Source organism: Helianthus annuus, chromosome 10 (assembly GCF_002127325.2).
Source record: "Helianthus annuus cultivar XRQ/B chromosome 10, HanXRQr2.0-SUNRISE, whole genome shotgun sequence".
Lineage (NCBI taxonomy): Eukaryota > Viridiplantae > Streptophyta > Magnoliopsida > Asterales > Asteraceae > Helianthus > Helianthus annuus.
In genome coordinates this window covers 86,458,153-86,530,241 of record NC_035442.2, presented here as the reverse complement: position 1 = coordinate 86,530,241, position 72,089 = coordinate 86,458,153, and the positions used below count along the sequence as shown (strand labels likewise).

Here is a 72,089-nt window from a genome sequence, read left to right as displayed (position 1 = left end):
ACGGTATAACAAGTCTAGTTAAAAATTCGATTATATATACTTGATCGCATTAAAAACCCATTCCCACAAAAGTGAGTTTTGAGCCTTTATTGAGCATACAAATATACATCTTTAGACTAAATGCTCATTTTTCGTTTCTTGTGTGAATAGCCGCTTGGTTCTTACAACTCTAGAACTTGCCACGACGATACATTCCCGGTCCTTACCAACTTAAACCCAAGTAAGTAAGTGATGGAGGCATTAGGACTAACCATATTTTTCTTTCTACACCATTATTTTTCATTTTTTTTTACCACCTACCCAAAATCCCCCTAGTTAGCCCCTTTGAGCCTAAACCTTTCATTTCATTACCCTAAAACCCTTTTTACCCACCAAAAACCCTTTTTTATTTTTCACCCTTTATTTTAGTAACAAGCTCGGTTTTTCGTAAGCTCGCTATTTTATGTGACCTATTAAAAAAAATATGATGAAGTCAAGAACAAACAAAAGCTATATAAAAGCTTGTTTGGAGAAATACTTCAAAATAAAGAGTCACTAAAAACAAGGTGTGTCACGAAAACCGACGCTTTTTACAATTTTCGCCCTTTTACTAACCACTAACCCAATCACCCACCTTTAACCCAAGCCTAACCCTTCACCCAAAAAGTCCTCTTGATATTTACAAAGGTAAAAAGTTAAAAAGGAGGAGGATTGATTGCTTGGCAAGCCTATGGAAGGCGTAAGTTCCATGCCGCTCTCGAGTGATTCACTAAAAAATTACACCTTCGGCCGAGTGTTGAGTGATCTCCCGTGAGGTATGTGAACTTGTATATAAATGGAATTTTAATAAGGCATGCTATGCCCGAATAAGTAATTTATCCTGCGAAACGTTCTAAATAATTCATAACGAATAGGATGGTAAATAAATAAAAATAAAACTTACAAAGATCTTGGATTCCCGACACTCTATGACAAGCCAAAAAACTTTCTCTTCTACCTATTCCATTTGGGAGTGTAAGCCACATTTAAAGAGTTTTGCTTGAGGACAAGCAAAAGTTCAAGTGTAGGGGTATTTGATGTGTGTAAAATGCAACATATAAATCACATCAATTAAGGCATAAAACTAACCCTTTTTAAGTACTAATGTTGGAAAAAGAGTGTTTTTGTCTTTCTTTTGTATTTTCAGGATGAAATGAGCTCAAATTCACAAAAGAAGCAAAAAGACAACTAATTCTAGCATAAATACAAGAAAAGGAATAAAAGTAGACTGCCCGGACCCTCAACGGCATCCTCCAAGGCAAAGAAGAGAAAGCAGAAGTCTGAACACGCCCCGTGCTCAGCCAGCACGGGGCCGTGCCCAAGAAGCAGCATAAAAGACAACCTTATAGAAGCTTCCATTGCCCACCACGGGGCCGTGTCCAGCGGGCATGGGGGCGTGGTGAAAGTACAGCAGGCGCATTAATTGTAATTGCGAATTACAATTAATGAGGAGAGAGAGTGTCAGACGGGCACGGGGGCGTGTCCAGCGGACACGGGGCCGTGCCCAGCCTTCTGTTCAGCCTATAAATAGGAGTGCTTGGTTTCATTCCATCTCATCCCTTGGCACACCACCTCTCTCACACTTCATCCACCACCCACCACCACCATAACACCATCATCCACCACCATCATCCATTGTCCATCGTAGAGTGTGTGAGTCGTCTCGGGATCCAAGATTGATCGTAAGAGTTCTTGACAATCAAGGCCATGTTTGCCTAAGTCTCTTACATCACTTGGTGAAGACAAGTGTTTAGTATAATACTTTTTATTTTTAATCTTTTGCACTTTTTATTTGGTTTTGTATTAATGACTTTAATAACTAGTTGCTTATGTTGAAGGTGACCTTTCCTTATCGTTTGTCCGTGGTGTCTTGGCATTATTTTACTGTCTATATAAAATAAAAGATTTTCACCATTCATATCTCCACGGTCTATATGGAGGTATGTTGGCTACCTGGTCGGGGGTTAAGGGAACGGTTTGGTAAGGGTCTTGCCCTTGTTCAGCGTTTAGAGGTCCTGCAAGGGACCTGGGTCAAATTTAGTAGGATCTCCTTCAATGCCCATAGGTATTGGATGGCGGGGATCCAAACTCTTTGACCCCCTCATAAGTTAACTACTATTAATACTATAACCCGGCTATTTAGGACTGTGTGACAACTCGTATTTTAAACCCGTTCTTGTAATAAATATGTGAGCATGTGAACTTGACTGATCGATTGAATGTTATGACATTACGATGTATAATTATGTAAACGTTACTAATTAAGTGATTACGTGAATGATATGTTTATGTGTTGGGTAAACGCATGGGTATGTACACAATCTAGCCCAATCGCACAATACACACTCACACAAGACCACACAAACTATTTGGGCCGCACATCATGTGCACGGATCAATGGCAGCCCAAGTAGTGGCCGGCCCATTGTTTTATACGTACAAACATACACACATGAGGGGATTTTCACCTCATTCGTTGCAACATACATTACACACACAAAACCCTAGTGCCTCCTTCCTCCTCTCTAACCCGACGGCGAACAACTCTTTGGATCGAAGATCTTGCTATTCAATTCGGCTCACCCTCTCTTTGTTTGATTTCAATCGGTTAGTGTATTACTTTTGGGTTTATGATTTCTGTTGTGCTATGCGTGTTACATGATGTCATTCGGTTAGAATTATATAATGAACAATAATGGTTGCATGATAATATGTTAGGAACCGGATTGAATGATGATAAATGTAATCGGCTTCATGTTTGTTATGAATCGGATTATTTAGGTAATGATGTCAGATTGTATGTTTGCTAATCGAATGATGTGTGTGTTCATATATGGATGATATGCTCAATTGATAAGTTAACGTGTATGCTAGTAATCGGACCGAATCATGCGGGTTGTTAAGATATTGGGATGTTGTTTATGTGTTGATTAGCTTAGGATTCATGGGGATTAGATGTTTAATTGCCTTGTTTGATCGAATATTGGTAACACAAGAAACTGTTAATTCGTATTGGAAATTTGGAAACTATTAACTAGCTTGTAATCGTGTACATGAAATCCGGAACTTAGTTACAATCGCACAAGCGGGAATATTGGGTCAGACGCACTGATTGGGCCGTACCAGCCCACATTGGTCGCACAACATGTCCTCGGTCGTACAAGGTTGGTCTGTTCGCACAAGTGAATCTGGGCCTACCTGTTGGGCCGGGCAGTCCAAAATGTCCAATCGCACAACTCAGTTGACTCGTACAAGATTCCCTATGTTGGGCCGGGTACATTGGGCTGAATATGTTATGGATTGTTATGTATATGGGTCGGGGTATTGGATCGCACAAGGATGTCTTTTGTTTTATTTAATTGGGCCGAGACATCTATGTTTGATTGTTATATGGTTGGGCCGTTAATGTTTGGGCATATACATTCACATCGCACAAGATGGTTGGGCTCGCACAAGCTCAATGGCCCAACCATCCGAAACGCACAAGCATGATTTCATTTCACTCTTGACTGTTTACGTGCTATACGATGTTGCCATGATCTATACGTGATAGTAACGTGTTAACTCATGTGATTCATACGTGCATTATCTTAGTCAAATCCTGACTTGCATGGTAACCCTGTTAGGACGTGGTTGACCACCCTTAGTTCAAGAGTCTTATATTGTGTATCTGCCGAGCAAACCAAGGTGAGTTCACACAGCCAAGGCATGGGATTCCCGGGTTGGGAATTGGGTTGGATATGATGAAATGGAATGATTACTCGTACTTACGCATATACCAGACTATAGACCATCGTCCTCAGGTTAGTCAGGACACGTTACGTAAAGCCTACGTAACCCAGTATTTGCCATTTGTCTCCCGGGTCGGGAGGACACGTTACGTAAAGCCTACGTAACCCAATACCATCCACTGGCTTCCGGGTCGGAAGGCCACGCTGCGTAAAGCCTGCGTAGCCCCCACGCGTACCATGTCCTCGGGGAAGGGCACGTCACGTAAAGCCTACGTGACCCTGTACGTTTTCCTGTTCTCGGTAAAGAAGAACACATGGTCGGAAATTAGTCTAGTAAGAACCATAATGAGAAGCCCGTTATAAAGGATGAACGTGAGGATTCCTCACCAATAGAACACACTTGCTTGGGAAGCCTTATTAGATGAACTGACGCATGATTATTACAAACTTATTTCCTGTGAACTCGCTCAACTAGTTTGTTGATTATTTGCTGCATGCCTTGCAGGGCCTTAGGTATACTTGGAGCTTGCACCAGAGGAGAGGCGGGTCGTTGTGGACAAGAACTCGTGAATGCTTATTAAACACTTTTACATTCACACATTGATACTTATGTTTTGGGTTTTACATTTAATGCTTCCGCTACTTAAACAGTGTTTGGCTTTGAACACCAATTATGTCTTTGATTATTATTAAATGCTATGTTTGATATGATTGGTGGCTTGATCCTGGTCATGTCATGCCTCCCAGCGGTGGTACTCCGCGAGTGGGATTTTGGGGGTGTGACAGATTGGTATCAGAGCCATTGGTTATAGAGAACTTGGTTTTAATATGGGAAAACATTTTTATTAAAACCGGACTATAACCAGTACAGTGCTCTCAACGATCCACAACGACGCTTCGCTCCACGTGCAAGACTCGACATCCTAGGTAATAAGGTTTATATTCATTACCTGTTTGCTAGAACTGCTTAGAACATTGCTCGCATTACGCTTAGATACACATGCCTTTGTTATATGAGAACGCTTATATGCCTACACTTTTCTGTCATCGCCCTACTCGCGAACCATTCTTACGTATGCTACTTGTTACTATGAAGATCATGTCTGGACGAATCAACATGACACAAGCCCAGCTAGAGGCTCTCGTTCAAGCTCAAGTTGCTGCGGCACTTGCAGCCGCACAAGCAGGAGGTATATCCTGTGGTTATAGCACACACTAGGATCTTTAGATCCTACACTCCTAAACTAGCCCTTGTAATTAAACCTTGTCCTATTCGTACACAATAGGTCAACCAACACAGCAACCAGTCTGCATTTTCAAGAATTTTATGGACTGTCGTCCAGGTACCTTCAGCGGCACGGAGGGAGCGGTTGGACTCCTCCATTGGTTCGTAAGGCTCGAAACTGACTTCGAGGTGCATGATTGCCCTGAGTCTCGTAGAGTAAAGTTTGCTTCTAGGACACTCGAAGGTGCTGCATTAACCTGGTGGGAAGCACAGGTTCAGATGTTAGGGCTGGCAGCTGCTAACGCCACTCCCTGGAACGAGTTTAAGGATTTAATTAAGGAAGAGTTTTGTAGTCGAGAAGACATCCACAAACTAGAGGAAGAGTTCCTCAACCTACAGATGGTGGGGTCTGAAATTGAAGTTTATACGAGGAGATCAAACGAGTTAGCCACATTTTGTCCTACCATGGTAGACTCTCCCACCAAGCGCATCGAACTGTATCTCAAAGGTCTAGTGCCCGAAATTCAGAGTCTTATGACCACAGCTAACCTTGGCACTATCCAGCAAGTCACTCGACTGGCTCATCGTCTCACAGACCAGGCTGTGGAACAGAACAAACTACCAAAACGTGCTGAGACTGATACTGCATGTGCTTCTAGAGATAACAAACGCAAGTGGGATGAAAACCAGAGCACGGGATGGATTTTGGATGACTACTATTGGCCCGGACAGCAGTTTACTAGTAATCATGGGCAGAGAAGATATCTAGGAATTCACCCATGGTGCAACCATTGTAACAGACACCACAGTGGACGGTGTCGCAAGGAACGATGTCAGAGATGTCTTAAGATTGGTCATGAAGCTAAGGATTGTCGAAACTCACGTCCTGTAGGCCAGGAACAACAGCCTCAAGCCCCACAGGCTCAGTGGCAGCAGCAAGGTTTCAGAGAATGTTTTCAGTATAGTACAAAGGATCACTATGAGAGACGTTATCCACAATTGAACTGGAACCAGAACCACGACCATGGAAGCAGGAACGGCAATGGGGCTAACAGCGGGAGGAACAATGGAAACAATGACGCCCACGACCGTGTGACTGGGATGGGTCAGGGTGATGCAAGGGACGATCTTAACGTAATAATGGGTAAGCTACTTCTTGTCGACTCTTATGTTACTATATTGTTTGATTCGGGTGTGAATACCAATTATATGTCCTTGAAGTTAGTCGAATGATAAATCATATACCAACTCCCTTGAACAACCAACGTGTCGTAGAATTAGTTAATGGTAAAAGTCTAGAAGCTATACTTAGTTCAGAGTTGTAATCTTATCCTCGCTGGTCAGACGTTCCCTACCGACCTCATTCCTATAGTTCTGGACAGCACCTATAGCTCACACACCGTATCGCTTAGCTTCAACTGAAATGGAAGAATTGTCAAAGCAACTACAAGAGCTCTTAGAAAAGGGCTTTATTCGTCCAAGCTCTTCGCCTTGGGGAACTCCAGTACTTTTTGTGAAGAAGAAAGACGGTACGTTCAGGATGTGCATCGACTACCGTGAACTCAACAAGGTGACGGTGAAGAACCGTTATCCTCTTCCGCGCATCGACGACTTATTCGACCAGTTGCAAGGGTCGTGCTACTATTCGAAGATAGACTTAAGGTCGGGGTACCATCAGTTGAGAGTCCGGGATGAGGACGTCTCCAAGACAGCTTTCAGAACTCGTTACGGTCACTACGAGTTTCTCGTCATGCCATTTGGGTTAACGAACGCGCCTGCTGTATTTATGGATCTTATGAACAGGGTATGCAAACCCTATCTTGACAAGTTCGTCATAGTATTCATCGACGACATTCTGATTTACTCCAAGAGTCAGGAGGAACACGAGCAACATCTTCGCCTGATATTGGAACTCCTTCGGAATGAACAGCTGTACGCCAAGCTTTCTAAATGCGACTTCTGGCTTCGTGAAGTCCACTTCTTAGGCCATGTGGTGAACAAGGATGGGATCCATGTCGATCCATCCAAGGGAGATTCGATCAGAAATTGGCCTGCACCGCGTACGCCGACAGAAATACGCCAATTCTTGGGTCTGGCAGGTTACTACAGACGGTTTATTAGAGACTTTTCGAAGATTGCTCAGCCGCTTACGCTACTGACACAGAAGGGTGTTACCTATTGCTGGGGAGAGCCCCAGGAGACTGCTTTTCAGCACCTAAAGGATAGACTTTGCAGCGCACCTATCCTCTCATTGCCAGAGGGCACAGAAGACTTCGTAGTATATTGTGATGCATCCATTCGGGGACAGGGATGTGTGTTAATGCAACGCGACAAGGTTATCGCTTACGCCTCTCGTCAACTCAAGGTTCACGAACGGAACTACACGACGCACGATTTAGAGCTGGGAGCTGTGGTTTTCGCGCTTAAGATATGGCGACACTACCTGTACGGTACCAGGTGCACGATTTACACCGATCACAGGAGTCTCGAGCATATTCTTAAGCAGAAGGATTTGAACATGCGTCAACGACGATGGGTCGAACTACTGAACGATTACGAATGCGCTATCAAGTACCATCCAGGCAGGGCCAATGTTGTGGCTGACGCCCTCAGTCGGAAAGACACCTTACCACGGCGCGTGCGAGCGCTACAGCTTACGATTCAGTCTAGCCTTCCCACACAGATACGAAGTGCTCAGGCAGAAGCTTTGAAGCCCGAAAACGTCAAGGCTGAAGCCTTACGCGGCTCACGACAGCAAATGGAACAGAAGGCAGACGGTGCCTACTATGTAACGGGGCGTATTTGGGTCCCACCTTATGGCGGTCTACGCGAACTTGTAATGGATGAAGCTCACAAGTCTCGCTACTCGGTACATCCAGGGTCGGATAAAATGTACCACGACATTAGCACTACTTATTGGTGGCCTAGTATGAAGGCCCACATCGCTACGTATGTTGGGAAATGTTTGACCTGTGCGAGAGTCAAGGTCGAATATCAGAAACCAGCTGGTCTACTTCAGCAGCCTAAGATACCACAATGGAAATGGGAAGAAATTTCCAACCTAGATCCCAGCGTGGGAATGATACCATATGGGTGATCGTGGATCAACTCACCAAGTCTGCACACTTCCTACCTATAAAGGAAACGGATAAGTTCTCCACTCTCGCAGACGTCTATCTTAAAGAAGTTGTTTCGAGGCACGGAGTGCCCACATCTATCATTTCGGATCGCGACGCACGATTCACGTCAGAACTTTGGCAAGCAATGCATAAATCTTTCGGCTCACGATTAGACATGAGCACAGCATATCACCCTCAGGCGGATGGGCAGTCTGAGCGAACGATCCAAACACTAGAAGACATGCTTCGAGCATGCGTCATCGATTTCGGCAACGGCTGGGAAAAGCACCTCCCTTTGGTGGAGTTTTCTTACAATAACAGTTATCACACCAGCATTCAAGCCGCTCCATTCGAGGCATTGTACGGGCGTAAATGCCGGTCACCTCTCTGTTGGGCAGAGGTGGGGGATAGTCAAATCACGGGTCCAGAGATCGTAGTGGACGCCACAGAAAAGATTACACAAATAAGACAACGCATGGCGGCAGCACGCGACCGTCAGAAAGCCTACGCGGACAAGCGTAGAAAGCCTTTGGAATTTGAGGTCGGGGACCGGGTTTTATTGAAAGTCTCACCCTGGAAGGGTGTGGTACGTTTTGGCAAACGGGGCAAACTAAATCCGCGTTACGTCGGACCATTCGAAATCATAGAAAAGATTGGCAAAGTAGCATACAAGTTGAAACTACCAGCTGAACTCGGGGCAGTTCACAATGTTTTTTTTCATGTATCGAACTTAAAGAAGTGCCTATCAGATGAAAACCTCATCATTCCTTTCAAAGAACTCACTATCGACGAGCGGTTGCAGTTCGTCGAGGAGCCAGTTGAAATCACGGACCGGGATGTGAAGGTCCTCAAAAACCAGAGAATCCCTCTTTTTCGAGTTCGTTTGAACTCCAAACGTGGCCCAGAGTACATCTGGGAACGCGAAGACAGGATGACAGAAAAGTACTCCCAGTTATTCGAAACCAATGCTACCACTACTGAGACTGAAGCTACTACTTCGGAATTTCGGGACGAAATTCCAGATCAACGGGGGGAGGATGTGACACCCCAGGAAAATCAGTGAACAATGCAGTTTACCTAGCTTCCCCAGTGAGTGCATACCAAATTTCGGGACGAAATTTCCAATTAGTTGGGGATAATGTGACAACTCGTATTTTAAACCCGTTCTTGTAATAAATATGTGAGCATGTGAACTTGACTGATCGATTGAATGTTATGACATTACGATGTATAATTATGTAAACGTTACTAATTAAGTGATTACGTGAATGATATGTTTATGTGTTGGGTAAACGCATGGGTATGTACACAATCTAGCCCAATCGCACAATACACACTCATACAAGACCACACAAACTATTTGGGCCGCACATCATGTGCACGGATCAATGGCAGCCCAAGTAGTGGCCGGCCCATTGTTTTATACGTACAAACATACACACATGAGGGGATTTTCACCTCATTCGTTGCAACATACATTACACACACAAAACCCTAGTGCCTCCTTCCTCCTCTCTAACCCGACGGCGAACAACTCTTTGGATCGAAGATCTTGCTATTCAATTCGGCTTACCCTCTCTTTGTTTGATTTCAATCGGTTAGTGTATTACTTTTGGGTTTATGATTTCTGTTGTGCTATGCGTGTTACATGATGTCATTCGGTTAGAATTATATAATGAACAATAATGGTTGCATGATAATATGTTAGGAACCGGATTGAATGATGATAAATGTAATCGGCTTCATGTTTGTTATGAATCGGATTATTTAGGTAATGATGTCAGATTGTATGTTTGCTAATCGAATGATGTGTGTGTTCATATATGGATGATATGCTCAATTGATAAGTTAACGTGTATGCTAGTAATCGGACCGAATCATGCGGGTTGTTAAGATATTGGGATGTTGTTTATGTGTTGATTAGCTTAGGATTCATGGGGATTAGATGTTTAATTGCCTTGTTTGATCGAATATTGGTAACACAAGAAACTGTTAATTCGTATTGGAAATTTGGAAACTATTAACTAGCTTGTAATCGTGTACATGAAATTCGGAACTTAGTTACAATCGCACAAGCGGGAATATTGGGTCAGACGCACTGATTGGGCCGTACCAGCCCACATTGGTCGCACAACATGTCCTCGGTCGTACAAGGTTGGTCTGGTCGCACAAGTGAATCTGGGCCTACCTGTTGGGCCGGGCAGTCCAAAATGTCCAATCGCACAACTCAGTTGACTCGTACAAGATTCCCTATGTTGGGCCGGGTACATTGGGCTGAATATGTTATGGATTGTTATGTATATGGGCCGGGGTATTGGATCGCACAAGGATGTCTTTTGTTTTATTTAATTGGGCCGAGACATCTATGTTTGATTGTTATATGGTTGGGCCGTTAATGTTTGGGCATATACATTCACATCGCACAAGATGGTTGGGCTCGCACAAGCTCAATGGCCCAACCATCCGAAACGCACAAGCATGATTTCATTTCACTCTTGACTGTTTACGTGCTATACGATGTTGCCATGATCTATACGTGATAGTAACGTGTTAACTCATGTGATTCATACGTGCATTATCTTAGTCAAATCCTGACTTGCATGGTAACCCTGTTAGGACATGGTTGACCACCCTTAGTTCAAGAGTCTTATATTGTGTATCTGCCGAGCAAACCAAGGTGAGTTCACACAGCCAAGGCATGGGATTCCCGGGTTGGGAATTGGGTTGGATATGATGAAATGGAATGATTACTCGTACTTACGCATATACCAGACTATAGACCATCGTCCTCAGGTTAGTCAGGACACGTTACGTAAAGCCTACGTAACCCAGTATTTGCCATTTGTCTCCCGGGTCGGGAGGACACGTTACGTAAAGCCTACGTAACCCAATACCATCCACTGGCTTCCGGGTCGGAAGGCCACGCTGCGTAAAGCCTGCGTAGCCCCCACGCGTACCATGTCCTCGGGGAAGGGCACGTCACGTAAAGCCTACGTGACCCTGTACGTTTTCCTGTTCTCGGTAAAGAAGAACACATGGTCGGAAATTAGTCTAGTAAGAACCATAATGAGAAGCCCGTTATAAAGGATGAACGTGAGGATTCCTCACCAATAGAACACACTTGCTTGGGAAGCCTTATTAGATGAACTGACGCATGATTATTACAAACTTATTTCCTGTGAACTCGCTCAACTAGTTTGTTGATTATTTGCTGCATGCCTTGCAGGGCCTTAGGTATACTTGGAGCTTGCACCAGAGGAGAGGCGGGTCGTTGTGGACAAGAACTCGTGAATGCTTATTAAACACTTTTACATTCACACATTGATACTTATGTTTTGGGTTTTACATTTAATGCTTCCGCTACTTAAACAGTGTTTGGCTTTGAACACCAATTATGACTTTGATTATTATTAAATGCTATGTTTGATATGATTGGTGGCTTGATCCTGGTCATGTCATGCCTCCCAGCGGTGGTACTCCGCGAGTGGGATTTTGGGGGTGTGACAGACTGTATCCCTGCTGACTCAGACTACTTAGCCGAGGGTAACGTCACCGCCGAAAGCGGGGCCTACCACAATTTGCATTAATAACTTAATTCATTATCTTTCAATAATCCGACCCTTTAGGATTATATCCTTGCTGACTCAAACTACTGGGTTGAGGGTAACGTCGCCTTCAAAAGAGGGGCCTACTACAATAACTAAGATAATCTCTTAAACAAGTGCAAAAGTGCGAAAATAATCAAAGGTTATACTAATACACGTGTCGGATCCAAGTGCTTCATCTTGTCTATCTGTTTTTATTTTATTTTTATTTTTCAGCATTTAGTTAGTTTTTATTTTCTTAGCTTAAAAAACATTTTTCTCACTTTTTGATTTGATTAGACGTTGAGGATAAACCGGTATTAAAAGCTCTTGTGTCCTTGGACGACCTCGGTATCTTACCACATACTACGTCCACGATGGGTGCACTTACCCATATGTGTGTTTAGTGTTAGTAAATATCGTGTTTTATAAATTTAAAACTTGGCTAAAAGTGTAAAAAAAAGGGCTTAAATATACATCAAAAAATATAACACACTTCACGCACATCAAGTTTTTGGCGCCGTTGCCGGGGACACAAGGATTTTAAGAAAGTTAGGAATCAACGGCCTAATCATATTTTTATTTTTCTTTTTAATTTTTAGGATTTTTCTTAGTTTTTCAGCTTCTGCAGGGCTCAGCACGGGTCGTGCCTCGTCGGACACGGGCCGTGCCCAGCATCGTTACTGGCAGTTTTTGTTTTCCAAGTTACAGAAGGCTGACCACGGGGCCGTGCCGGTGCAACACGGGGCCGTGTCCAACTTCCAGTAACTGGGATCTGGAAAACAATCACTGAAACTCCGACCACGGGCCGTGTTCGCTAAACACGGGGCCGTGGTGAACCTTCTGACCAACATTCTTTTCTGTTTTTATTGCAGGACTTGGAACCCGACAACAACCTCACGTAGTGTATGAGCTCCAGTTCCAATAAAGACATAAAAGAACCACTAGAAGAACCCGAACGCTTTCTCAGAAAAAGGTTAAAAGCCAAAAACCAAGAGACGGTTTCGGGTGACCCACCTCCAATGGCGGACCAACGTACCCTTATGGATTACCTACGACCCACCGTAGGTAATCTAGGCGCCGCTATCAATGCTCCGAATGTCGAAGCTAATAACTTCGAACTTCGGCCGCATTTGATACAAATGCTCCAAAACTCCGCAACCTTCCACGGGCTTGCGGACGAGGATCCCCATCTACATATAACTAATTTCTTGGAAATATGTGATACCTTTCGGATCAATGGAGCATCAAACGACGCCATCCGCCTCCGTATGTTTCCCTTCTCACTAAAAGACCGAGCGAAAGCTTGGCTCAACGCCCTCCCAGCTGGATCGGTAAACACCTGGGATGAAAGAGCCCAAAAATTTCTATATAAGTATTTCCCTCCCGCTAAAACTGCTAAGTTAATGACTGAAATTAATATATATTCACAAGAGGACGGGGAATCCTTATATGAAACTTGGGAAAGGTTCAAGGAGTTATTACGCAAGTGTCCCCATCACGGCCTCGCAATATGGAAACAAGTATCCACTTTCTATAATGGATTGTTGCCACACACTAGGCAGACACTTGATTCTAGCTCCGGGGGACTTTTAGGTAATCGACGCCCACACGAAATATATAATCAAATTGAGGAAATTGCTCAAACCAATTTTCAATGGCACACCCCCGGGGAAATAAGTCTATCGCCCCGGGCGCCCATAAGGTCGATGAAAGCACTTCTTTACAAGCCCAAATCGAGGCCCTTTCTTCAAAGATAAAAAAAATTGGAAATGACAAAAACAGTCTCGGTTATGGCTTGTGAAGGGTGTGGTGGGTCACATGAAAATTGGAGTTGCATGAAAGAAACAGACGATCAACAAGAAATGGTAAACTACATTGATAATAGACCTAGGCCGTCGGGTCCCCCAACGGGAACTTACAACCAAGGATGGCGAAACCACCCAAAACCTTGGTTGGAGGGAACCCGGCAATAGTAGTAACCAACAAACCCAACGAACAAACTTTCAGCAACCAAGAAATGAGTCACAAAATTTCACTCAACAACAAAGTGGACGAGAAAGGCTCGAAGATACTGTATCTCGCCTCGTCTCCGACACTGATAAGAAAAACTTGGAAAGATTTCTACAATTAGAATCAAATTTTAAAAATCAACAAGCTAGTATTCAAAACATAGAAAAACAATTAAATCAAATAGCTCAAAATTTTGCCGAGAGACCGCAAGGCGCATTACCTAGCAATACCGAAACGAACCCAAAAGCGCAAGTTCACCTCATCACACTACGGAACCGCACCGTAGGGCCTGCAGAAGTGCCACCACCAACGGAAGAAACAGTACCCACACCTCTGCAGGAAAAGAACTCCCCTCCGTCACCAGAGCCTATCAAGGCTCCTCGAGTTCCATACCCCGGTAGGTTAATTCGTCAAAAGACCAATGAGCAATTCGCAAAGTTCGAAAGTCTGTTAAAACAATTGCATGTCAATATTCCTTTTATCGAAGTCCTAACCCAAATGCCCAAGTACTCTAAATTCATGAGGGACTTCCTTACACATAAAAAGAAAATTGAAAGTTTGCAATTAGTCAATTTAGGCGAAGAATGCTCCGCCCTCGTACTCAATAAACTTCCCCAAAAGAAAATCGATCCCGGAAGCTTCACGATTCCCTGCTTAATAGGGGAATCACCCGTTCGTAATGCCTTAGCCGACCTTGGGGCTAGCATTAACCTCATGCCCTCATCAATGTTCAAAAGACTCGGTTTAGGAACCACGAGCCCTACAAAAATGAGCATACAACTCGCTGATCGATCCGTCAAATTCCCACAAGGTGTCATCGAGAATGTCTTGGTAAAGGTAAGCAGATTCGTTTATCCAGCTGACTTTGTCATACTCGAAATGGAGGAAGACACTGAGGTCCCCCTCATACTTGGGAGACCCTTCCTTGCCACCGCCCAAGCAGTAGTAGATATGAATGACGGGACACTCACCTTGAGGTATGGGGATGATGAAGTGAAGTTCGGAGTTGGGAAGAGAATAGAGGACGACGACCCGGTCAATTACATGAAGGTTATTGATTCGAGCTTGGATGCTGCTCTCCGACGGTGTAACATGGGACGCCAGGCATCCCACTCAGAAAACATATAACCTCGCATTGGGTCTAGCCAAGGACCCTTATAAACGTGGCGCACCACGGAGGCATTCCGCGGAACTATCCTTAGTTTAGTTTAATCTTTTAGTTTTAATTTGCAGAATAAAACACACTCATGGTGGTAATGGATGAAAAAGGGAACGAGAAAAATGGCCCCATGCACAAAGAACAGAGCAACCCGACACAAATCTCCATCACAGAAGGCTCAACACGGGTCGTGCCCAACCAACACGGCCCCGTGTAAGCCACCTGCAGAAAAACACCCAGTTCAGGTAACTAGACACGGGCCGTGTTCAGCGGACACGCCCCCGTGTCCAGGCTTCTGTCTTAGTTCTTTAATTTCTGTTACTGGCACCTGACCACGGGGCCGTGCCCGGTCACCACGGGGCCGTGTCCAGGATGCCAGTAACATAAATCTTTGCTTTTTAACCCACTTTTACACATTCTAATCAACCGAAAACCTTATTTTTGGGACACATTGAGGACAATATGTAATTTAAGTGTGGGGGGATGCTAAAACCTTGAATTTTGCAAATCCTAATTACAAGCCTTACACAAAACTCTATTGGAACCGCTAAACACCCCAAATTTTTTCAAAAACTTTTCATTTTTTTTACTTGTCTTGGTTTAATTTGGGAATAACAAGTTCTAAAAAGGTTATATTTTTACAAATTTACAACGGATAGCGTCGTGATAACAAAGAACCAACATAAGAAAATTACGAAACGGCATAACAAGTCTAGTTAAAAATTCGATTATATATACTTGATCGCATTAAAAACCCATTCCCACAAAAGTGAGTTTTGAGCCTTTATTGAGCATACAAATATACATCTTTAGACTAAATGCTCATTTTTCGTTTCTTGTGTAAATAGCCACTTGGTTCTTACAACTCTAGAACTTGCCACGACGATACATTTCCGGTCCTTACCAACTTAAACCCAAGTAAGTAAGTGATGGAGGCATTAGGACTAACCATATTTTTCTTTCTACACCATTATTTTTCATTTTTTTCACCACCTACCCAAAATCCCCCTAGTTAGCCCCTTTGAGCCTAAACCTTTCATTTCATTACCCTAAAACCCTTTTTACCCACCAAAATCCCTTTTTTTATTTTTCACCCTTTATTTTAGTAACAAGCTCGGTTTTTCGTAAGCTCGCTATTTTATGTGACCTATTAAAAAAAATATATGATGAAGTCAAGAACAAACAAAAGCTATATAAAAGCTTGTTTGGAGAAATACTTCAAAATAAAGAGTCACTAAAAACAAGGTGTGTCACGAAAACCGACGCTTTTTACAATTTTCGCCCTTTTACTAACCACTAACCCAACCACCCACCTTTAACCCAAGCCTAACCCTTCACCCAAAAAGTCCTCTTGATATTTACAAAGGTAAAAAGTTAAAAAGGAGGAGGATTGATTGCTTGGCAAGCCTATGGAAGGCGTAAGTTCCATGCCGCTCTCGAGTGATTCACTAAAAAATTACACCTTCGGCCGAGTGTTGAGTGATCTCCCGTGAGGTATGTGAACTTGTATATAAATGGAATTTTAATAAGGCATGCTATGCCCGAATAAGTAATTTATCCTGTGAAACGTTCTAAATAATTCATAACGAATAGGATGGTAAATAAATAAAAATAAAACTTACAAAGATCTTGGATTCCCGACACTCTATGACAAGCCAAAAAACTTTCTCTTCTACCTATTCCATTTGGGAGTGTAAGCCACATTTAAAGAGTTTTGCTTGAGGACAAGCAAAAGTTCAAGTGTAGGGGTATTTGATGTGTGTAAAATGCAACATATAAATCACATCAATTAAGGCATAAAACTAACCCTTTTTAAGTACTAATGTTGGAAAAAGAGTGTTTTTGTCTTTCTTTTGTATTTTCAGGATGAAATGAGCTCAAATTCACAAAAGAAGCAAAAAGACAACTAATTCTAGCATAAATACAAGAAAAGGAATAAAAGTAGACTGCCCGGACCCTCAACGGCATCCTCCAAGGCAAAGAAGAGAAAGCAGAAGTCTGAACACGCCCCGTGCTCAGCCAGCACGGGGCCGTGCCCAAGAAGCAGCATAAAAGACAACCTTATAGAAGCTTCCATTGCCCACCACGGGGCCGTGTCCAGCGGGCATGGGGGCGTGGTGAAAGTACAGCAGGCGCATTAATTGTAATTGCGAATTACAATTAATGAGGAGAGAGAGTGTCAGACGGGCACGGGGGCGTGTCCAGCGGACACGGGGCCGTGCCCAGCCTTCTGTTCAGCCTATAAATAGGAGTGCTTGGTTTCATTCCATCTCATCCCTTGGCACACCACCTCTCTCACACTTCATCCACCACCCACCACCACCATAACACCATCATCCACCACCATCATCCATTGTCCATCGTAGAGTGTGTGAGTCGTCTCGGGATCCAAGATTGATCGTAAGAGTTCTTGACAATCAAGGCCATGTTTGCCTAAGTCTCTTACATCACTTGGTGAAGACAAGTGTTTAGTATAATACTTTTTATTTTTAATCTTTTGCACTTTTTATTTGGTTTTGTATTAATGACTTTAATAACTAGTTGCTTATGTTGAAGGTGACCTTTCCTTATCGTTTGTCTGTGGTGTCTTGGCATTATTTTACTGTCTATATAAAATAAAAGATTTTCACCATTCATATCTCCACGGTCTATATGGAGGTATGTTGGCTACCTGGTCGGGGGTTAAGGGAACGGTTTGGTAAGGGTCTTGCCCTTGTTCAGCGTTTAGAGGTCCTGCAAGGGACCTGGGTCAAATTTAGTAGGATCTCCTTCAATGCCCATAGGTATTGGATGGCGGGGATCCAAACTCTTTGACCCCCTCATAAGTTAACAACTATTAATACTATAACCCGGCTATTTAGGACTGTATCCCTGCTGACTCAGACTACTTAGCCGAGGGTAACGTCACCGCCGAAAGCGGGGCCTACCACAATTTGCATTAATAACTTAATTCATTATCTTTCAATAATCCGACCCTTTAGGATTGTATCCTTGCTGACTCAAACTACTGGGTTGAGGGTAACGTCGCCTTCAAAAGAGGGGCCTACTACAATAACTAAGATAATCTCTTAAACAAGTGCAAAAGTGCGAAAATAATCAAAGGTTATACTAATACACGTGTCGGATCCAAGTGATTCATCTTGTCTATCTGTTTTTATTTTATTTTTATTTTTCAGCATTTAGTTAGTTTTTATTTTCTTAGCTTAAAAAACATTTTTCTCACTTTTTGATTTGATTAGACGTTGAGGATAAACCGGTATTAAAAGCTCTTGTGTCCTTGGACGACCTCGGTATCTTACCAACACTATACTACGTCCACAATGGGTGCACTTGCCCATATGTGTGTTTAGTGTTAGTAAATATCGTGTTTTATAAATTTAAAACTTGGCTAAAAGTGTAAAAAAAAAGGGCTTAAATATACATCAAAAAATATAACACACTTCACGCACATCATAGAGAAACCCATGTAGACATGTTAGAAATATAATGTCCTGATCCAAGCTTCAGGAACTTAACCCAAACCCGGGTTGCTATATGATAGATTCACATGTTTTACAGCTATATAATCCCCCGACTGATATGCAATCTTGTCACACGGTTCGTGTGGGTTAAAGATTCACTATCACTCATACGTGCCTAATGGCCATTATGACAAACTGGGGCGACTTAATGCCTTTTTCGTTTGTGTTCTCAACCCTATGTATCAGAACTCTTACATTCGGTCATTGTTACTGGAGAATACTTGAACAAACGAAAATAGGGGATGGTACTATAGGAATTGTGGATGGACAAATTAAAGAGCTACTCTGTATCAGAAATATAATCACTGTATTGTGATAAAACTAAACATAAAGCTGTAATTACTAGCCAGTCTAATGACTGCTACAAACCTGAGTATTGAGCTTTCTATGCAAGTACAAATAGTACATAAAATGAATTTCGAGGACGAAATTCTTTTTAACCGGGGAAGACTGTGACAACTGTGAAATCCCGGTATATCCTAATTGTTGTTAGTCCTTGATGACAGAACACGATGTGCATACAATTAGATTCTTGAGGAATTGAATATGGAAATGTGTTAATATATGCTTGATAGAATGTACAATGCAAAACAGTAATTATGTTATGTATAAAAGTTCACTAAAAACCCTAAATTGATGTAGTGTGTTACAGACTTAATAGTACGCAATTGTGTGTGGTTGGATGACTTTGGGAGTACGAATGGCCTAATACATGGATTATAGAGTATGACATAAGTACGTTAGTGGATAGATTGGAATTATAATGCTTGTAGTGATGCCTGAGTAATTACGATGAATTAAATCCCAAAACCCTAATTCCGCTTGAACCCTAACTATACATACTACTTACAGACTTACGGAACGATACAGATTACGGTTATGATAAATCCGAGAACACGTTAGGAATGACATGACACTAATAAGGACCCATGATGTGAAATTGGTATCCTTAGACTTTAAACACGTGTTAAACTGGAGCTTTCCGTTTAACAGCGCACTAAACCTTTGACGTTGATTATTAGGTTATCCGTAGCATTATTTAAGATTCCGAGTTCCAGGAACATCTTAATTGTGTGCCATAGACTGTGATATAAGGTTTGAGGCCAGTCAGAGATCGGGCGCGCAAATCGAAGCAGCTGCCTGGTTAGGGAAAAGCCTTCGTTTTAGGCATAACATAAGGCAATCAAAAGTGCAAGGAACGAACAATCAAGCTTAAAAACACTTAAACCACTCTAATACGAGTCTTTTATGATTAAAACGTAACTGGGTTCGGATTTCAAGACGGTTATACATAAATTTTAAAACCGAGTCTTTTGACACTAATTACGCGCAAAACGGAGTCCGTCACGCAAATCGCGAACGCGTCCGGGACCCGTAAACGAACCTAAACACTCAACAGAAGATAAACATCATCTTTTAACACATAAAACGAAGCATGACAAAGCGAGGGTGGGGTAGGGGCACCCCCCCCCCCTTATTTTAATGTTTTTTTTTCCTTTTTATACTGTTTTTAGTTTCATTTTTCGTTCATTTTCACATAAAAATATTCTCAAAATTCTGGTTTCTCTCAAGAACAACCAGCTGATTTTGCAAGAACCTTCAACAAATCAAAGGTAGCAACCTTATTTTTATGGTTTTAAGCCTAGTTTCTTGAGTAAACTTGATTTAAGTCATGAACAATCATTTTAATCCATGAATTTTGAAAGTTTAAACAACTTTAGTGGCTGAATAAGAACACCATGAGAGTTCCCTGGTGTTATATGGCAGCCATGGTTACAAATCTTTGGGTTTTGATATACTAATCAACACTTATTCGACAAAAATCGCATAACTATTCTATTAACCGAAAAACAATGAATCAAAGCTTGATTGATCTAAGTTCTAGCATGTTTGGATTGTACTCGATGTATAGGTACTGAATATAGTCTATACATACTTCTGGACTCAAGAAAAACACTCGGACTCGAAGAAATCGCTAGGTATATCGCTTGAAACTCGAAACTAGCATAGGCAGAATATTGTTTAGACCATAACTTGGTCCGTGGGTATTGGGTTGAGCTGAAATTTGGTGTGGTGATGCAAAGTATTGACAGGAAGGTCCACGTAAGAGTTTAGAATTTTTGGAATTTTCTACAATTTTTGGTGAATTGTTTACTGTTTTATCAAAACAAATCCAGAAAAAATACCAAACGGAGTCAATAAATCACCAGAATTTACATGAACACTAAGGGACATATGGGGAAGTTTTTGGGAAGTTTCGGAGTCTATTGGTTGGTTTTTGATTCGGATTAAAAATACGCATTTTTACGAGTTTTCGGTAGCCGGAAACGCACTGAAACGAAATCGGAAAAATTCCAAATTTTTACAGGGAGTTTCTGCACATGTAAGGGAGTTTCTGGAATATTTCGGGAATTTTTGGACATCGGATGATAAGCAAAGTGAATTATTTGGTTAAATATTGTTTTACAATTGATTTATTTAAGAAGTTAAATTAGCAAAATAAATTCCCAAATTATTTTTTTTTCATAATCTATATATTTTTACTGATCTCTACAAAAATTCTCAGAATTTTATGAAATATGTAGATTAAATGGGATCTTTCAGCTTTTAAAACGCTTCTTTTAATTAAATTCGGCAGTTTACAGGACAACGAACCTGCCGAAACTGGGAACGGACCAAAACCTATCTTGACTATAATTGGGACACCGGGAGTATGTTGGGAGGTTCCAGGGTAAGTGGGACACTCTGGGTGTGTTGCACCACCATTCGGGAGGATCCCCGACAGCGAGAATGGAAACTAAAAATTGGGCAACCTAGACTTCCCAAACACCCAAACTCCCTTAATGAAAAATTAATCATTCTTTAATAACAACGTGTTGGCATTATTGGTATTCCCGTACCATTGTCCGAACATGTTAAACTACTGACATTGCCTGGCACGTGAACCGGTGCCCGGAAGCCAAACTGAAAACTAATACTACCCTGACCTCCATCACCATACCAGTATTGTATAGGCTCAATCTAGAGTGAAAACTCTTGACAGAGTTCAAGTTATACGTGTTACTGACTTAGATACTGACGTAAGTCCATATTTGCATATATGCTTCTAGAAGTTGACCCATTTGCTTGTTTACATCCTGGGTGAAACTACTGCATACACTTTGAGTTTTACTTCCCCCTTTTCAAACTGTTTTCCTGTTTTACATGGGGTGAAATGCATGTTACATACATTTATACGCGCACATATATACATGATACAACATGAATTATCCGAGTAAACACTAGTACATGAAAAGTCCCCACAGACCCAAGTGATTAACCGTAGGCCGGTGAATGTGTAAATAGTACTATTGGTCTGACAAACCCAATTGCGATGGCCAGGAACGCCATGAGATACATATGTAATTGTACATGTTTGAGCATAGGCTATGGGGTACTAGCCATAGCTACATTGGGGCAGTGTCGTGGTGGTGGACCACGTGGTTGAGGTGACAGTCAAGGCTTCACTTGTGGGCTCAGAGTATATATACATATATTCAATTAAATGTGCCAAATTTGAACTATAATTACACTTATGTAATACAAACTAAAACAGTGAAACTCACCAGCAGCGTTTAGCTGACTCTCTTTAAAAACTAACATGCATTTCAGGTAACTTGAGACTGATGTGATCCGTGTATGTGGTTCAAGACGTGTTTATTGGCAAATATTGAGATAGACACATGCGACTTAGAAGACTTATGTGGTTCATGGGAACACGCAGTTGTAACATACATGTAGTATGTAATCAATATTTTGTAATAAATAAAATGTAGTGTCTTTATAAACAATGTGCTTGTACCAGATGTGTCTGTTGCATCCCATGTTTTTCCTTCCGCTGCAAATCGGGGTGTGACAGAGGTTATTTGGAGGATCTAAAGGTTACGCGATCTGGAGAGAGTTCAGGGTACAGTAGTTTGAATTCTTATGAGATATCAAGACCTTACCGTGGTGGGACGTGGAAGAACTGGTGCAGACAAAGAATATCAAACAGTATTACTACGGGCCTGAAGTTAAGTGTCATGAGCAGAAGTTGTGGGATTACATTAAGCTGCAAGCAAAATCAAACTTTCCAGATTGGAAGCCACATAAACCAAAGCAGATCGTGAGAGTTAATCCTATCACTGGTGAAAGGATATCACGCTGAAGATCAGATGCCCTAGAGGTTTGAAGAATATTCCTTTGTGCGCAATGGAACAAGATTTTTATAAAGATTTTAAAGGCTGGATCTACAACCCTAGTACTGCTGAAGCGGTGATCATGTTGTTTGATGCGAAGACAGGAGATTGTAGACACATTAATGTGTTGGATCCTATGTGGTTGGTGAATTGTACAAAGAAAGACATTGAATGTCTATTCTTCAACAAGATCAGTTATAATGAACCTGATAAGGAACAAGCTCAACAGTATCAGAAGTTAGTAAACGTATGCTTCGCAAAAGATATCAATTCTGGAAGATACTGGGAGTCTATGTTCAGAGATCTTGAGTTGGAAGAATTCTTATAGACAGAGCGTCGAAGTGAAAGAATGAAAGAGATTAAAGCTAAAGCTGCTCAACGGGGAAGATGGAAGTTAGCATGGCCTGTAACTGATCAGACACCTATTGAATCTCAAGAGAAGAAGATACCAAGGTGGCCTAAAGCCAAAGATGGTGATCCACAGTGCAGGAAATGGTGGATCAACACTGGAAGACCTCTAAAGCAGAAAATATTGGAAGAAAGGAAAGAAGAAAGGAGGAGGAAAGCAAGAGATAGAAGACGCAACAGGAAGGCTCGTTGAAGACTATAAAGGAAGAAAGACTGCAGCAATATCCAAGGGGGAGTCTGTAGATGCATATGTCCGTGGCTTTCGTCTGTATTTAGTCTATATTAACCTGGTTGTTGTCTTTGTATAGTTTTGTATGTTTTATATATCGAATCCGTGACGAAACGGTAGTTGACGTGTTTTGTAAAGTCCATCCGGATGGATGGAGTCCATCCAATCAGATGGACATGCTCATCCGGATGGATGATCATCCGAACGGATGATCATCCGAACAGTATGTGGTTTCTCCTGGATGGAGCGCGCCTATAAATAGAGGATGTCTGGTTCTCATTTGATACATTTGTGTTGACACCTCTGGTGGAGCTCTTACAAAATTTCTCTGGAACCTTGTACTTTTCTACTATTTCAGTAGAATGCATACTTTGAACGGTGTCTATGTTGTTGATCTTACTCCTACATCACAATTGGATTCCGCACAATCGTGGTGATCGCAGATCTGACCTGAGCGAGTTCATTAGAGCCGAATTCCCGGTCCTCACACCATTCGAGTTCTAAATCTTCTTGTTCTGATAAAGGCTTCCTATATGTGTAGGAGGGCGATTTTGTAATTTACACTAGTGTTCATCTGTTCCACCAGATAAGTAGTGAATGGTACAATTAAGACATTATTAACCAAAAATTACACACTAACCGGTATCGGTGTCCTTTCATGCATCTAATTACCTTGAATCTTTCTGACGTGATAGAGTTCTGTTGTGCCATGACTTTGTCCTCACAATTATGTCTGTGTGTTATTCTGATTCCAATTATAATCCCTATGAGCGTGTATTCATTAAGTGATGATTCGTTAAAGAACCCTATCCTTCCTTGTCTCCCAATTTTGTAGGTTTCTTGTTTTCACCAGAACGAAAATTCAATTAAAAATTTTAACTATGTCATTTTATATACGTAAAGTCTAACTTCAGAAATCTGGAGCCAACCTGTGTAAGTTAATGATCCTGAATTTAAACTTCACATCGGAATTGAGAGGCCCCAAGATCGTCTTCGTGTATGTAGTGTCACCTATGTACCTCGAACACTCGTAACCGGATCGCTCACTCGACACACATGATGTGCGAAAACCACCACGTGACACGTACCGCTCCATAAGTCTCGTAACAGAAGGTGTAGAGGATGAGAAATGAAACCGATCTGTGAATACACCAAGTTTTCACAAATTACACAGCCATGGAACACACAGTGAGCACACACACGAAGTTAGGATTTGTTTCTCTCTCTAGAATGTTAGCTTGCATAGAAAGTTTTCCCAAAAAGTCACCCTGTCATTGCATCCAAACTATCCAGATCAAACTACCTCATCAGGATCTTTCTCAAGCATCTAGCAGGCTTGTATAGACCATTGTATATGATCTCTCTAGTAACTTTGTCTTTGCTTTTAACCCATCTTCCAACAGCCGGCTTAAAAGGTTTCCACTAGTTGTTTCTGCTTTCTTCAACAAGAAACTTCTTTATACCATTTATGTTTCCGTTGGTGGTATGATTGTTTAGGTCGAGCTGGGCAATATGATGTAAGTCGTGTGTAGGAAGTATGCTTAAGTATTTGTTACATGCCTTGAAATATTGAACACCATCAGTTCTCTTGATCATCACTAACCGGTTTTGAGGGTCAAATCCCAACTGCAGATGTGACCTGAATATTCACCTCTTATGTCACGGTAATGCTTTTTCTGTATCAGATCGGATGGTGGAGCCTTAATGTGAGTGCATATGTCTATCGCTTCCGTCAATCACGTATCGTAGCTGAACAAGATAAGACAAGACAGGGAATTAACTAAAGAATGCACATGTGCACATGCTGGTTCACACGGATGGACATTGTGACAACCCTCAAAATTCCATGTATTCCGTACAACTTATTAATGAAAATTAAAGTGCTTAATGACTGTGCTGAATCATTTAACTGCTTTCTGATATCTGTGTTATACTTACATGTGTATGTTAACATACTAGTAGTATACAGAAAAGTTACTAAATAGTCTGTTATGCTTTCCTGAGTGTTGAAAATTAAAAACGTTACAAAAATATATATGTATGACACTTTACGGATTAATTAAGCACTTTAATGGAACAGTATCAAACCGAACAACCGGACATTACCCGGAACACTAAAATATTACCAGAGACATTGCTTTTATTTTTCTGAATTAGTTATGGTCCCCGAATATCATAACACACACTACATAGATATCTAATAACTAATACCCTAACCAATACACTTAGCTTTCAACTATGATTAAACTAACTAGTTACAACCTACATCTAGAACCCCCCCCCCCCCACCTATGACCATCCAACATGGTGGCCCCACCATAGATTTTATTTGATTATTATATTGGATCATGTTCCCCCATCTATGACACTTTACACAATGGATGAACACATGAAATGGTTATAAGAGTAGTCTTGTGAGCATAAGCCTCATTTCACCATCCACACATTCAACACCACTTCTCTCCCTTCTCCTTCTTCCTTTGTTTTGGCAGCCAACAACCACCACCATACCACCACCCTCACATCATCTTTCAAGCAATCTACACTCACCCAAAGGTGCAAGAGGTCCTCCAACGAAGCTCAGTGCGTTCGGAAGTGGAAGGACCTTCTCCATTTGCTATTTAACCACCACTTTTCTACACTCGAACTTCCCTAGCCTTGAGCTAGTGGTAATAACTTAGATCCGATCATTCTTTATGTTATTTAAGTGGTTAATAGATGTTAGAATGATAAAAAGTTAAGAAACCTTAAAGCTCATGAACAAGTCTTGAACATAATGTGTTAAAGTGTGGATAAAGAGAAGATATGTGTGTAAATCATGTAGATCTTGTGTGGTTATGATTATTGGTTGATTATTTGATGTTTTGCTGGGTAATATTGATGTTTGATGTTGTTATAATCACTAAACATGTTAACGGAATCAATCGAACACAAGTTAGTAAGTTAAAGAATGAAAACAGAATCTGTCCAAGTTTTACAGCCAACTTCAATTCGCTGTAAACAGGTCGTAAACACAACAAAAAACTGATACTTTGACTCTAAAACGTGTTATTATGAAATACGGTTCTAATGGCACCGGAATCGTAATTTTTGGACTCTGTTTACTATTTTAAAAGCGTCTTTTCGTAACAGCAGCTAGAGCTGCAATTTTTCTGCTGAAAAAGTGCATCTTGTTTTCTGTTATAACTTGTAATCTGTGTGGAGTCTGATCACCAAAATTTATACCATAGTTGATCATCAATGTATTTGTAATTACCCCACTGGAATTTCATAAATCGGAGATGAATTTTAAATAAATTATCTCGTGGACTGTGGTCAGCAAAATATAAATCTGAATTCAGTCCAGAAAATGAATTTTTATAAAATATTGGTAATGAACCGGACCCCGATATTTTTACATAATAAAATTTGGAACTTTTAAGGCATTCGGTAAAAAAATTGGGAATTTTTGGAATAAGTTAACTATTTTATTAAAATGTCCGAAAACAGCCGGTTTTGAATGTTAATGTTGAATTGACATAAGTTGTGACTTGCGTGTCTAAATGTTGAGTATGCTATCTGTGAATGATCTAACATGTTATATGTGTTACGTGCACTATCGTATGTATGCTTATGAGTGGGGAATGGATGGGAAGTTTATATATACGGGCATAAACAGTTAAGTAATGCATGCTATGTGATAGATACGTGTAGGAACTTTGTGCTCTATTTGTAAGACACTAAATGACTAACTGTAAATCATACGACGTGATTGACCGACCTTGACTGTTAGCGATATTAGAGAATCTAACCGAGCAAACCGAGGTGAGTTCACACTTTTCTACAAAGCATGGTAATTTCCCGGTGGGAATGGGAATGGGTACAGGAATAGGGATTCCTCGTCCTTTGGGACACGTTCAGGAATGTGAATTCCTCGTCCTTGAGACGTGTTCAGGAATGTAAATTCCTCGTCCTGTTGGGACGTATTAGACTTACTGGACTAGCACTCTATCAGCGAAGTCCCTCCCTTTTTGTATCGACTTAATCGCCGAGGCTATGGCGAGCGGGTCATTAGTTAATAGCGCTATTAGGTTTAACAAACCTCACACCGTGCCAGTCGGACGGGCGTGTACTAATGGACTATGGCACGTCGGTGGTGAGAGAACACCGACGATAGGGCACAATTGATTTTTGTTAGTAGTCGATATGATAAACGAGTCTGGTAGTTTAAAATACTGGGGTAGCTCCCCACGGCCAAAGTGCCGGGCTGGATAGCCAGGGAAGGTGGACATGGGATGGTTAACTAATAAACGTTTTTGAACTATGGGGTAACCCCCACGGCTGGATAGCCGAATGAGATTAAACTATGTTTTTGGAAACAACTCTATGGACAACCAACTGTGAACTCACTCAACTTTGTTGTTGACTCGTTATTACATGCTTTACAGGTCATTAGATGCTATGGAGCTTGCATATGGAGGTGGTCGTTGTGGGATGCGAACTGATATGTCCAGTACTTAATGAATAAAATTTATGAACTTATTAAACCTACTTTTGGACTTTAAACTTATGAACTATGGACTTATGTTTTGAACTTATGTTTTATGCTTCCGCTGCTAACCTAAAATCGGTTTACTTCCTTTTGGTCACCAATCGTATTGTGTTTGGTTTTATTTACTTAATTATGTTGTTCAATATGATTGGTGGCTCAATCCTGGTCATGTCACGCCTCCAAGCGGTGATACTCCGCATGGTGGATTTTGGGGGTGTGACAGATTGGTATCAGAGCCATTGGTTATAGTGAACTTGGTTTTTAAAAGGGAAAATTTTTGATAAAAGCCAGACTATAACCAGTACAGTGCTCAACGATCCACAACGACGCTACACTCCACGTGCAAGACTCGACGCCATAAGTGGTATGATTTATGTTATATTGTATGTTAGATAGTTCTCATTGTGCATTAAATAATGTTGTAGTTGCTATTTGAACCTTGTGTGCTTACTCTCTATTGTCGTCCCACACTTACGCACTTTCGTGACACTTTCCTCACTTACGTTGCTTCTTTATGAAGATCATGAACGGACGCGGAGGACGTATCAACCTAACTCAAGCCCAGCTGACGGCTTTGATCAATGAACGAGTTGCTGAGGCACTCGCAGTTGTTCCTGCAGGAGGTATAACCTGCCATATCAACCCATCTTAGGACGTTTAGATCCCACCTTCATGAACCAACTCTTGTGCTTAACCTTGTCCTTTATTATCGCACCACAGGTCAACATGCCCAACCTCCCGTTCCTTCGTTCCGCAACCGATATAACAAAACGCTAACAACCACACCGCGATTTCCACCAATCACAAGATTACCCCCTCATTACCTTGTTGGGTAGTTAATTATCTTATTTTGATCTACACCCTCGTATACCCAACTTAGCAAGCGGATGCCTCCTAATGATGGGATAGTCTTCGGGACATTCGAGGACGGCGATACGGATTACTCAACTTACATACGGACACGACGAGCTACACATTTACCTCACCCCTTTTCCCCCTTACACTACAAGAGTCGCACTTTGATCCTACGATGATTTATCATAATTATGTGAAATCTTTTCGCTAGCCTTTGTACCGACCTATGCTTAATGCAATGCCTAATTTCTACTATTGACATACACAGAACCATCATTCCTTTACCACAGTGACGCTAGACACTAATGCGAACTCACTCTAGATTAGAGGGTTTGGAAGGCTCGAATTTCTATCATTGGTGATCACTTATTGAAACCTTGAGTGTGATGATGTGTTTATACTCTCTTGAACGCGTTTTCGCGTCCTTTCTTTGGAACCTCACGATTACACGAACGTATTTTTAAATTCATTCACACGACCTAAGGAAACTCCTCCAAACTTGATTGCTTACCGAATTGATAAATTGAAAACTCATCTAAGCTCGTGGATCTAGGTGAATTATTCCTCCTTCGCATGTGGGTGATACAAGGAACGATCCCAATGTTGTAATGGGTAAGTTTCTTCTGGACGACTTCTTTGTTATTGTTTCATTTGATTCGGGTGCCGATACTAGTTATGTGTCCTTAAAAGTTAGCCAAATGCTTAAGCGCATTCCAACGCTTTTGAACACCAAACACACGGTAGAACTAGCAAACGGTAAAAGTCTTGAAGCCACACACATAGTTAAGGGCTGTAACCTCGTCCTAGCTGGCCAGACCTTCTCCATCGATCTTATTCCTATCGTTCTGGGTAGTTTCGACGTCATTATTGGGATGGATTGGTTATCTCAACACCAAGCGGAGATTATTTGCAAGGAGAAAATCGTCTGTATCCCTCATTCTGATAAAGAACCCCTCATGATTCGTGGCGACAAGAGTGGTGCTGTTGTAGGCATCATCTCTTTCCTTAAGGCCCAGAAGTGTTTGCGAAAGGGCCACACCGCTATTCTAGCCCTCGTTTCTGATTCATCCTTGGAAGAAAGGAAGATAGAAGACATTCCTATTGTGCGCGACTTTCCTGAGGTATTTCCTGAGGAATTGTCTGGTCTTCCGCCTCATCGCCAAGTTGAGTTTCAAATCGAGCTAGCTCCCGGAGCAGCGCCCATAGCTCGAGCACCTTATCGTCTAGCTCCATCAGAGCTTGAAGAACTGTCCATGCAACTACAAGAACTCTTGGAAAAGGGTTTCATACGTCCTAGCTCTTCGCCATGGGGAGCTCCAGTCTTGTTTGTGAAGAAGAAAGACGGTACTTTCAGGATGTGTATTAACTACCGCGAGCTCAACAAGGTGACTGTGAAGAATCGTTATCCTCTTCCACGCATTGATGACTTGTTCGACCAGTTGCAAGGGTCGAGCTTCTATTCTAAGATTGACCTAAGGTCAGGCTACCATCAGCTGAGAGTCCGAGAGGAGGACGTCTCCAAAACAGCATTCAGAACTCGTTACGGCCATTACGAGTTTCTAGTTATGCCTTTCGGATTAACGAATGCACCTGCAGTATTCATGGATCTCATGAACCGAGTGTGCAAACCTTACCTGGATAAGTTCGTTATTGTTTTCATCAACGACATCCTGATCTATTCTAAGAGTCAGGAGGAACATGAGCAACACCTGAGGCTTATTCTGGAACTACTTCGTAAAGAGCAGTTGTATGCCAAGTTTACGAAATGTGACTTCTGGCTTAGTGAAGTCCATTTTCTGGTCCATGTGGTAAACAAGGATGGGATTCATGTTGATCCATCCAAGGTTGACTCGATCAAGAACTGGCCTGCACCCCGCACACCAACAGAAATCCGCCAATTCTTGGGTTTGGCAGGATATTACCGAAGATTCATCAAAGATTTCTCAAAGATTGCGCAACCTCTCACTTCACTAACTCTGAAGGGTGTCACCTATCGTTGGGGTGATGCACAGGAATCAGCGTTCCAGCACTTAAAAGATAGACTTTGTAGCGCGCCTATCCTCTCATTGCCTGAAGGCACAGATGATTTTGTGGTTTACTGTGACGCTTCCATCCAAGGACTTGGTTGCGTGTTGATGCAACGTGACAAGGTCATTGCCTACGCATCGCGCCAAATTAAAGTTCACGAAAGGAACTACACTACGCACAACTTGGAATTGGGAGCAGTTGTTTTCACGCTTAAGATATGGAGACATTATTTGTACGGTACCAAGTGCACCATTTACAGCGATCACAGGAGTCTCGAGCATATCTTCAAGCAAAATGAGTTAAACATGCGTCAACGCCGATGGGTCGAACTCTTGAACGATTATGAATGCGCTATCAAATACCATCCGGTTAAGGCCAATGTTGTGGCCGACGCCCTCAGTCGAAAGGATACTATACCTAAGTGTGTACGTGCGTTACAGCTTACCATCCAATCGAACCTTCCCGCTCAGATTCGCGATGCTCAGGTTGAAGCATTGAAAGCAGAAAACATCAGGGCTGAGTCCTTACGTGGATCGAGGCAGCGGCTAGAACAAAAGGAAAACGGCGCCTACTATGTTAACGGACGCATCTGGGTTCCGTTGTATGGAGACTTACGCGAGCTTGTGATAGATGAAGCACATAAGTCTCATTTCTCAGTACATCCTGGTTCGGATAAGATGTACCACGACCTAAAGACTACATATCGGTAGCCTGGTATGAAATCCAGCATAGCAACCTACGTCAGTAAATGCTTGACTTGTGCTAGGATCAAGGTCGAATGCCAGAAACCATCAGGCCCACTTCAACAACCAGAGATACCTAAATGGAAACGGGAGCAAATTTCCATGGATTTCGTTACTGGCCTGCCCAGATCTCAACGCGGAAATGATACCATTTGGGTGATCGTGGATCGACTGACGAAGTCTGCACATTTTCTGGCATCAAGGAAAAGGATAAGTTTTCTACTTCAGCAGATATTTACCTAAAGGAAGTGGTATCAAGGCACGGAGTGCCAACCTCCATCATTTCCGATCGTGACGCGCGTTTTACCTCTGAACTGTGGCAAGCTATGCACAAGTCTTTTGGCTCACGTTTAGATATGAGCACCGCTTATCATCCACAGACGGATGGGCAATCTGAACGCACCATCCAAACCCTTGAAGACATGCTTAGGGCATGTGTAATCGACTTTGGTAACGGTTGGGAAAAGCATCTCCCGTTAGTGGAGTTTTCATATAACAACAGTTACCACACCAGCATCCAGGCCGCTCCATTCGAAGCATTGTATGGACGGAAGTGCCGATCACCTCTTTGTTGGGCAGAAGTTGGTGACAGTCAAATCACTGGTCTAGAACTCGTAGTAGATACAACCGATAAGATTGCTCAGATACGACAACGAATGGCGGCAGCTCGTGACCGTCAGAAAAGCTATGCTAATAAGCGAAGAAAGCCACTCGAGTTCCAGGTTGGGGATCGAGTGCTACTCAAAGTCTCACCTTGGAAAGGTGTAGTTCGTTTTGGCAAACGAGGCAAACTCAACCCACGATACGTTGGGCCCTTTGAAATCATCGAGAAGATTGGCAAGGTGGCCTACAGGTTGAATCTACCTGAAGAACTCAGCGGAGTTCACAACGTATTCCACGTGTCAAATCTGAAAAAGTGTCTGTCAGATGAGACCCTCATAGTTCCCTTAAAGGAGCTCACTATCGACGACCAACTGCGATTCGTCGAGGAACCAATAGAGATTACAGATCGAGATGTTAAGATTCTCAGGCGCACCAGAATACCTCTCGTCCGAATTCGTTGGAATTCCTGTTGTGGCCTAGAGTACACCTGGGAACGAGAAGACCAAATCAAAATCTAGTATCCCCAGCTGTTTAAGAAAAGTGCAACCACTACTGAGGCTGAAGCTACTGCAGAATTTCGGGACGAAATTCCAAATCAACGGGGGGATGATGTGACACCCCAGGAAAACAAGGAAAACAACGCAACATAACTAGCTTCCTCAGTAACCACGTGCTAAATTTCGGGACGAAATTTTCTTAACAGGGGAAGAATGTAACAACCCTCAAAATTCCATGTGTTCCGTACAACTTATTAATGAAAATTAAAGTGCTTAATGACTGTGCTGAATCATTTAACTGCTTTCTGATATCTGTGTTATACTTACATGTGTATGTTAACATACTAGTAGTATACAGAAAAGTTACTAAATAGTCTGTTATGCTTTCCTGAGTGTTGAAAATTAAAAACGTTACAAAAATATATATGTATGACACTTTATGGATTAATTAAGCACTTTAATGGAACAGTATCAAACCGAACAACCGGACATTACCCGGAACACTAAAATATTACCAGAGACATTGCTTTTATTTTTCTGAATTAGTTATGGTCCCCGAATATCATAACACACACTACATAAATATCTAATAACTAATACCCTAACCAATACACTTAGATTTCAACTATGATTAAACTAACTAGTTACAACCTACATCTAGAACCCCCCCCCCCACCTATGACCATCCAACATGGTGGCCCCACCATAGATTTTATTTGATTATTGTATTGGATCATGTTCCCCCATCTATGACACTTTACACAATGGATGAACACATGAAATGGTTATAAGAGTAGTCTTGTGAGCATAAGACTCATTTCACCATCCACACATTCAACACCACTTCTCTCCCTTCTCCTTCTTCCTTTGTTTTGGCAGCCAACAACCACCACCATACCACCACCCTCACATCATCTTTCAAGCAATCTACACTCACCCAAAGGTGCAAGAGGTCCTCCAACGAAGCTCGGTGTGTTCGGAAGTGGAAGGACCTTCTCCATTTGCTATTAACCACCACTTTTCTACACTCGAACTTCCCTAGCCTTGAGCTAGTGGTAAGAACTTAGATCCGATCATTCTTTATGTTATTTAAGTGGTTAATAGATGTTAGAATGATAAAAAGTTAAGAAACCTTAAAGCTCATGAACAAGTCTTGAACATAATGTGTTAAAGTGTGGATAAAGAGAAGATATGTGTGTAAATCATGTAGATCTTGTGTGGTTATGATTATTGGTTGATTGTTTGATGTTTTGCTGGGTAATATTGATGTTTGATGTTGTTATAATCACTAAACATGTTAACGGAATCAATCGAACACAAGTTAGTAAGTTAAAGAATGAAAACAGAATCTGTCCAAGTTTTACAGCCAACTTCAGTTGGCTGTAAATAGGTTGTAAACACTACGAAAAACTGATATTTTGACTCTAAAACGTGTTATTATGAAATACGGTTCTAATGGCACCAGAATCGTAATTTTTGGACTTCGTTTACTATTTTAAAAGTGTCTTTTCGTAACAGCAGCTAGAGCTGCAATTTTTCTGCTGAAAAAGTGCATCTTGTTTTCTGTTATAACTTGTAATCTGTGTGGAGTCTGATCACGAAATTTATACCATAGTTGATCATCGATGTATTTGTAATTACCCCACTGGAATTTCGTAAATCGGACGCTCGATGAATTTTAAATAAATTATCTCGTGGACTGTGGTCGGCAAAATATAAATCTGAATTCAGTCCGGAAAATGAATTTTTATAAAATATTGGTAATGAACCGGACCCCGATATTTTTACACAATAAAATTTGGAACGTTTAAGGCATTCTGTAAAAAAAATTGGGAATTTTTGGAATAAGTTAACTATTTTATTAAAATGTCCGAAAATAGCCGGTTTTGAATGTTAATGCTGAATTGACATAAGTTGTGACTTGCGTGTCTAAATGTCGAGTATGCTATCTGTGAATGATCTAACATGTTATATGTGTTACGTGCACTATCGTATGTATGCTTATGAGTGGGGAATGGATGGGAAGTATATATATACGGGCATAAACAGTTAAAGTAATGCATGCTATGTGATAGATACGCGTAGGAACTTTGTGCTCTATTTGTAAGACACTAAATGACTAACTGTAAATCATACTAGGACGTGATTGACCGACCTTGACTGTTAGCGATATTTGAGAATCTAACCGAGCAAACCGAGGTGAGTTCACACTAAGCATGGTAATTTCCCGGTGGGAATGGGAATGGGTACAGGAATAGGGATTCCTCGTCCTTTGGGACGCGTTCAGGAATGTGAATTCCTCGTCCTTGAGACGTGTTCAGGAATGTAAATTCCTCGTCCTGTTGGGACGTATTAGACTTACTGGACTAGAACTCTATCAGCGAAGTCCCTCCCTTTTTGTATCGACTTAATCGCCGAGGCTATGGCGAGCGGGTCATTAGTTAATAGCGCTATTAGGTTTAACAAACCTCACACCGTGCCAGTCGGACGGGCGTGTACTAATGGACTATGGCACGTCGGTGGTGATAGAACACCGACGCTAGGGCATAATTGATTTTTGTTAGTAGTCGATATGATAAACGAGTCTGGTAGTTTAAAATACTGGGGTAGCTCCCCACGGCCAAAGTGTCGGGCTGGATAGCCAGGGAAGGTGGACATGGGATGGTTAACTAATAAACGTTTTCGAACTATGGGGTAACCCCCACGGCTGGATAGCCGAATGAGATTAAACTATGTTTTTGGAAACAACTCTAAAATGGACAACCAACCGTGAACTCACTCAACTTTGTTGTTGACTCGTTATTACATGCTTTGCAGGTCATTAGATGCTATGGAGCTTGCATATGGAGGTGGTTGTTGTGGGATGCGAACTGATAGGTCCAGTACTTAATGAATAAACTTTATGAACTTATTAAACCTACTTTTGGACTTTAAACTTATGAACTATGGACTTATGTTTTGAACTTATGTTTTATGCTTCCGCTGCTAACCTAAAATCGGTTTACTTTCTTTTGGTCACCAATCGTATTGTGTTTGGTTTTATTTACTTAATTATGTTGTTCAATATGATTGGTGGCTCAATCCTGGTCATGTCACGCCTCCAAGCGGTGATACTCCGCATGGTGGATTTTGGGGGTGTGACAGACATAAGCTAGATCCGCATGGATCAAGTCACAAATGGATCCGCACGAATCTAGACTGTGCATGGAACTAGGGTTTTGACTGATATGCGCATCCATGAAGAAAGGTCCATCCGCGCATAGCTTCATCCGCTTGAAGATGTCCATTCGCACCTGATTGGTAGATCCGCACACTTATGTATTTGAGGATGGACTTGATCTACAAATAGGATGCTAGGTCTTGTTCATTTGTTTTTTTTTTTTTTTTTTTTTTTTGAGGACTTAAGAGTTGTTACTCTATCCGCTTGTTTTCGTGGTGTTGTAACATCAAATCAGTAATAGAAAACATATTATAATTACTTGTTTTTGTTCAATCCACTCTCGTACTTGGATTCCGCGCAAGATACGAGATATACGCAGTCAACGGTGTGTCGGAATCGATCCTAACACACACTCTCAAGTGGTATCAGAGTAGGAGATTGATTGCAATGACTGAAATACAAGATTCAAGCAAATCAGAGCCAAATTTCATCACATTCTATTCATTCTTCTTCTACTCATCTTCTACACATTCTTTTTCAAGTTTAACACTCAGATTCACATCGAATTTACGGTTGAAATTGGCTGAATTTTTCACAAGTTGTGCGAAAGCACGTTTTGATCAATCCTTTAAAGTTTCTAATCGAAATTCGAATAAAATTTTTGAAAAATTGCTTAAAATCATGAAACCGAAAGCTGAGTTGTGTGCAGATTATTACGCACGGACCTAGACTAGTGTTGACTCACACGGATCCACGCTGATTTAGGGTTTTGCATGTTATTAAGGATCAAGAACCTTGATCAGCACGGACCTAGAATTCGTCATTCGCACGGATCAGCTGGTGTCCATCCACGCGAATCTAGATAGTTGTGTTGTTTGTTTTTCAAAGTTGTTCAAGTGTTTGTTTGATTGTTTACAGGTAATTCCTGAGCACTTCAAAATCATGGAAGAGGAGTTTTATAACGAGTTTTACAACGCTTTCACATCCGAAACGACACCCACTTCAAAGAACATATCTAATGCTATTTTGAAAAGTTTGAAATATGATAATGTGTACGGAACTAATCAAAGACCACTGAAACTAATGAATATAGAAGATTATAACTGGTGGAAGGACAGATTAATTAATTCAGTGAAAGCATATGCTCATGAGTGTTGGTTCTTGTTAGAATTCGGATATAAAAAACCATTAAATGATAAACAAGAAGAAATTCCACTTGAAAACTTAGAAAGGGAGACAAAAAGGTATTTTCTGATGAACAAAGAATGATTGCATTGATACAACAGTCAGTCAGGGATGATATTTTTTCGTTGCTCCAACATAATGAATCATCGAAATCTTTTTGGGAAGCACTAAGAGTAAAAGCTGAAGGTGGACAGGAAATCAAGAAAAACAAAATATCATTGCTGAAGAAAGATTTCGATTTATTCAACTGTCTAAAGGGAGAGAGTGTCTGACAGATGATAGAACGTTTCTTTCATCTGAAAATTGAGCTTGAAAGATTCGGTATCAAAAAGAACAGAGAAGAGATTATCAACAAACTGATATAGGCATTATCTCATGTAGATGATTGGAAGACATTTTTCATGATACTGAAAAACGACGCAAAGTTCGATGAATTCACCTTGGACACGTTGATTGAAAAGCTTTAAGGACATGAGCTAGAACTTCAAAATCAAAATAAAATGAGCAGCTCGAACTATCAGCAAAATGTGAATCTCTATTATTGATGAAGCATGCTAATGAACAATCAATCATCAAAGATTGGTACAACTTATTGTGTTGAAAGTTCAAAAGATTCACCAAAAGGAAGTTCTTCAAGTTATGATTCTCGTTATCATTCCTCTTCAGCATCAAACAATTCAAATCCAGATGTGATTCAATGCAACATCGCCCTGAATCTAAAAAATTCTCAGAGTATGAATGTTGACTTGCCAAGCAACAGATGATCTTTTTAGCATCGATTCAGGAATCTTACGAAAGTATGGTGGCGGGTAGAATTTGAAATCCAAATATGACAAAACAGGATTACGACCAGATAGATCCAGAAGAGATGGAGCTTATTGACATCAGATGGTGCATGGCTAGTGTTATCATGAGGGCACAGAGATTCATGGAGATTACCGGGAGGCAATATCTTGAGGGTCCAAACACAAAATTGGGATTTGATAAATCCAAGGTTACTTGCTTTAGATGCAAACAGAGAGGACACTTCAAGAGAGAGTGCTCAAACCGGGAGGTGAATGAAAATGTCAATCCATTCCTTGACGATTATTACCAAAAGGAAATCTACCATCACACCAATGAACAACCGCCAAAGATGAATCAAAAACAAATTGATGAGGGATCCTCAAAAGAAAGAAAGAAAGCTTTGGTGGTTACTCAAGATGACGAGGGATTCAATTAGAATAAATACATTCCAAAAGAAAAACATGCATTGGTTGCTGAAGTGAAATCTGTTCAAGTTAGAGAGAAAACTATGAGAGAAAGACGCATTGCGGATATCAGATTGGATGAAATGTCTGCAGCTTTTGAAGAAGCTAAACGAGCAGGTAGATGGGATGAGAAGAGAAAATGTTACACAGATTCTCATGGTAATCCGGTAGTGAATTCAAAGAGTATGGATTGTAATGCACTGCTTGATGTCATTCCTACTGCTGAAGAACTTTATTCGAAAAAGTTTGAGGATAAAAATTATATTCCAAACATGGAAAAACAAATTAGAGACGTGATGCTTGCGAGTTTGAAGAAGATTGAAGAAGAAGCTATTGAAGAAAATGTTGAGAAAATGGTTGAGGAGTTGAAGAAGACGGCAGAAGAAGCTTTGATATCAGAGAAAACTGAGGTAAAAACTCAAAATGAATCTTTTGAGTCGTCAAACAAAGATGAATCAATGGGTAATAATGATGAAATTGGTAAACAATCTAAAAAACGAAATGAAACACATTGCAGGAAATGCATGGAAACATGCAGTGCCTGTATTGTAAAGGTTGAAAACTTAAGATCCAGAAATGTTGAATTTACTAAAATTGAAAAAGTTTTCAAAGAAAAATGTAAAGAAATGTTTGAAAATGAAAATCTTTTGAGACAAAAAGAAGAAGAACTGACACAAAAATGTAATGTTCTTGAAAAGGAAAATGAAAGTTTGAAACAAAAGTGTTCAGCAAACAACAACGAATGTTTACAAAAAGAAAATTGTTCAAGAAATGAAAATATAATATGATGTAATGAAAATTTCATATCGTACAGCAAAAGAAGCATATGAAAATGTAAAAAGTCAAATGAAACGTATTCAAGCTAGACTTACACAATATTCCAAAACGACACAACTTCTTGAAAACAAATATAAAATAAAATAACAGGTTGTAAATCAATATATTGATGAAGTTGTTGAGCTTAAACGTAAAATGGCTGAGGTAGAAAAAGAAAATAATAAGCTACATAGTTATCATGCTTCTTCATATATTCTTGAACGTATTTTCAACATTAAACTGGATGATAATGATTCTGAAAAGAACAAAAAGGGAATACATTCGGAATATCATCAGGTTCCACCACCGTTTGAGAAAAATTTTACATTCTATGATGATGAAAAGGTGGCAAAAGCTTGCGACATGGTTGATCAATTGCCTAAAAACATTGATGTAACTTACTCCAAATCTGATGATGTTGGTGATTCAGAGGTGGTAAGTAAGGTAGTTGAAAGTGTTTTGAAAGAAGATTCTACCAAAAACAATAAGTCCGAATCACATGATGAAGATGAGGAAAGTTTTCATAAGAACTATCTTAAGATTCAAATTCTGAGACAAATTCGAATGATGATCCGATAATTTTGGCATATTATATGGTTGGATTGGACAAATTGTTCTCAGATGTTGAAGTTCCGATTCAAAATGTGATTGCGGAAAAGATTGACAAAGTTTTCAAACTGGTAGAAATTGAGAAATCTGAAATTGACAAATTTTCCGGTAAAGTGAGCAAGAAAACTTTTTATAACAAACCAGGGTACAAAAAGAAAAACACAAAGGCTGGGTTAGGTTATAAAAAGAAACAAAATCAATAGAAAAGGACTGAAAAGATAAATTTTTAGAAAAGGGTGAATTTTGTTCACGGAACAAGTTTAGAACAAGAAAAAGAAATCCGATTTAGTAGACAGACTAATGAGGAATTCTATGCTCAGAAGAAACGACAACAACAGGCCAAAGATGTTTCAAAGAAAACATGTTTTAAATGTCAACAAATTGGACATGTTGGTTGCAAATGTCCAAATCTGAAGCCTGTTGATGTTGAAAAAGAGAAAAAGAAATCTGAGGTTGTGAAACAGAAGTCAACCAAGTTTCAGTTAAAACAAACTTGGAAACTAAAAACAACTAAATTTGAGCCAAAACAGATTTGGAAACCAAAGTTTGTTTTATCAAAGCCAAAACAAACTTGGAAACCAAAGACATCCAAGTTTGAACCAAAACAAATCTGGAAACCAAAGATTGATTTGACAAAACGAAACATTCAAAATGATACAATATTTTATGAACGAAATGTTTCAAAAGGACAAATTTGGGTGATAAAGAAACAAACTTCTGTGAATGGGAAAAGGAAAATCGACTCGACCAAGAAGTTTGAAAATAAGAATGAAAAAAGTTTTTGTGAAAAACGACAAAGATTTTCCGAAATTGAATGATTCTTATTGTGTCACAATACCCAAGGTCAAACAAGCATGGGTTGCCTTATTCAAGTAATTGAGTTAGTTGAATGTGCAGGTGTTCCAAAGCTCAAATAAAGTTCAACACGGAGAATGAGCAGCCTGGCACGGGAGGAGGATTCCTGTGGATGAAACAGGAAGTTTGTTTTGTTAATAATTATAATAAATAAAACAAAAAATGAAAAAATAAAAAAATAGAAAAACATAAAAACAAAAAAAAAATTTGTTTTTGAATTCTTAAGAATAAAAAAAATTTGAAAAAATATGTTGATGGAATACGCCTAAACCCTCACGGGTGAACAAACAAAACTTGGTACAACAAGTTTCTTTCAAGTGGTTAAACAATGTCAAAAATCAGTTTTGTGTTGTAAATCATGGGGGTGCTTTATACTAAAAAAAGAATGTAAAGCAGAAAATGGATGGCGAGATGAAGCTATCTACATCAGTTTGTCAAATTTTCTTAAATGTTTTGGATTTAGGGGGAGTAAAAATTTTGAAAATACAAAAACATTTAAAGATTTGAAAATGTCAAAAACATGAAAAAAATCAAAAGAGTTTTGTGTAAAAAGAGGAAATGATAGTACATCAGTAAGACAATCACAGCATGGTAAAGAAATGGAAAGTCAAATGTGATAAACGGTCTCACTGATGATGTGCCAGTAGGTTTTTACACATTTAGTAGATTAATTTCGAGATATAAACCTAAATCAATAACTTTCTTATCTCATGGGGAACATCTCTCGGATATATGGACTTAGTAATCCGAAATTTCGTTTGAGAGATTGCCTGATTCTCAGATATTAGGTCTTTATAATTATTAATATCTGGAGTATTATACTTGGTCTTCTGATTTTGTGTCATCAATGGCCTAGACCTTGTATAATGCTTTTGCGCTTAAAGTTTTCCCTCTACATAAAAATTGAAATAATATTGAAAGATATATATCAAGTGTAGTTGTAAAGAAGATTCCTAAGTGGAACACACCTTAAGTCGAGCCTTCATCTCTTTGACTGAACGAAAGTTCTAACCTAAGCTCTCAAGGCCTCGCACTAACCCAGAGACAGATATCAATCAGGTATATTCACCTGTAAGACTGAATCTAGGGAATCTTGATGCGGGAGTATATTCTGAGGTAGGACACGCGAATAAGTTAAGTTCTTAAAACACTAATCTCGTATCTTGAATCAATTAAAGTTTGTGTAAAAATTTAAGTGGATCAGTATACTGACAATCTAAATGAATTGTTTAAAACTTAAAGTTTATATAGCATAAACTTTGTAAAATACAAAAAGATTTTATTTCACTTTAGGTTTCGACAACTGATGTTAGAAAGCTGAGTTTCAAAATCTAAATATGTTGAACACGTCTCAGAAAATAAACAAGTTCATTAAATTGAAACTTGAGGTTTTTAACAAAAAAATTCAAAAACAGTTTGTGAATCTCTAAGGTCATTAATTTGAACTTGATAGATAATCAGATGAATCAAGGTCATTAAGTTGAACTTGATTATCTGAGAGCGTTTAGGATGTTGGATACTTTGAATGTAAAATTTATATTGTTATTTGATAGGGGAAGTTAAGCTAGGTGGTTAATCCTGAATTAAGGGCCAGCCTACTATTCTGGGTGACCTAAAAATCTTTAATTCTCAAAATATCTGTGTTTAGAGTCCGGTTACCAATCCTAGAAATCTCAAAAGTTTTAATTGTCAAATTAATCTTGTTGAGAGTCAGGTTCTTGATCCTAAAATGGTTAGAAATTTTCTCAAGTGGTTTGAATTGTCAAATTTTTCAGAAAGCCAGGTTTAGATCCGGAAGCTTAAAGCAAGGGGGAGCCTGGAGAGAGAGTCTATTGAAAGGGGGAGCTGATGAAGCAGGATGCAATGGGGAGTCTATGGTGCTGAATCTATTAAAGCAACTCGAAGACTCAGAGAGTAGATAAAGACAAGCTACGAGAATGATTGCAACAATATCCAAGGGGGAGTCTATGAGTGCATATGTCTATTGCTTCCATCAATCACGTATCATAGTTGAACAAGATGAGACAAGACAGGGAATTAACTAAAGGATAAACATGTGTACATGCTGGTTTGCACGGATGGACATGAGCTAGATCTGCGTGGATCAAGTCACATATGGATCCGCCCGAATCAAGACTGTGCCCACTAGGGTTTTGACTGATATGCGCATCTGTGAACAAAGGTCCATCCGCGCATAGCTTGATTCCCATGAAGATGTCCATCCACACCTGTTTAGTAGATCCGCACACTTATGTATTTGAGGATGGACTTGGTCTATAAATAGGATGCTAAGTCTTGTTCATTTGTATTTTTTTAGGACTTGAGAGCTGTTACTCTGTCTGTTTGTTTTCGTGGTGCTGTAATATCAAATCAGTAATAAAAAACATATTATAATTACTTGTTTTTGTTCAATCAACTCTCGTACTTGGATTCCACACAAGATACGAGATATACACAGTCAACGGTGTATCGGAATCAATCCTAACACGCACTCTCACTTAAACCATTTATTTAATACTTTATGCGCTTCCTCGGGCACCATTTCTAGATTCGATGCCTCTTCAACCAGTTTTTCAGTGAAGACATGTTCTTTTAAATCTTAAAAGTCAACTTCAGCACCTTCAACTACACTGATGTTCATAGTATACACAAACTCAACTTAAGCACCTTCAACTGCACCAATGTTCATAGTATACACAATGTTATTTCCCTTGCTAATCAACACATGATTGACGTTCCATTCCGACCTCAACTCATCCACAATCCCTTCAACTTCATCGCGATTATCAAGATCTTCATTTGATAAGAAATGTTCAATAGCTGTATCCTCTTCATCCGAATCATCAGATGAACTCGATTAATAGAGTTCATCTTCGATCGGATCTTTACCTTTGTCACCACCTACTCCACTACCTGACTCCCCTTCAACAACAACATCGGTTGCAGCTTCCGCAGCTTGTGAGCTACTTCGATGCTCCCTCTACTGTGAAGCATTGGGATCCTTGTCTTTATCTAGATCATCTTGAATATTTTTAAGCTCATCTAACTTGCACTGCGCTTGGAGTTGTAATTCTTTATTGCTGCTACTCTCCCCCTGAGAAACAAATAGCTCGACAAGCTCGGTTACAAGTATTTCCTCGTTCACTATACATGGTTCCTGATATCTAGTGGTGGTGGCAAGATCCCGTTTAACGAGGATAGCAATCTGTTTACCTTGACTATGTATATTAGCAGCCATTTGTAAGAAGTGTTTTCATATAATTCTCCTTTCACTTGAAGCTCTTTACGGTTTTCTGCGGATGCTTAATTAGATCTTGCCTTGATTTAATAGCCTTTATCTGCTCGACCAAAAACTTGTGCACTTCATCAAACTTGTTCTGCACATATTCCATAAACCTTGGTCATTTACTTTGGCTTGGTTCACCAGCAGGCCTAGGTCTCGGTTGAGGCACAGTAGGTCATGGGCCTTCCCGACGAGGTGTTGGCATTCGAGGACCAACAGTGACCTTCGGGCGAAAAATCCGAGACTTTTGACCAGCCAGCTTCTTCAGACGCGGACCAGATGGTCTAGCATCACTTGGACGCACGAAGCTCTGAGTGGATCTTTGATACATCGTGATGAAAACCGAAGGAAGATAAGGCGAACTGACTCCCACTGATGTGGCAGACAGATTGCCAGAATCAGGCAGAGCAGGAAACAAACTAAATAGTTGAGCAGTTGATATTCCAGAAGAAGCAACGGGTATAGTAGAACTTACTGAAGATTGAACTTGAGTAGAAGTACTTGAGACAGAGATCTAATCCGTAGAGCTCGGAACTAGAATGGCAACTGTAATTGAGGATAGTGAAACTGGAACTCCCAAAATGGACAATCCACCAGTGATGGTTGTAATTACTACGGCTGAGACATCAACAATCGACATGTCTGGGAGACAAGCTGGAGCCTTCACCTAGTCTTCGACGCTTTTAAGTCATGATTTGTTTAGATTGGCTGACCGGAACATTAGCTCTCCTATCATGATCACTATCACTATCACTGTCTGAAGACACATTAGGTAAGGCATTAAGATCCATGAGCTTATCATTACAGATAGATAACTTTAAACCCCACTAGGAAGAGGGACCAAGTGATTCAACTTTCTTTCTAAAGGCCACAAGCTTAGCTTGATCTTCAGCTGATAACTTAACCATTAAATCCTTTTCACCATCTTCAAGTATTTATTCTCGGATGGCATAACAACATCATCTTAGAACATAATCCCTTTGCCTTTCAAAGAACTCTCAATTGAAGCATCAGCCTCCAAAGCAGCATCGAGTTCTGCAATTTCTCTATAAAAATATCATCATCGGGGTTTGGGCCTGCTTGTGCAATATCAACATCCTGTTGAGCCACTTCCATTGCTATATCTTCCTAAATCTGTTCTTGAAACGGTTCTTGAACGGGTTCAGGAATGTTTGGCTCAACCACAACGGGCTGTTCTACGATTGGTTCATTAACCACTGGGTCTTCATCAACCGGTTCCTCAATAACCACCAGTGGCTGTTGAAGATCAATCTAAGGTTGAAAAGTTGTCGGTTGTTGAGGAATAACTGTTGCAGCTACGTCGTCATCTTCACTTGCCTAAATGTTGTGAAAAATAGAAAAAACATATTTAAATTTGAAAAGTACAAAAACATAGAAAAGAACAAAAATGAGCTTTTGTGACCAAAATAGGAAATGATAGTACATCAGTGGACTGTCACGACATGCTAAAGAATTGTAACATCAAAAAAATTTTAAACAGTCTCACTGATGATGTGCCAGTAGGCTTCGCACATTTAGTAAATTGTTTTCGAGATATAAAGATAATGAAACTTCTTAATTTGTGGTTAACATTTCTCGGATATATGGTCTTGGTACCGTAATTTCGTTTGAGAGATTGCCTGGTTATGAGATATTAGGTCTTTATAACTATTTGATATCTGGGGTATTATACAAGTTCTTCTGATTTTCAGCATCATTCATATATTTGTTTTGTGCATCTGATTCTGAAGATTTCGGCTCATACACTATCAACCCAGTTCTACCTTGAGTATTATTATCATCATCACCCTTATCGTCATCATCATGATCAGGACCTTTGTCGTCTATCTCTTCATCATCCTCTTTCTCTTCTTCCTCTTCTGGTTCTTTAGTACTAGGTACAAGGATGAACTTTGTAATGTCTATTGGTTCAGGCTCTTTCTCAAGCTCAGGGCGTACTTCAGGAATAACATCAATAGGATTTTTGCCCTTATCAATAATAACCACCTCTGGTTCTGATGCAGCTTTTCTGACTCTTTCAGCATTTCTAGCCTCAGCTTCTTCAATCTCGATCTTATTGAACTCAACTTCAATATTTATTCCCAATCTCCTCTCTAACACCTTGTAAAGCATTTCCATCTTCTTGTCTTTCAACTTCTTATCCTCTTCCAAATCCCTCGTTATTTTCCGAAGTCTTTCATTTTTTAACACAAGACTTTCTATCACCGCAATCATAATCTTTACATCATTCTCCAGATCTTTTATCCTTTTATCATTCTGATCTACAAATATATCATAATCCATTGTGTCAATGTTAGGAATGATTGACCATCAAACATAAAATCTCTGTCTCTGAATGAAGGACCAACTTGTTGACGTGTTTGAGATTGTGGTTGTGGTTGAGATTGTGGTTGTGGTTGTGGTTGTGGTGAGATTGGTGGAATAGGTGTTGTAGGTGTTTGTTGTGAAGCAGTTGGAGTTCGGATTGGAATAACATTCTATTCTTCAACAGCAGGCGTTCACTTTTCTATAACTATTGGTTCAGCTCTAGCAGTTGTTACTATAATATTAATTTTAATATTATTTATCAACCTAAACCATTAAACTAAATACTATATTTAAATTTTATTTATATGGGTAGGTTAGTCGAGGCACAAGGGTGCTCGAGCTAAAAATATCAATTCGTTAGAAAAACAGCCAAGTCAAGCTTACTCGTCTGACTTCAAACTCTAGTCCGAGCTGAAGCTAACTCGGCTTGTTTACTCTCTTATGCAAAACAAATATTCTAATTACCAGCCTGATTACCCTCTTAACAAATATTTCAATTACAGATTAATACCATGTTTAACATACAATTAACTTCATATAAAACATGTATGACCATAAAGAATGTATATGTTGTTGATCAGATTTTTTAACAACTTTTTTGAATTTAAATACCAAATTACGTTACATTTATAAGAATCTAAATTCAGAATCACTTTTCTGATGAGTAAACACCAGTGTTAGACCACTAATGAAAGAAAAAAAAATACTTTAAGCGATTACATCCTCTTCTTTCCAATTAAAAACTAACTAGAAGATTGATGCGCGCGCATTGAGCCGTGGCCAACGAAATTGACATGTTGTTGATCAGATTCACGTTTACAATGTGTTAAAGATATTTTTGCAGGTTAAGTCTGTATTACTATCTTATACAAATAAGTAACTCACCAAATAAACTCAATACAATTAATGGTATCATAATTACTACGTTACATGACTTGTATCCATATAAATAACCTATCATATTAAGCTCCATGCGTTGCGGCGGGGGCGTAAAACCATGACAAATAGCACCAATGCCACACTATAGCCAACGACCACCAACATTGAAGTTGTGGCGTCTTAACATGGAAAAATTAGACCGACATATAAAACAATAGAAAATAATAACTAACTCGATTAAGGATTCGCATGTTGTGACGAACTTATTAAACGGGAAAAAATAGACGACGTAAACACACTGAACCACACACTTACATTGCCTCATGTTAACTCGCAAAATTTAGAACGTAGCGTATAACAAAACGTAAAATCATTGAACTGTATACACACATTTGTGCCGTGTTAAGTCGCAAAATTTAGATCTAAACGTAAAACGAAAAATTTTTCAAAATATGAAAAACATAGGGGATCAAAGTTGAAAGTAAAAAAGGTTGTGAGGTTAAATGGAAAAACTAAAAACTTTTGGGTTAAAACTAAAATATCAAGTAGTTTTGGGTTTTAAGTGAAAAATCAATTTTTTTTTTGTTGAAACCCCCCCCCCCCAAAAGATGGGGTACAACATCCCAATACCTCAACTTGTTGTAAATTTGTATTATGTAAATATATGTGTTATACTTTGTAAGAGCATTTATATTGAATTCTTTTTCCTTATTCATATAATTACACTAAAATCACTTTTCCTCTCTACTTTTAAATTAAAAATGTTTTTATACCTTTTTTATTACATTTTCTTTTTTCTTCACTCACACCACTTTCAAAAATATTAAAATATTTATAAAGTGTAAACAGTGTTCCCATATATTTATAGATTAACAGTAACATTTTCTATTTCTTCCACTCAAAACCACTTACAACAATTCCTTGTAATATAATCATCCCACACACATAAATATAGGTAATCCATTGTAAATGCTCTAAGGTTGCTCGGTATGGGGATCGGCTTTGGACCATCCCCACTGGCGCCGGTCCTCTTTCTATGTTGCCCCCCCCCCCCCAAGCAGCATCCTCACCGTCCACAGGTGGACGTGTCCGACGGGCCACAACAAGACAAAAAACAGCCATTCCCTCTTACACACACCTATACATACAATATATACATATATATTTTAGGTTCATTCCCCCAATTCTATACCTCCATCCTCTTTGCCCCATCCTCACACCTATTCTACTTGGGGCCTACGTAGCATGTCATCCTTTAAGGGAGGACCATCACCATACCGCATAGCCTAAGATTCTAACTATTGTATATTAAAATAAATAATAATAATAATAATAATAATAATAATAATAATAATAAACTTTGGTGAATTTTGCGCCAAAGGTTGAAAAATGGTTATATTTTAGATTTAAAAATTAAAGCGTTGATAGTGGTCAAATTCACCTCCCAATCAACGAGGTGAAATGTGGAACCAGACGTCTATAAGAAGAACCACTTCATTGTTGCCTTTTATCTCAAAAGTCAAAACAAACCATTCAGTTATCTTCGAATCAAGATCAGGGGGGTTCTAAAATGGCCTTCAACGACAGGGAACAAGCTAAAATCCCTCTTCTCACACCCTACAAGATGGGGAAATTTGAGCTTTCTCACAGGTAATCTGTACATTGATAAGGATTTGCACATAAAAACTGTCGGATAAAATGCCAAACAGAAACAGAGAGCGTGCTTTTGAATTTTAATTTTAATTAGCTGATTTCTTTAACTTTATTCAGAGTTGTGTTGGCACCGTTAACAAGGTGCAGATCCTTTGGCAATGTCCCTCAACCACACGCGATCTTGTATTATACACAACGAACAACCAAAGGCGGCTTTCTTATTGCTGAAGCCACTGGTGTTTCCGATACTGCCCAAGGGTAAGATAATTTTTTTCTTTTCAAACGGAAAACGATACCACAAATAAAAAGTTGTAAGAAGTTGGATACATAAAAAAACACCAAGATAAAGAAACAAAATAAGAGAAACAGAACACCAAAATTTTGGTAAAGAGGGTTTTCATGGCCGGATCGGACCGGCCGGTCCCACTGGTTTGACCGGAGTTCGGCATGGCAGGTGATCCGGTTGGGGGTGATACATTGTGCTTTGAAAAGATTAGCCGGTTAGGGTGAACATCCGGTTTGACCGGAAAACGGCTGGGCTGTTGGATCGGCCTTCTTCAGATTTTGCCCAAAAATCTCATATCGCTAAAGTAAATCTAGAAGAAAGATGGAAGGTTTATCATCAAAATCACACTTAAAATCCGAAAGCAACCTCGTATCCACTTGAAAGCGAAGGCTATACTCAATAACACTTGATAAAATTTAAAAGATTTCCATCAGAAACCATAGTAATGCGCTTGAACTTTAAGATCACAAAGAAAAGAGTAAATTGCCATTTTAGTCCTTGAGATTTGATCTAAGGGTATTTTTGGCTAAGTTTTTCCAATCAACTTATTGGCTTATTGACTTATCAAAAAGTCAATAAGCAGTTTTTAATGTTTGGCAAATGGAAAAGTGCTTTTTAAAATGACTTTTTGATACGAAGGAAAAGGAGTTTTTGAAAAGTTAAGAGATTGTGACTTCTTGATCAGCTTATAGTTTTTCAAACGACAAATTACCAATATACCCCTTATTTTTTAACATCCCTTATGAAAGAATGCCCCTTTTAGTCATTTTACATCAATAAGCTAAACCAAACACTTTTTAAAAAACAACTTATTGACTTATTGGTTTTTTCCACCCCATAAGCTAATCCAAACACTTTTTTTAAAAACTCCTTTTTCAAAAAGTCCTTTTCCCAAAAGTATTTTTCTCAAAAGTCTTTTTTGACTTAAATAAGCTTAGCCTAAATTGTCATTTTAGTCCAAACAGTTTTTTTTCTCCTTTAGTCCCTAACTTTTTTATTTTTTTGTCATTTTCATCCAACCCTCTAAAAGGGAAAAAAAATTATTTGTACTAAAATAGCAATTTTGAACAAAACTCAAGGACTAAAATGGCAATTTACTCCAAAGAAAAAGAAGAAAGATCTAGATGAGAGAGTGAGTGTGTTTAGACTTGATAGAATGGAGAAGAGAGATATTGCAACATTCATACAATCATACCTATTTTTACATTAATATTAACTAGTTGGTTTTCCCCCTTGCTATGCGGCGATAACTCAGTTAGTATCAGTTTTGTTGAGTTCGTTTCGATACCGATACTCGCTATAGTAACTGAAAGAGAATACTAAAGAAATAAAGTCGCGATATCGTCGCATCTTATACATCAATCAAAAACCTTAAAAACGAATACCGGTTTTTTGATATTGTTGATATCACCATATCAGTACCGATTTTATTTGGTCGAAATCGATTAGATTCGTTTCGTTACATATCGAGACTCGTATAGTTTACAATGTTATTTGGTCGAAATTGATTAGATTCGTCACATATCGAGACACGTATAGTTTACAATAAAAAATACATTTTTAATACTGTTTTCAGCACTCATATAAATACGATAAAAAAATACGTTGTTTTGAATAAAAATATGTGAATACTATACATCGTCGGTTCCAGTTCTATTTGATATGATGGCGGCACGATATTCATTTTAATGAATATTTATATCACAATGTTTAAAAAGTATAGTTACAGAGTTAGATTAAAAAAAACCAATATGAGCAAGTTACTGAAAAATAAACTAAATGATAAATAATCTTTTATTAAAAAACTTATAAAGAATGTTTAAAAAATTGAAAATACTGTTCATCACGAATTCAAATTAATATGTACAATTCCAGTTCTATTTGGTATGATAGCGGCACAATATCCATTTTAATGAAAATTTATATCACAATGTTTAAAAAGTATAGTTACAGAATTAGATTAAAAAAACCAACATGAGCAAGTTACTAAAAAATAAACTAAATGATAAATAATCTTTTATTAAAAAACTTATAAAGAATGTTTAAAAAATTGAAAACAGTGTTCATCACGAATTCAAATTAATAGGTAAAAATAGGTAAAAATAGGTAAAAATGTATAATAATAATATGTTCATCACGAATTCAAATTAATAGGTAAAAATAGGTAAAAATGTATAATAATAATATGTATAATATTTACTTTTCGTGTTTGATGTTTCCAAGAATAAACAGCCGTATCCAATGAATTTCATAATTTAGTAACTAATAATTTTACATAATTTTTTATATATTTATCCGTTTACATCAATGGTAAAATATTTTCCAAATCTAATTAATTTATAGTTTATTCTCGTAAAATCTTTATTTTTAATTATAAATAATTTATAATGTTATCCGGTTCGACCAGTTGAACCGGTTCGACCAGTAAACCAGTAAAGTGTTCGATTCTTTGTCCCATCTGGTTCTGAAAACATTATAGTAAATCATAAATACCAATGCCGCATAGAAAACCCCTAGAGACCATAAATACAGTAAACCATAAGAAACACCTAGTAACATAAATATCACGGGGATAATTATAAATTAATGAATGTCCGTTAGATATTTATCACGGTTGATATATGTTTGTATGTATTTAACTTCACAATAATGTAAATATTGGATTGTTTGTGGTTGTACTTGTTAAGGTATCGAGCGACTCCAGGTATATGGACCAAAGAACAAGTAGAGGCTTGGAAACCTATTGTGGATGCTGTTCATGCGAAAGGAGGAATATTTTTCTGTCAAATTTGGCATGTGGGGAGGGCGTCAAATACTGGTATACCCTTTGTTCATGTGTCAATTTTTATTTATGGCTCTAGAGCACATTCGACACAGACCATCGGAGGAGACGTCCTTTGGGGTGTTCGTTTGTATTCATTCATATTTATGGATGATAGAGGCCTCTCACAACCTCAACTTCTAATTTTATTTTTAAGTTTAAAAATATGTAGCATGAAAGAAAGTAGGTGCTTTGAGTGGTTAAATAAAAATTTGATTTGGCGCGTTTATAATGTTGTTAGCATTGAATTGAATTCGCAAGCCCCATGAAATTGACATCAAACAAATCCATTTACAGGTCCTAATGGTGTCCCCATTGTCGTCGATTGATCCGTGACCAACAACCACTAATACTGATGAATATGAATGCCAAATAATATAATTAAATCTACAAATCAAACAATACATTGTGGAAACCCCATAGTTCGTTCAAAATGGTTGCCCAAAATCGATCAAACCCTCGTCCGAAGCAACGTTAACGTTGACGAGGGTTATTGTTTATGAAAAGATAACATACTTGCAAAAAAAAAAAAAAGAAAAAGAAAAATTAATGATTATTTCTAACATGTGTTTTTTGTATCAGGTTATCAGCCAAACGGGCAAGCCCCAATATCTTCTACAGAAAAAGGAATAATGAATTCAGTCGAAGCCAATGGCATTGATGTTCCAAGATTTACACCTCCAAGGAAGCTAACAACACAAGAGATTCCTCTGGTTGTTGATGATTTTAGAGTTGCTGCAAGAAATGCTATTGAAGCTGGTAACAGTTACTTTTTCATAAGTACTTGATTGTTGTATAAATACCCTTTGCTATCTAATCGATCAATTTGTCAACTTATAGGTTTTGATGGAGTTGAGATTCATGGGGCCCATGGCTATCTAATCGAACAGTTTCTGAAAGATGGAGTAAATGACAGAACAGACGAATATGGTGGTTCACTAGAGAACCGTTGCAGATTTGCTCTAGAAGTAGTAGATGCTATCGTGAAAGAGATCGGAGCAGATAAAGTTGGCATACGACTATCACCTTTTATAGAGTTCAATGCGTCGGCTGACTCAAATCCAAATGCTTTAGGTCTTTACATGGCTGAATCCTTGAATAAGTATAAGATTCTTTACTGTCATATGGTGGGGCCAATGATGAAAGAGGTAGGTGTAAAGGTTGAGTCCCCTTATACTCTTGTACCTATGAGGAAAGCATTTAAAGGGACTTTTATTTCGGCGGGCGGGTATGATATGGAAGATGGTAATAATGCTGTGGCAAAAAAAGAAACCGATCTGGTTGCTTATGGTCGTTCATTTTTGGCTAATCCTGATTTGCCAAAAAGATTTCAGCTTAGTGCTCCTCTTAACAACTACAACTGGGAAACATATTACACACCTGATCCGGTTCTTGGGTATACCGATTATCCGTTTTTGGAAACCACGGTTTAAAAGCATTGGTGTCGGTATACATATGAGAAGATCCTGTCAACATGGCAATCTTGGTTCTTGTGAAATTGAGTAGATTAGGGTGTGTAATTGTTAATCATTGTTTATTTGAAATAAATTCTTTTACATGTATTTGGTGATTTCTCATGTCAAACACCATTTACATAGATGAGATAAAGCTTTCTGTCTTTAAAACATCCGAGCATCTTGTAGCGCCCCCCCCCCCCCCCCCCCCCCCTCTAAAATAATGGCGTGGATTATATATAAGGATAAGTGGTGTGGTGATGTTCCTAATTATCATCACCACCCTCTACGTCAGCGCCATATCACTCTACCCATATCCAGGGGCGGAACTAATGAGGAATTAGCCGTAGCATGGGCTACGGCTCAACCCCGTATTCGCAGTGTATTTTTTTCAATTTTATACATTAAGATACCCCTAAACATATACTAGGATACCCCTAAGAGAAAAATATGAAACTTGAAATTATTCGTTAAGCTCAAAACTTGTTAAATAATTAAGCCCAAATAATAAGTTTCATGATAATTAAGCCCAAATTATACTAAAGCCCAAATAAATAAAATAACCATTTATTATATTTTTCTAAGTTGAAGCTTTTCAAGATGAATTTACGCAATCGAATGGGCCCAAAATATTTTAACAATGATGGTTTGTGCGGTCGAAAAAGAAACCTTTGATAAAGTAAAAGACCACGATGTGATGGAACGATCTCAAACTATGAAAAAGAAGAGAACAAATCTATTAGGTATTAAAGTTTTTTTTTATTATTGTATTTATTATCTTTTTTTTATTATTGTATGATTGAACAGTAAAACTTTTTTGGGATACCCCTGAATTAAAGGGCTAGTTCCGCCACTGCCCATATCCACCATCCTCACCCATTACCCTATATGGCGTGATCAATGACCCCCACCATCCTCCACCACCAATCAAATGCCCCCATTTAAGGATCCGACCAAACATATTTTGTGACCATAGTTGTATAGGGAATAACCTTCCGAGGTTATACCTTATGGTCACTTCGTTTAGCTAGTTGTATGATAGGTAGTTTATATGCCTTAGGAAAATGACCAAAATGCCCTTTTTATGCATAATTTGAATTTAAGCATATGTAATTAAGTTTTTGACACCTAAACTGATTATGCAACATTAATAAACATGTTAGGGCATATAATACTTATCATAGGACTAGTTAGACCATCCGAAAGCGCAATTGCGCAAATGACGTGTTAAAGTAGCGTGAACTACCTTAACGGGAACTACCATTACATCTCACCAAGTTACTCTCTGTGTTTTGACCCGTTTGATCCCACCATGCACTTTCCGTTACTTTTGAACTATAAACAACTTACTACCACATTCCTTCCCATTTACTTACACTTCTCAACCATTCCTAACCTTCATACAACAAACTTTATTTATGTACTAAGAAGTGAGGTTTCGGAATTCACTTACCTTATGGGTCCGTGTTCGTATCCGCTTCCTTGCCTCCTTTTGACCCATTAGCCTTTCGTGCTTGAGTCCATCTCGACATGATCCCTATACTTTCATGTCATGGAAATCACACTTTTGTTCGCATACATGATTGTACATATTAACGATCATATCAAATGCATATCTCACATTTAACTTTCATTAGTTAATTCTAACAAACATAAGGCATTTACCCAAAAATCACATCTTTTCAAACTCATACAATTCATCATGTCCTCTCATATAACACATATTGATATACCACGTACCATATGACTTTCTATAATCTTACAATTGTGACAACAAGTCTAGCTATGCTTCTTATGCGTAGTTGACTTTTAGAAGTCAACGGTTTATCATATGAACTTTCAACTTAACTTCATATATCTATGTCATTATATTAGGCTATACTAATGACACTATATACATTTCATACTAATAATGTAATATGCTTACAACCACATGATCACCTAATTATATACACATACACATACTTTCACATGCTAATGCTCTCATTATCTCACATTTGACAACCACATACAAGGTTAGTATATTTAACATAGTCACAACATCATTCTTTACTAGCAAGTTTATATCTTATATACTTAGTGCACATTCATCATTTAAGCATAGAATACAAGTTCTAATGCATAATTCTACCCAATCATACCATCAACTACACCTTCTTACGAAATCCTTCTACAATACATCTTCTCAAGTTTACTTATCATCAATCATGTCATTACCACATCCTACTAATATTTATTCATTATTTAGCATATAATTTCACATTCTAACCTACACTAGGCATTTCATCAAACACTTGGTGTGCGTGCACCATTTAATGCACAATGTACAACTAATTCATGCATAATCTTCTAAGTTTTTACTTTCAATCATCAACACAACAAAACAACAAACTAACTTCATACCATATTCAACCTAACTTGTTAGAGATCATCATATTCAACATAATTAATCGAATTTGCACATGATTTGGACATGGGTGATTCACCCATGTTTCTACCTTCACCATCAGTGGTGGGTTTCAACTTCAATTATCAAATTACTTAAAATCATTCATAATTCAAGTCCTCTTTTATGATTCTAACACATCTTCATACTCAATTTCATACAATTCATAGATTGATCATAAACCCACTTCATACAAAATCTCCAAATCAAAAATTACAACTTACCACATGTTTTTTAAAGCTAGATGGTGAGAAATCTTCATTCATGCAACGTTTTCCATTCGATTCGGACCTTGATTTGGGGTTGAATTGCTTCTTTATTCAAGAAAGGGTTTTCTCCTTTCTTTATCTCCATGTACAACACATCCACTGTAGGATCGTTTGCTGACCTCACGAGTCGTTCAGAGAAGCTCACGTCCAGATTAAGAGGCGGAAACTAATAATCTGGTGCAATTGAAGCCGTATTCACTCTAATATTGCTGTTGTATTGATTTCAAGCACAATTACAAGTTCTGACAGCACGTCGGCAGCACTTCGTGGCTTGCCGGAAGAATACACCGTTACTATGTGTGTTGGATCGCTCCACCTATATATAGATGTGCTGGGCCGCTTATATAACATGACATATAAGCGATCCCACATCAAGTCCACATAAGCGGTCCATGCATGTTACCCTATAAGCGATCCAAACAGTTTCTATGACACATATGCGACCCTAGAACAAGACTAATAAGCGATCCATATACAAATACACTATTCTAGAATTCTGTGCCATTTCCCATCTTCTCAATCTTCATGACTTGATGAAAGACGTAGTCAGCAAACGTAGTGCACTAACAAACTCCCCCTCGGATGTTGACGGAGTCTTCATCAATGTCTTCATTCCAGTCTGCAATCTACAAGCTTCATCAGTCGACAATCTGCCTCTGAAATATTTGTCATTTCAAGCATCCTCGTTCTCTATCTTCATCATCAACAAACTCTTCTCTCTTGAATGTTGACTCGGTGTCTTCAGACTCCCCCTCTCACATAGCTGGGATCGTAGTCTGGAAGTCAATCTTTCACTAGTTCTGAGATCTTTAACAGGCTCCCATCAGGTTCTAGATCGAAATCTGACTCCATTCTCTCTCAGGATCAATACCTGGCTCAAGTCCTGCACAATCTTTACTCAAATATAAGTTTCTACAAAGATTAAACTTTTCAACAATTTAAAAACTATGTTGAACCAACAATCATGATTTTGCATTCAAGAATATTACTGGTTCTTATCAAAACAATTCCACCATCTACACACAAACACTTCCCAAACCAGTTCTTCAAGTTTAGCACTTTGAATTTTGAAAATCAGCATCTCAACACCAGTTGTCGAAAATATTTTTGATTTTTCAAAAATTTATGCTAAAACACACTGAAAATCTTTTTGGATTTTTGAGTGAAAATAAATGCAAAAATGAAATATTTACAGACAATATTTTTGTGAGTTTGTGCAAGAGGATCATATCAGTTCTGAAGCATATCACAAACACCGTTAAGCTTGATTACATATTAAGTTCTAAACAATTTACCTAGATTGTCAGTATGTTTGTCCACTTAAATTTTCAACATAAATTTCAATCGATTCGAGATACGATATTAATGTTTTAAAGACTTAAACTTAATTGTGTATCACTCCACTTGAATATACTCCCGCATCCAGATCCCAAATATTCAGTCTTACAGGTGAGTATACCACAGATGATATCTGTAAAGGGGTAATGTGCGAGGGCCGTGAGAGCTCAGGTCGATACTTCCGTATACGCAGAGAGATGACGGCTTCGACTTTTGGTGGGTCCCCTTTAGAGGATCTTTTGTTACAACAGCAAAGATTACCAATTTTATTGTTTAATCAGTTTGCTGAGGGCGGCGCTTATGTTTCAAAGCTTTTTGCAGAAAGTATTATTCGGGGACTAGGTCAGTATTTCCATACAGCAGAAGTCCCGGAATAATACCCCAGATATCACTGAGCATAAAGACCTAGTATCTCAGAATACGGGACCTTTCAAACAAGATTTCGGGGGTTACCCATATATCCAAGAATAGTTACCCACGAATCAAGCAAGTTTGATTTAGGTTTATATCTCGTTTCAATTTACTAAATGTGCGAAAATCTACTGACACATCCACATTAAGATTGTTTATCACATTTAAACTTTACATTTCTTTAGCGTGCTGTGATAGTCCACTGATGTATGTACTATCATTTCCTCTTTTACGCAACAAAACTCATTTTTCAATTTTATCATGTTTTTGGCTTTTTCAAATTTTCTGATGTTTTTGGATTTTCTAAAAATACTTACTCCCCCTAAAATTCAAACACATCTAAAAAAAATTGAAAACAAACTGTACAGAACATGACAACCGATATCGAAACACCTCAATTCTCCATCCGTTTGGCTTAAACAATCAGAACTCCCCCTCACAACAAACTATTTTCCCATAATGATTTCAAAACACTCAAGTTTGTTTTAATCAGAATGGTTTTTTCCGGAAAATAAGTTTAGTTGTTTTTATCTTTTGCAAATTGGGGTTCAAATCATCACTTTGTTTTACCAAATTCTTGAATGATAATTAAATCAAGTCCAATTTAATGACCTTGATTTAACCACTTGTAAGATCTACACCAATCACTATCATACAACCACTTGTAGATTTAGCAATTTAAGCTCTTCAAACCTGTTTTTCAACCAATTACCATCTTTTGGTTGAATTCTCAAGGTGCCGATTTCTACTCCTCGCTTACCAACCTGGGAGTTCCGGCAAGTCCTGCAACTTCACAAACAAATTTAGAAAGATGCCGATTCATGATCCACAATACCATCTTGGGATCTCCGGCAAGTCAGGTTTTCATTCTTGAAAAAATATATCCACCCAAGCCTGACCTTCCTTGGGTGTAACCTCATCGTTTTCATTGTTTCTTTCAACCGACCTGTAAACCCATCCTTTGGAAGCATAAAAATCCTGAATGCTTTGGGCCTTACCACTGACCATTTTTCCAAAGATGTGTTTTACATTTCCGTTGAAAGTTTTTCCAACATCAATTTTCTTCTTGTCAGAATAAAACTGATTTGAAATGTCAACTTTTCCGATTTTAGATTTGTAATTTTTAGCACTTAGTGGCAGAAAATTCACATCGTCCACTTTTGAGACTTTCTTTTCAATCTTTTTCTCAACACATGGCTCCTCTGATTTTATGGAATCAGATTCATCACCAGACTTGTTACCTGAACCTTTTACAACCCATTTCTGATTTGTAGCATTGTCTATTCTTTTGGAAGCACTCTTTGAACATTCTCCTTTCTCAAAAGTCGAATTCTCAAAGCCTGTGAACTTCCGGGTTGACAGTTCAGTCTTCTCAACAACTTTTTCTTTCATTTTTCTTGAGACTTCTTGTTTTGGTCGAAATGTCTTTGGACAATCTTTCGCAACATGACCCACAACTTTACACTGAAAACAAGATCTCTTTTCAACCTTTTTCGGGTCTTCTTTCTTCATGCCCTCTTGCTTCTTAGCAAGGAATTCTTGATTTGTCTGATTTCTGAATGATTTTTCTTTTTCAGCTTCTGTAGTTTTTCCTGCAATAAACATTGTTTTTGGTTTATAAACTTTTTCATTTTTATAGTTTTTCTGTGGAGCAAAACCATGACCTTTCTTTTTGTAATTACGATCATGGTTTGGTTTCTTTTGGAAACTATAACCACAATTGTAACCCATTTTCTTGTTAATTCTCTGTTGATCTCTTGAAGTGTATTGTTTAGGTTTTCCATCAAGATTAAAATCTTTTATTTCAGAAATATTAATTTCTGTGATTTTGAAAACCTTTTGAATCATTTCAATTCTGACACTTCTTATTGGAAAACTTTCATCTGAATATAATTTGTCAGAACCTTTCAAAGTATATGCCACTTTGACTGATTCATCATTCAAATTAGATTTCGAAAGTAAAAACTCATTATCATAAACCCGTTTGTCCTTTTTGACTGTTGGCTTTGACGCACTGGACTCAGATTTTGACTCGGGTTTTGACTTCGGTTTTGATTCTTCATTATCATCTGTGTCTAACACCTGATCGACCATACTTTTTATCAACTTTGACTCATGATCAGTGTCTGATGACGTATATGTGACATCAATACTTTCTGGTAAGTTATCCCACGACCCAGACTCCCATTGCAAATTGATTGCTTGATTGACTCTTTCTGAATTTGGATTTCGAGGTGAATATCCATTTTCGACTGGGGGCGGACATCTGTTGTAAGATACACTTGGTTTCTTACCAGAAGTCTTCAATTTTTCTTCATCTTTTGTCACGGATTTTTCTTCTTCAAATATCTTCACTTCTTCAAAAGTCTTCAAATCTTTCACAACTGGATAAATCCTGTCAACAACAAAAGTAGAACATGAGTAACTGTCTAGTAATTTCTTAACTTTCTCAGTTTCTATCTTTTGTGTTGCCAACTCAAGCTCGAGATCTGCACATTTCTTTATGTTATAGTTCGCCGTGTCAAGCTGTCTTAAGTAAGCTATTTTCAAAGTATTCATCGCTTCAGCTTGTTCACCATCAGAATCTGTATACTTGTTGATTTCTCTGTTCATTGTGTCATACGATTCTTTCAAGTTGTGAATGTTGTGCAACAGCTCATTGTTCTGCTTGATCAGCGAATCACAGTTTATACACTTTTCTTGGACCATGATCGGTTCAGCATCCACTTTAACCTCAAATTCAGGAACTTCTTTGACTATCTTGCTTGAATTTAAAAAACGAGCTCTTCTTAATTTCTCCGCTTTTGCTTCTTCCTTCAATCTCTCTTCCTCTTCAGCTTCTTCCTCGAGCTTTCTTCGTCTCTCTTCAGCAGCTTCCATGACTTTTCTGCATCTTTCTGCACATTTCAAATCATAAGCATTAGCAAAGAAAGCATGAGAAGTATTTTTGGCCATAAAATCTTGATCTGTACAGAAATCATTCCAAGTAAATCCTTCAGCCAACTTCTCGTCATTTTGTTCAGCTACACACACTTTGCTTTCTTTTGGAAGATATTTTCCCAGGTAAAATTATCATATTTTCCCTGACTAACAACACAAGCCTTTTTATCAACCACATCTCTTCCATGAGCTGTTTGTGCTTGATGCTGCTGTGCTGGTTGAGTGATTTGATGATAGATAGCCTTCTTGTGATAATCATTGTTTCCGAAAGGATTCTGGGCACCGGTAGCTTCACGGTTTTTGCATTCCCTCTTGAAATGCCCCTTCTCCCTGCAACGAAAACATGTAACTTTAGATTTGTCAAAACCTAAAGCTGAAACATTTGCATCACGAAAATCATCACGGCCGGTAATTTGTTTGAACTTTTCAGCACGTCTCATCACACTCGCCATACACCATTTTATATCCATCAATTCCATTTCTTCAGCATCAATTTGATCGTAATCCTCTTTTGTGAGCATTGGATTTCCGATCTTTCCTGCAACAAAACAACTATAAGACTCTAAAATCATCCCTAACAAAGACATTTGATTTTTTGCAATATCTTCAGTGTAGTCTTGATCATTCTCAAGGCTTAACACAATGTTACACTGAAGTTTTCTACCATTTTTTGTTACAGAGATGTTAGGATCAAAAGATGAAAATCTTGTGCTGCTGCTTGATCCCTGAGATGTCTTCTTTTCAGTAGAATCTTTAACACTGTAAGCAGTTTCGATCTTAGGAGAGAACTTTGTTGAATCAGTAACACCATGCTTGTAGTATAAACTGATATCCTGTTCTCCATCGTAGTTCTTCATCCTAGCGATCTTTCTCTGCTCCATTTCTTGAGCTTCTAAATGCTTGATAAAATCTCCCAAGGTCATAGCTCTGAAATCTTTTCTATTAGATTTTAGCATCATCAGAAAAGTTCCCCATGTTTCGTGTGGAAGAGCATCTGCAAGTTTTTCAACTAATTCATCAATGCTTTCCTTAACACCTAACTTTGTCATATTTCTCACCAAATTACAGTATCGATCAATAATTTGTTTGGTGGTTTCATTTTTCAATCCCCGAAACAAATCAAATTCCTTTTTCATGAGAGACATTTTGTTTCTTAACATTTCATCACTTCCTGTAAACTTTGCTTCCAACTCTGTCCAAATCGAATATGCAGTTCCATCATGTTGAAGCAAAATCAGAATATCTTCTTTTATTGCCTGCTGAAGTAGACTGACCATCAATTTCTCATCTCGATACTTCTTCTTTTGTGTAGTATCCATCTCTCTAAGTGTTAGCGGAGCAGCATTCTCAACATTGTCTTTTGTGGGTTTAGTATATGGTACTTCAGTGTGTTCCCACGCGTCAAGATGATACGCTTCAACCCAATTTCCGAATCGTTCCGACCACACGTTGTAATCATCAATATCCATGAGTTTCGGTGGTTTTTGAGACGTTCCGGTTTCATTTTCAATCAAAGCACTTTGGGTAATTGAAGTCGGGGTGGCAAAAGCGTTATAAAGTTCCGTATCCATCTTTCAAATGGTTCAATCGTTCACAAAGATTCCGAATTTTATACAACTTGTTCAAAAGAATGAACCAATGAAATGACTAATCAGCTGACAAATGAGCGATTCAACTAGTTTCCAAATCAGCGGTCCAATTAGCTGTTCGTTTTGGCGGACCACAAGATGTTTGTTCGAGCGATTCACAAAGGTTAATTTGAGCGGTTCAACAGCAGTCACAAAAGCAGTCCAAGCTGAAATTTTCAAGCGATCCACACAAATTGGACTAATAAGCGGCCCAGAAATTGTCAAATGAGCGATCCAAGAAGACAGTTTCGAGCGATCCAGAATCTTACGTCACTTTTTGAGCGATCCTGAATGAACAAATAACCTAAAATCTTGGTTTCTACTTCGATTTTAGTTGTGAAAACTTCCAGGATTTGTTAATTCATGTTTCCGAGTGCACTGTGTGATTTTGAGCTTGTTTTACCGTGAAAAATTTTGAAAAAGTGAAGAAAGTGTAGAAAATCAGAAGAATAGCAGCTACAATGGCAAGAACTCCTCCTCCTGAGCTCTGATACCACTTGTAGGATCGTTTGCTGACCTCACGAGTCGTTCAGAGAAGCTCACGTCCAGATTAAGAGGCGGAAACTAATAATCTGGTGCAATTGAAGCCGTATTCACTCTAATATTGCTGTTGTATTGATTTCAAGCACAATTACAAGTTCTGGCAGCACTTCGTGGCTTGCCGGAAGAATACACCGTTACTATGTGTGTTGGATCGCTCCACCTATATATAGATGTGCTGGGCCGCTTATATGACATGACATATAAGCGATCCCACATCAAGTCCACATAAGCGGTCCATGCATGTTACCCTATAAGCGATCCAAACAGTTTCTATGACACATATGCGACCCTAGAACAAGACTAATAAGCGATCCATATACAAATACACTATTCTAGAATTCTGTGCCATTTCCCATCTTCTCAATCTTCATGACTTGATGAAAGACGTAGTCAGCAGACGTAGGTGCACTAACATCCACACACACTACACACACTTAGGCTAATTTATTAAACTTCAACCCCATTTACCAAGTTTAGTCCCTCTTGTTTATTACTAAACATAATTGACACAACTTTCCTTTTTTACTAGATTTACCATTCATTTAACTAGGTGAAATAGCCTAGTTATTTTATTTCATACTATAAAATATGAACACATACTAGCGGATTAAACAATTCGAGTTTTGGGGTGTTACACCGATGCCTCCCTACACAACACCTTTTGGCATCATGCCCTTGATACTGCCACCTACCTTTTTTTAATCTTACCTCTTACACACAAAAATAACAAAACACCAACCGAAATACTATACCAACAAACCCCCTCATATGACCACTTAAAGGTTTTTGGTTGTCTATTGTTACCCACTCACCCCATCCACCTCCATCCACAAACTAGACAACGATCTCGGTCATGTGTGTTCCTCGGATACCCTGATCCTATCGAGGCTATAAATGTTTCGATCTTCTAAACAAAACAAATCCACATATCACGTCACATGGTCTTCGACAATACCACCTTTCCATTTGCCAACGCGATCACCCCACCGCCTTCATATGATTCTCTTTGGAGGCATAGTTCCCACACCACATATGGTCCCATATCACGAACCCACAAACCCAATCGCCTACCGTCCCATTTCTACCCTCACCCATAGCCTACACAACCCCAGCCCAAACCCCACTATCCAACATTCCTTCAGCGGCCCACTCGCCACCCTCACACACCCACTCCCCAAACAGTGCTCAAGCAGCCCAGTTCCCCCCGGCCTAAACAACCACGCTGTTCGAGCCCTCTTCAGCCCAATCCAAATCCCACCGACCCAATCAACCACCCCATCTGCAGACCCACGACCCAACTGCCCACTACCTCCACCTTACACCCTAACCCAACTGCCTCCACAGACCTGATACCCCCACCCTACCACCGCACATTTCTACACCACCCTAACATCCGCACCCAACCAAAACCATGTGCACCCACGCCATGGATGGTATCTATAAAACAAAACGACACCTAAATCTCCATACATCCACAATTATTCTCGTACCCCAAAACCCACCTGAAGCCTTGTCCATACCGGAATGGCACGATGCCACGACCAACAAATTTCATGCTTTTATTAAAAATGAGACTTGGGAATTGGTTCCTCGTCAACCAAACATGCATATAATTCGAAGTATGTGGTTGTTTAAACATAAATTTAAATTTGAAAGTAGTTTAAAAAGGTATAAATCTAGCTTGGTATGTGATCGTCGTCTTCAGTAACTTGGTATTGATTGTGGAGAAACCTTCAGTCCGGTTGTTAAACAGGCAACCATTCATACTGTTTTGTCTATTACTCTCTCCCAATCATGGACAGTGCATCAACTAGATGTAACCTGCGCCTTTCTACATAGTACTCGTTATGAGATAGTTTATATGTATCGACCAATGGGGGTTTCGACACAACGGTTTTTCAGATCATGTATGTCATTTGAAGAAATCTCTATACGGTTTGAAACAGGCTCCTAGCACCTGGTACCAACAATTCACCGACTACGTTCTCACTTTGGGTTTCAACCAAAGTAAATGTTACGCGTCTTTATTTACTTATCATCATGGCAGTGATGTCACATATCTTCTCCTCTACGTCGATGACATCTTACTTGTCACTTCTACGGAAAAGCTTCAACACCACTTCATGGAACATCTTGCAAGTGAGTTCGCCATGAAAGATCTCGGGCCACTCAGTTTCTTTCCCGGTATCCTTGTCTATCGCACAGGTGACACCATGTTTTTTCTCACAACAGGCGTATGCTCAAGCCATCATTCAACATGCTCACATGCAATCATGCAATCCGGTAACCACTCCGGTCAACACACATAGCTTAGTGCCACGTCAGGTAATGATTTTGATGACCCAACTCTATATCGCAGCTTAGTGGGTGCCTTGCAATACTTGACTTTTACCCATCCAGACATATGCAATGCGGTTCAAAAAGTTTGCATGTACATCCATGCCCAAAAAAACAGACCATTGCAATGCTTTAAAGAGCATCGTTAGATACATCAAAGGGAAGATTACACTTGGTCTTACACTCGGTTGTTCACGAACCCGACCCTTCTTGCCTATTCAAATGCCGACTGGGCCGGTTGCCCTAACACACTTCGTTCCACTAGTGGTTACTATGTTTATTATGAGGATAATCTCATATCTTGGTCATCCAAGAGGCAGAACACAATCTCCCGGTCTAGTTCTGAAGCAGAATACCGAGGCGTTGCAAACGTCGTTTCAGAAATATGTTGGTTACGTAACTTACTTCTTGAACTACATCGTCCATTGACTCGTGCAACTTTAGTTTATTGTGACAATGTTAGTGCCATATACGTAACTGGTAATCTAGTACAACATCAACGCATGAAGCACAATGAGCTTTACATTCACTTCACTAAAGGCTTGACTCGCATCCTGTTTGAAGATTTTCGCTCCAGTCTCAGCCTCCGATCCCCTCCCGCTTCGACTGTGGCGGTGTAATAGAATACATATATTATCGTGTATATTTCATAATTATCTTATTTCCATACTTTGAGGCATGTTATTTGTAATCTCCAAAAAAGCAGGGAATGTATATATGGTATAGAATGAACATAGGAGGATCACAGATCCATTTGATAACATTATCTCTATCAGCCATGGAAACACAACTCGAATAGTCTCATCCTTTCCTTGTGCTGACGTCCCAAACAACGTGCCTCACGGGTTCATAGGTCTAAGTCATATCAAAAAAAGTTTGACACTTAGGGTACAAAATATCATGGTGACCCTTAAGCATAGTGTGCCATCAAAACAACACATTACACTCATCGCCTTAATGGCATGTAAGGTGCTTCTTTAGAGTTTCTCACCTTTCTAATTTATTGTGAAGTTAATAATCAAGGAAACTTGTTACTTCTAATCCATAATATGTCACTGATCTGATGTGAGGAGATGTTTTACCAAAAAAAAAAAAAAAATCACCCTCTATTAGTCCATTATTTTTTATGGTAACGAAGATAAGACCGTTAAGAGGGCAATTGCTTCACAACATTTTCATGGATGATCTAAAATCTGTCAAAGGTGGTGGCATAGATTGTAATTCCTTTAATTAACTACTTGTGTTAAATTATATTATATATATATATATAAGGTGGGGTTCTAGAGTGAACACTAGTGTATTTGCGAACTGAGTGAACAAATCCTGGCCATTGATCTACACACGTGTATGGCCAGGATCTCATCATTAAATCGTAAAATACACTAGTGTATTTCAACATCAAATCCTGACCATTGACCTACACATGTATGACCAGAATTAGTTCACTTAGTGCGCAAGCTACACTAGTGTTCAGTCTTAAACCTAGTATATATATATAGAGAGAGAGAGTCTTAGGATCCGGTAAAACGACATTTTTCGTGAGAAGTGTGAGAAGGCATAAAAATTCATATGTAGACATCATGTTTTGGACTTAGCCATAATGTTTCGGGTTGTTTTGCCAAGAAAAACACCAAACATAACAATTTAAGACACAATGCAATGAATTCTAGGCTTAAAACTTAAAACACCATGCCAAGAACGTTAAGTAGTGCATTTTAAGTATTAACCAGTGTGTTTTAAATTCCACGCCCATGATACGTTGCATTGTGTTTTAAATTGTTATGTTTGGTGTTTTTCTTGCCAAACAACCCAAAATATCATGCCTAAGTTAAAAACATGATGTGTACATGTCAATATCTATGTTTCTTGAATTTTAATTTCAAATTATATCTATGTTTCTTGAATTTGAGAGAATTAATTTATATATATTAAACAAAATAGTTTGAGAGAATTAATTTAATTTCAAATTATATCTATGTTTCTTGAATTTTTAAAATGAAAGGCATTCCAAAGTGATTTGTGTTTATAAATAGGACTGTGCATAATTCATTCTTATTCACAATATAAGTAGGACTTGATTTAAATTTCAAACTCTTAAAAGCAAATAATGTAGTCTCGGGCATTCATGATTTGAACGCAAAAGTTACAAATTGCTAGCCAATATCAATCTCAACTCAATAATGAGATACCACAACATTATACTCAACAACTGCATCACCCAAAAGATTAAAACTATACGTTTTCGCAGTCGCGATACCACGTGCCAACCTGAAAACACCCGAGCCACCAACAATCGGCATCTCACGATACTCATGTAACACAGGGTTCCTCCCCAAAAGACTAAGACTACTACCATTAAAATCCCCATCACTAAAAACAAAATTCATGGTCATAAGAAAACCAAGATCCTCCATAGAGGCAGATGCATAAATCCCTTGCGCTCTACCTACAACCGTCGAATTGGGTTCAGGTCCAGACGTTAATACATCGTCCGCCATCATCACATTGCCAAACCCAGTGAGCGATGTGTAGCTTGCGGGTTGAGCCACCCTCATGGCAGTTGGGCTATTGCCACTCACTATGTCATGAAAGTAGAAATGAAGTTTGGTTATCTTTTCTTTCATGGTGTTTATGCCTTTGAACCAGTCTTCCACAGCTACAGGGTCTTCATCAATGCAATGCACGGAAGATAGACCCATGAGTATGATTGAGCATAGAGTTAAGAAGATGTAGAACCTACCCATGTGTTTGTGTTTGTGTTTTAGAGCGTGCTTTGTGACTTAAAAAGGAAAGATCATTGCGAGATATGTGGGTTGGTTGGACAGATAGAAAGGTGGATAGTGGTCGGTCAACTAAAACACTAAGGAGTCTAAAACTAGACAAATGGATCGGTTAAAAAGGTGCGTTGGCTATTTAATATATAACTCACTTACTTTAAGTTTTTGTTAGAAGGGTTAGATCACACACCCACAAAATGTACTTATGAATTTACACAAATCTTCACAGTTAATTATCGGTACTAGCTCTCAATCGCTTAACAAAGAACAAGGTAAACCCACCTTAGAGTGGCCAGGGTAAAGAACCTTACATATTTTAATAGATGGAAATGTGCTAATTTATATGTGGTCTCCCAATCCCTACAAATCCTCTTTTTGACCCATTTTCCCTTGTCCATTGCCCATGCCTTCTCCATTGCCCTTGCCTTCTCCCTAGCTTATTTTGACCATTTGTTCTTATTTCCTTTTCTTATGTATGCCTATATATAGATAGGTGGTATGTAGCTTTCTAATCATCTTTTTCAATAGTTCTTTTACCATAATAAAATTGTTATGGTATCAGAGCAAACACACGATCCTACATAAAAAGAACACCCCCCCCCCTTCCCAAAAAAAAAAAAAACTTTGGTGACAAAATGAGTACCGCTAAAGAGGAAGAAACGCCGGTCGTTAACATGGCAGGTAACATCAACCTTGGAGGTAAGTGGTTTATTGATTCGGGTGCCACCGAAAACATTACTTGTAACGACTCTATGCTCGAGAATAAAATAAAGAAAAACTATGAAGCACCGGTTGTCATACCAAACGGTGATGCCATAGCCGTAAGAGGAAGAGGAGAATTCACATTACCTAATGGCATGAAAATAAAGAATGTTCTCCATGTTCCCGAATTCAAATGCAATCTCCTATCTGTTAGTAAACTGACACGGGACCTTAAATGTGCTATAACCTTTTTTCCAGATTTTTTTTATCATGCAGGATTTGAGTACAAGGACGTTGATCGGAGTGGGTGATTGCGAGAACGGTCTATACAAGATGGGGATGACGGGAGAACAAAGAAGGGCGATGGCTACCACGGTTGATACATGGCACAATAGATTGGGTCATGCTTCAAATTCTAAACTTACTCATGTTGATTTTCTTAAAAACGCCCATTTGAACCAAATGTTTTTTTTTTTGTGATTCTTGTGTTAAGGCTAAGTTTGCAAGATTACCGTTTCCTATCAGCACTACTAAAACCAATGCTTGCTTTGATCTAATACATTGTGATGTATGGGGGAAGTATCGCACACCTTCTCTTTCACGAGCAAGCTATTTTTTGACAATCATAGACGATTTTAGTAGAGCTGTGTAGGTCTTCTTGCTAAAACACAAGTACGAGGCAAGCACTTGTCTCATCGCTTTCCATAAGATGATACAAGTGCAATTTGAAAAAAATATAAAAAGAATCCGATGTGACAATGGGGGAGAGTTCATATCCACTCACATGCTTAATTTTTATGCAAAAGAAGAAATTGTCTTAGAAACAACGTGTCCACACACACCTCAACAAAATGGCATGGTAGAACGGAAACATCGACACCTTTTGGAGATGGCTCGGGCCTTAAGATTCGAGTCGAACTTACCAACAAGGTTTTGGGGCGAATACATTCTTACCGCCACATACATCATAAACCGGTTACCATCAGAGGTTATTGGTAACAAGACTCCTTACGAGATTCTATTCAATCAAAAACCCGATTACGAACATATGCGAGTTTTCGGTTGTCTAGCATACTATAAGAGCACCGAAACACTTGGTGACAAATTTGTTGAAAGAGGCAAACCGGGTATTTTTGTGGGGTATCCACCGGGCACAAAAGGGTATAAATTTTTTTCGGTCAAACAAAACAAAATAATTATTTCAAGAGATGTCAAATTTGTTGAAAACATTTTCCCTTTCAAAAATGTCATTCTTGAAGAAGAAGAAATCTTTATACCCCCAAAATGGTGGGATAGTGAACCTGTGAAACAACAAAGAGAACCAGATATTGAGCTAGATCCAATTGGGCCTCTTTTAGACCCAGAAACTGGGCCATCTTTACAACCACAAAACACCGATGAAATCGATCCCACAAGCCCAACTGATCAACACACCCAAACCGAGCCCACTAATCCCACCAAGGAACAACATAACCCCAATCCTATGGGCCAAGTTGGTACGACCCATGATCAAAGTGTCAATCTAGAAGGCTTGCATGAAGCTTTCGAAACCGTTGAACCATAAAGAGAAAAAAGAAGCAGGTCACGTCCCAAGCACCTCGATGACTATGAAGTCTGTCTCCCCCCATCCATTGACCATGACCAATCCACCTCCAATCAAGAGTCCTCAACGGTACATCCTCTTGCACATTTCATTTCCTATGATAAGTTTACTAACAATTATAAAGCTTTTTTGGCGGCCATAACTTCCAATCATGAGCCAAAATGTTTTAGCCAAGCGGTGAAGGATCCAAAATGGGTTAAGGCCATGAAGAAAGAGGTTCAAGCACTCGAAGAAAATGGAACATGGGTCCTTGAAGAGCTTCCCGAAGGAAAGCGCGCCATCGACTCGAAGTGGGTTTACAAGATAAAATACAAACCGAATGGAGAAATTGAAAGGTACAAAGCGCGTCTTGTGGCAAAAGGCTTCACCCAAACAGAAGGCATCGATTTTCATGAAACTTTTGCACCAGTAGCCAAACTAGTCACGGTCTGAACCTTGTTAGCCGTAGCGGTCAAAAAGGGATGGCACATTCATCAACTTGACGTCAACAACGCCTTCTTACATGGAGATCTTCATGAAGACGTATACATGAAAATCCCACAAGGATTCGTGAGACAAAATGACCAACGTGTTTGCAAGCTCAAGAAGTCGCTTTATGGTCTTAAACAAGCATCAAGGAATTGGTATCAAAATTTTACCAAGTCCTTACTTGAAATCGGTTTCCGACAAACAGGGGTGGACCATTCCTTGTTCCTATTGAAGACAGACGAAGTATTCATGGCTGCACTCATTTATGTTGACTATGTCATACTAGTTGGGAATAATATAGAAGAAATGCAAAACGTCAAGACCTTCCTAGACAAACGATTTAGCATCAAAGATCTAGGAGTATTGAAGTTCTTCTTGGGTATCGAGGTAGCTCACACCAAAGAAGGTCTTGTGCTTAGCCAACGCAAGTACATCTTAGACATCTTGGAGGATACGGGAATGACTGGTTGTCGTCCGAGTCAATTCCCAATGGAACAAAATTTGAAATTGGATAAATGTGATAAAGAAGCTCAAGTCGATGCAAACCAATACCGACGATTAATTGGAAGACTGCTTTACCTTCAGGCTACTAGACCAGACGTTGCATATGTCGTCAATATTTTGAGTCAATTCGTGGGTGACCCAAGAGTTAGTCATTTAGAGGCTGCCAATCGAGTCCTTCGCTACCTCAAAGGCACTCCTGGACAAGGGATTCTTCTACCAAAGCAGGGCAGCACCAACCTCATCACTTACTGTGACTCGGATTGGCTTGGTTGTCCTTTCACATGGAGGTCACGAACTGGGTACTTACTTCTCTTGGGAGGCGCTCCTATATCCTGGAAATCAAAGAAACAATTGGTGGTTTCTCGATCTTCAGCCGAAGCTGAATACCTGGCCATGGCGGCCGTGGTTAGTGAGATTATATAGATGAGATGGCTTTTAAAAGAACTTGATATCCCTCAAGAAGGACCGACACAATTGTTTTGTGACAATCAAGCAGCCAGACACATTGCAAACAACCCCGTGTTTCATGAACGCACCAAACATGTTGAAATGTATTGTTATTTTGTCCGTGAACATGTCGAGTTAAAAGAAATTCAAACCATGAAAATAGATACAACAATGCAGCTTGCCGATCTCCTCACTAAACCGTTAGGTACCAACCGCTTCCGCACTTTACTTAGCAAGTTGGGCATTACGGATCTCCACGCTCCAACTTGAGGGGGAGTAAAGAATCTTACATATTTTAATAGATGAAAATGTGCTAATTTACATGTGGTCTCCCAATCCCTACAAATCCTCTTTTTGACCTATTTTCCCTTGTCCATTGCCCATGCCTTCTCCATTGCCCTTGCCTTCTCCCTAGCTTATTTTGACCATTTTGTCTTATTTCCTTTTCTTATGTATGCCTATATATAGATAGGTGGTATGTAGCTTTCTAATCATCTTTTTCAATAGTTCTTTTACCATAATAAAATTGTTACAGGGTTACATGACCCCATTAATTTTAATTTTTTTTAGTAAAGATAAAACGGAATTATTTAGCGAATTCATATTTTTCTTCCTTT

General features: G+C 39.1%; 3 protein-coding genes and 1 non-coding gene across 4 annotated transcripts; 1 reads left to right on the top strand and 3 right to left on the bottom strand.

Moving 5' to 3' along the window:
• Positions 1 to 13,076: 13,076 nt before the first annotated feature.
• Positions 13,077 to 13,183, bottom strand: LOC118483399. Its single transcript, XR_004870688.1, has one exon. It is a non-coding gene; the product is annotated as a small nucleolar RNA R71 (small nucleolar RNA).
• Positions 13,184 to 45,306: 32,123 nt separating this feature from the next.
• On the bottom strand, positions 45,307 to 45,942 carry LOC110881763 (high mobility group nucleosome-binding domain-containing protein 5-like). Its single transcript, XM_022129926.1, has one exon. The coding sequence runs from the start codon at positions 45,940 to 45,942 to the stop codon at positions 45,307 to 45,309; it is 636 nt and encodes a 211-aa protein (XP_021985618.1).
• Positions 45,943 to 48,299: 2,357 nt separating this feature from the next.
• On the top strand, positions 48,300 to 53,232 carry LOC110885159 (putative 12-oxophytodienoate reductase 11). The gene is made up of 5 exons (XM_022132850.2): positions 48,300 to 48,495; positions 48,616 to 48,756; positions 51,472 to 51,602; positions 52,188 to 52,364; positions 52,446 to 53,232. The coding sequence occupies exons 1-5, from the start codon at positions 48,416 to 48,418 to the stop codon at positions 53,036 to 53,038; spliced, it is 1,122 nt and encodes a 373-aa protein (XP_021988542.1). The 5' UTR covers positions 48,300 to 48,415; the 3' UTR covers positions 53,039 to 53,232.
• Positions 53,233 to 67,023: 13,791 nt separating this feature from the next.
• LOC110885158 (dirigent protein 22) lies at positions 67,024 to 67,716 on the bottom strand. The gene has a single exon (XM_022132849.2). The coding sequence runs from the start codon at positions 67,713 to 67,715 to the stop codon at positions 67,146 to 67,148; it is 570 nt and encodes a 189-aa protein (XP_021988541.1). The 5' UTR covers position 67,716; the 3' UTR covers positions 67,024 to 67,145.
• Between the last annotated feature and the right edge of the window lie 4,373 nt (positions 67,717 to 72,089).

Excerpts from the sequence above, each read along its gene's own strand:
- LOC110885159 (XM_022132850.2), top strand. The coding sequence starts at position 48,416 with ATGGCCTTCAACGACAGGGAACAAGCTAAAATCCCTCTTCTCACACCC. Across the intron at positions 48,757-51,471 it reads GTTTCCGATACTGCCCAAGG|GTATCGAGCGACTCCAGGTA; the intron begins GTAAGATAATTT and ends GTACTTGTTAAG. Across the intron at positions 52,365-52,445 it reads AAGAAATGCTATTGAAGCTG|GTTTTGATGGAGTTGAGATT; the intron begins GTAACAGTTACT and ends GTCAACTTATAG.
- LOC110881763 (XM_022129926.1), bottom strand. The coding sequence starts at position 45,942 with ATGGATTATGATATATTTGTAGATCAGAATGATAAAAGGATAAAAGAT.
- LOC110885158 (XM_022132849.2), bottom strand. The coding sequence starts at position 67,715 with ATGGGTAGGTTCTACATCTTCTTAACTCTATGCTCAATCATACTCATG.